Here is a 72,089-nt window from a genome sequence, read left to right as displayed (position 1 = left end):
ATTTAGGGATGGCAGTGGACCGAGGGACAATGGGGCTCCACCCTGCCTCGACCCGTTTGGACCGAAGATAAAGGGCATGAAACATGGATGGAGACAGAGATGAAGGTTAAAATCTATCCCTGTACGGAGATGGACTTAAGCTTTTCCCCACTCCGTCCCCAATCCTTTAAGGGATGACTATAGACTAAGGGGAAACAGGGCCTCACCCCGCCTCGCCCCCGTTTGGATAGAGGATGGAGGACATGGAACAGGGATGGAGGCAAGGGTGGAGGTTAAAATCCATCCACGTGCGGGGATGGAGGTGGGGATGAAGGTTCGGATTTTGAAATGAGGCAGAGGTGGAGACCTTGTCCCCCACCCCGGTCCACTGCCATCCCAAGTAAGCTTACCTTCCTAATTTGTTTAAAACATTGGTAGACAAATTGTTGATGGTTATTGAAAATTAATAAAGAAAACATGTTAGTAGTGCAAAACTATGACTAAGAAGATGCGCCACACGTGACTTGATTCGTGAAGAGCTCCTTCAAACCCATAGGATAAGTTCTCGACAAGACAAACCTAAACAACAAATGTATAGGCTCGTTAACTAGTAATAAATATAATGTAGATGTTTTTTTTAACAGGAAAAACTATGTATTGTTTATCAACAAGAGTTTGAATCCTATTATTTTGGAAATTAGTCAGTTTGAGGTTGGTTGAGTAGGTTTAGAGTGCAATTCTATTATTTTTAATTTTAATTTTATTTTTTTAAAACTAGGTTTGCCCAAACCGGACATAGGCCTGACCATGTGAAGGGCCTACAAGCCAGTTAAATGGCATGTGACTTGTTAAAGCATGCCAAATAAGATACTAATTCTTGCTATAGATAAATATGATCATGGCTTAAATAATAGAAAAGCTATTTAAGAGAAATGGGTCAAAAGCCATGTGACTTTATATGTATATATATTGGCTACTAATGATGGTAAGAAACTAATAAGTAGAAATCACTCTTTTTTAAAAAAAAATTCATTTTTTTGTAGATCAAATATTATAGATGTGATCTACATGGTTTGTTTACCAAAAAACTTATTTTGAATAATGTGATTATGACAAGTAATTAGGTTTTTAAAGGAGTCTAAAAATCAATCGCCCATAATATGTCAAAATTTCATAACTCAGATTCTCAAGAAAAAACACCACATTTCGTTCGAACAATTTTGTGGTATCACTAGTTGAGTAGGTGGCAGGGGCAGGCACAAAGATAACATTCTTTGAAAACTTGTCCACAAACACATAGATAGAAATCCTTGAGCTTTTGGCAAGCTTACGATTAAATCCTACAATAGGGTACTCTCATGGACGGCTTGACACTGGTAGGAGCTCAAATAGTCCACCAGGTCTTTGATTTATGGGCTTATCTTGCTATCAGATCAAGCAAGTTTGTACATCATCGTGCATCTGCAGCCAATAGAACATATGTTCTAACAACGCCAAAGTTCTCTGTTGTCCCGAGTGACCTGCTGTGATCATCGCAAAATTTTTCTTCTCGGTTTTGCTCTCTTCCTTCTCTTTTCCTTTCTAACCTCTATTTCCCTTTTTGAAGAGGAAATAAAAGAAAGAAAAGGAAGAGAGAAGAGAAAAGAAAAAGAAGAGAGAGAGGAACTCTTTTGCGAAGGTCTCACTTGACCTTAATTTTGAAAATATTTAAAAAAATTACTCGCCTTCATTTTGAAAATTTGTGGAAAAAATGGAGAGACGGGATTCGCTCGTCGATACGAGGTTCGACCGTTCCTGGTGCCTTTACTAGGGGTAATCGAACCAAGGATCAAATTTATGCCTTTTTGCTTTGCTAAAATATTATCTAAGAATTTATTCTAAGTCTAAAATGTATAAAGAATCATGCTTGTGCAATGCAAATGCAGAAATGTATGCTTTTGAGAAAGAAAGTATTTTTGGAAATTTGGGATTTTCCAAGCGATTCTGAGATAAACTTGATAATGGAGTAAAGAAATGGTTTTTGAAAGTTGAATCTAACTTAGAACTTGAGATAGATCTGAAAAGATATTTGAAGTTCTAAATCTTGAAATAATCAGAGTTGGGAAAATAAATCGTGAATTTGAAAAGAATGAAGAGAAAGAGGGATTTGAAGCTGAGATAGAAAAAATGATTTTTTTAAAGTCAAAATGGACTTCGAATTTGAATTTTGAATCTGGATTTTCGAAGTGGAGATGGAATTTGAAATGGAATTGAATTCCAGATTTAAAGTTCAAAATCAGGATGAAATTTTGGATTTAAGAAATCCAAATGGAATTTGAAAATAGAATTGGATTTAAGAAGTCCAGATGGGATCTGAAAATGGAATTGGTTTTGAAATCTAGAATTGAGAATGGAATTAGATTTAAGATTTAGAATGAAATTTTGATAAAAAAATCTGGCATCCAAGATGGAACTGAATCTGAAATCTAGAATCATAAATGGAATTTGAATCTGAAATCTGGAACCTGAGATGGAATTGGATCTAGAATCCAAGATGGGATTTTAAAAAGTAGAATTGGACCTAAAATCTAGAGTCCTAGATAGAGTTGGATCCGAAGTCTGCAATCCAAGATGGAGTTGAATCTGGAATCTAGAGTCCTAAAGGGAATTGGATCCGAAGTCTGGAATCTAAAATAAAGTTGAATCCAGAATCAAATATGGAATTAGAAGATGGATCTGGATTTTGGAAATTCAGATGAGATTCAAAGATGGATCTGGATTTCGGAGATCTAAATGAGATCCGAAGATGGGCCTTGGCCTTGGGCATCTAGATGGGTTTTGAGAATAGAATTGGTTTTTGAAAATCCAGATGAAACCTGGAATTGGATCTGAGAGATCTAAATTGACTTTTGAATTTTGAAAAGAAAGACAGAGAATGAAAATTGCAAAGTTAAATTGAACTTTGAATTTTGATCTGAAATGTTGAATTAAATTTGAATTTGAACTCTGAAGATGAATTTGGAATTTCGAAGTTGAATTGAACTTTGAAATTCGATTTGAATGGGAAATTGAATTTTTGAATGTAAAAATGAATTTGAAATTTCAAAGTCAAATTGGACTTTGAAATTGAAATTTGAATTTCAAAATGAGATAGAGTTGAAAAAAAAAATTGAATTTATAAATAAGAATTGATTTAAGAAATAAAGAAGGTATTTGAAGAATTATCTCAAAATCACTTGGATTTTGAAAAAGAATTTTGATGTAATTCTATCCTAAATGATGAATGAATTAAAGAATTTTAAAATTGAATTTTGAAAAGCATATTTCATTCTTTAAGTGAATTAAAATAAGATTGAAGATATAATACATCCCTGACTATGGTCATTGAATGTATTATATAGTAATCATATTTAAATTCAAGTAAAGAATAAAATACATTTTTGGTGTCTTTATAGAGTTTAAAATGAAATTAACTCTCAATATATCCTGACTATGGCCATTGATATATATTTTGAGTTAATTTTAAGTTAAACTCTGATAAAGGAAGGAAATATTTAAAAATATGATGATTTTGAAAGAAGATCCAGTGTGAATCCGGTGTTATTCCATAAAAGATGAAAATCATAAGTTTTGTTCACACCTTGACTATGGTCATTGATGCAAATCGTCAACTTAGGATTTAATTAGAATGGTGCACGTGTCATTCGTGTTTCCATTCGTGAATTTTTAAAATGAAAGAGATGATATGAAACAAGCAGTTTATGACATTTGTATGCTTATACATTCTAATCTAGTACTGGAAAGGGAAATTTCTCATTAATAGCCAAGTATTACAATTTTGAATTGAATTGAAATAAAGAATTCCTAAACTAAGAAAGGAAAGCACTATTTTCTATATATTCCTGCGAAAACAGAGTTAGTACAAAATAGCAAAGTACAAAATATAAACAAGAATTGAAGGCATTGTATTTAATACTAAAGACCTACTTGAAAAATGCCTATTCTAATGAAGAGAATGTACCAAATGCAATGCCTAAACTAAATGGAAAAGTACATGAAGATATATATGTCAAGGGCTCATTTTGGATGAGAAAATATACATGAGATGTGTATATGCCAGTTGGTGAAATGTTCATGCTGATGCCTAACTGAACTGGAGGTTCATGTGGGATGGATGATGCAGTGAGGTAGGCTAAGTGAAAGAAGGTATGGTAAGAGGCTGCAGGAAATGGTCTTGCTGTTATGTGATGCAGCAGGTGGTAAATGGTTGTTGGTAGTGAAGGTGGTAAGTGTATGGGGGAACGATGTTGGGTAAAGTAGCAGTGAAGGGTTACTGCAATTGCAGGCAAAGAGATGTAAGGATGTAGATGGTAATGATGATGTGATCACAGGTGCAGCCTGTATGTAGGAGATATGATGGTTAGGTATGAGAATGGGAGTAAAAGATGTTGATGAAGATAGGGGTGTGGCTATGAAGTGGGCTAAATGGAGGAAAGTGTGGCTGGGATGTGCGTGTGACATGTATGGAGTGAGGAAAGTGACTGTAGAGTGAGTGCAAATATAGGTCGCAGGGCATAAACAAAGGGTGAATATGGTAAGGTAGATGGCTGGTGATGAAGAAAGAAAGTGGGAAGGTATGCATAGAATGCAACAGGGTACTACTAGTGGTGTGAATGGGTTTTGTGAGGTGTTGGTGTGCTGCTTGGATGGTACTGTTGGTAAGTTACAGGTTACAGGGGAATGTAGCAGAAAAAGTAGAGGTGGATATTGTGCTCAGAAAAATCACAGCAAGAGTACTGTGAAGGTGAAGTGATTGGGTGCAATACAACATGTTGGTGCATGTTTGCGTGGTGAAGAAATTCATTGATACATGTTTCTATAAATAACAAAACAAATATAGAATGTTCATGGCAACCAAAATCACTAGGAAAGAAAAAAAAAATAGTAGGCGTCATTCTTTCCATTAACTAAAAAACTAATAGTGACTATGAGTGTTTCTTGAAAGAATTAGTAGTGTTCAGCTTAAAAAAGAAAGCAAACTATACTATACGTAAAATGGAACAGTGTGTTACCTCATTTTTATCATTTTCCATCAATTTATCTACCAGGTGGGAGCCAATAAACCCAGCTCCACCAGTCACCAAGATTCGCAATTTTGGCTGTCCTTACTAATGACATGGGATTATGAAAAAAATAAAGTTGAGACAAAGAGACAAAAAGTGTTCATAAAAGGTAACCACACGATCCCACCAAATAACCAGAAATTGTTGCAACAACTCAGCCCAGACCAGAGATTTTGGCATTAACTTAATGAGAAATTTCAAAATTAAGCAAGTATCAGTGTCAGTTCTAGAAAACTAAAGATATTACAGGTGCCACTGACAAATCTCAACATTCAACAACCATTTTTGTAGGAAGAAATTACCACAAGGAATAGGTGTCAGAATCATTGTCATGCAGACAAGCACCATGCTCCCATAACACAAAATAAAAAACAAAACAAAACAAATAGATCAAAATTCAGCAACTTCTCTGTCAATGCAGAATTAAATTCCTGCATACCATGTATCACTAGGCATTTACAAATCCAAAATCAAGTTGTAAAGAGACTAAAAATGTAGCAGACCACCCGAAACGATAACAAATCGGAAAAAGAAATTGTGAAATGATCATACCTGACAAAATTTTGGGACTGCGCAAAGGTGATGGCATCGGAGGTGGCTTTGAAGCCATTTGTTGTGAAGCATGATTTTCGCTACCATTGGCAACCATTTTTGAAAATCTTGTTGACCAATTGAAATATGAGGAATCACTGGAAACGATCCAAAAGGATTTGCAGGAGGAGTCAGTTGCATAATTGTAGCATTCTGGTTGACAGTTTGCTGCCCAAGGGCGTTCTGATCAAAAGCATTTGATATCCCTCCCAAAACCACTAGAAGCAGCAGGTTGCGTCTGGCCAAAGTTGCTGAAGGGGAAAGCTCTAGATGTCTGAGCAGGTGCAATGGGTTGAAAACCAGTTGTAAGTGCTGGAATTTGACCCAATCCAACTTATGGCATAGAATTGATGGTGAATAAATTTGTCCCAAATCTAGTTGATGATGTGCTGAATGGATTAGTCTCCAAATGTTGGAATTGACGTTGGTGCTGTCGTTGAACCAAAAAGTGAAGGAGAAGATGAACCAAATGCAGGTGCGCTTGATACCCCAAATGAAGAAGTAGAAATAGCTCCAAATGCAGGTGTTGATGATATCCCAGTCAGTTACAGAGCTCTATCGTGCGTAAGTTATTTGAAGGGAATGGTTTGGACCCCCCATCAAAATTATAAAAAGACACACCATGCACATGCTGAGGAGTACCTTGAGTAAGTTTATATAGTAAAACTTTGTGAAATACTAACAGCCATGGATAACCCTCCAGGAGCAAAATCACCAGTAACAAATATTCATTAAAAACCTTAAACATGAGAAGAAAGACAATGGTGGGCGAGCATACCTCCTTTAATTGTGTAAATGTAAATAATGGGGAACAAAGACAAAGATATAGAAATTTTATGCAAGGAAACCACAAGTATAGGAATGTGCTTACAGTGATCACATACCTGACGAAGTGAATACACACAGTGAACGTGCTTACACCCCATATAGCGCTGGGATCAACAGAACTTTTGGAATGCACTTGAGCATGACGCATGGCTTGGTAGATCAAATTCATTATTCAGACCTTTTCGTTTGAAGTTGCAGGTAGTAACAAATTTTGTCTTAAGGTCCCCTCTGTGTGGAGCTTTGGCACTGTACTGATCCCAAAAATCAAATTTGGCTCCCTTGTCCCATGGGAGCAAGATACGCCATTGCATTGGCAGTTCCTGTAGAGGCATTAACGAGTACACGACGCCCTGCCACAATGACAGGAATCGTTAGAGCCTGGATAAGAATTGGAATTGTGGAACCCATTAAGCTGTTAGGACATAAATTGTGCCTTTAGATCAGCTATACCTGTAAAGAGGAATAAGATGGGCATACAAGAAACGACAGTAATGAAATACGAGGGATGGAAAACAGAAAATCAATGGCATAAGCAAATAAATAAAAGAAAGAAAGACAATCCAAATGAAGGATGTAAACAGAAAAACGAAATCAAATATACGTTGGAATATACAGATCGATGATAGGATTAAATTGAAATAGAATGATGATGGATTGCAAATGAAACATATAAAAAAAAGAAACAAAATTAGAAGAAATTGTGGGAACATGAATGTTCCGTTGATGTTGCAATGGGTGGGTCGATCCTGCTATATGCAGGTCGATCCCACCGTTAATGCTTTATAAAAAAAAACAAAAAAACAAAAAAAAAACGAAAGGATTGAAGATCTAGGTAAGGGGTTGTAGCATGAACAACTCTAATTGTAGAAGAGGATGGTCTTCATAGTAAATCCAATGGAGGGGTTCATGGTGAAATCATATGCAGAGCAAATGGATTTCACCGTGAACTGGATTCAAGCGAATGCTGAATCATATTGGCGGCTGATGGATATTAAAGGAACATTGAAGCATAACAATATAGGTAAACAACTGAAAATTTGCATCAAATGGAAATCTATAAGTCAGGGAGGGCGTCAAATGCTGTGGAAATATAACACGACAAAATGTAATTAACATTGATGAGATACAATAAAACATATGGATGAAACGTAATTAGGAGAACAACAAAATGCAAACTAAAACGGGAAATTGAATGTAGATTGGAAATTAAAATCGGCTACAATAAAAGGATGTGAATAAAAAAAATTTTCAAAGTGTATCAATCTATGAAAAGAAATGTAGCCAACGATGGTGCCAACATTTTATTGCAGGATGCATGCTGATGTTGTCATAAGCAGATCGACATTGCATCATTTTGCTTTAAACAAAGAAGTGATACAAACTAAAAGTAAAATTCAGGAGGAAGCACGAGCGAAAGTACTTATCTCTGTGGAATTTCTGTCGTACCATCGACCTTCTTCAATCGATGGGGAGAAAAAAACAAACAAACAGAGGAATCTAGAGAAGGAAAAGGGGAAGAGGGAGGAGAGAGGAAGGATCTGAGCGACAATGGTGGAGTGAAGACGATTGTGAATGAGAAGAGGGGTGCTGGGGTGAAGATGGATGAGGAATGGATCGAAGGGAAGAAGATGCAGAGGTGAAAAATGGATCAAGAAGAGGAAATGCACATGGAAGGGTGAGAACGGATCCTCAGCCTACTCTTGCGTTCCCTTTTTAAAGAAGAAGAAGAAGAATCCGGAAGAGGGGTCAGAATCGTTGGGGATCAAGGGCAGAAGAGGAGGAAGGTTAATCCAATGGTTGGCGGAAGATGGATGTTTCCAGAGGGTAGCGCGGGAGGGGAAGGAGGCAGGGCCGTTGGAGATGAAGGGTTTAGGCCAGACGAGCGTGCGAGGGAGAGAGAAAGAGAGAGAGAGAGAGAGAGAGAGAGAGAGAGAGAGAGAGAGAGAGAGAGGATGGGGTTTTTGCCATGGAAGGCCTTTCCTGAAAATTTTCGATAGAAGGGTTGTTTTAAAAGATTTTCTCAAAAGGGGTTTCTAGCAAAAATCTATTTCAAAAAAGTGGTTTCTAAAACTTTTTTTGTGTGTTTTCTTTTGCCTATATATATATATTTATTTTCTTGATATTTTCTACATTTTTTTGTATATTTTGAAAATAAAAACTCTAAAACTTATGGGATTTCTAAACTATTTATAAAAGTTTACAAATATTTACAAAAGAAGGCTTTTCTGAGAGTTCGAGGTTATGTTTTAGAATTTTCTTCAGAAAACGGGTTTACATCTGGATTTTGAAGAAATATTCAAGGTTTAAACATAGAATCGAGAAATACAGAGATGTGAGCCTTTCATAAATTATTTTTGGTATTTTTGAAAAATTTAATTTGAAAATTTGGATAGCGAGGCTCAGATTTGGGTTTTGACACTAGATCCGAATCCGAAATCGAGTCAGATATATAAAAATAGAGTTTATTCCAAAAAATCCAAAGAATAACTGGAATTTAAATTGGAATTGACTTGATTTACTCAGAAAATGGGGGTCAGGGGCAAAAAGGGAATATTTATAAAATTTTGAAAAATTTGGCATGTTCACACCTGCCTTAGTGGTATCATGGCACTCATGCATTAAGCTTCTTGATAGAGTATCCTATTACGGAATATACAAATGATCTCTCGTGGAGCAGAGCAAATCATCCTTCAATCAAAATCTTTGCATCCTTCCTTCTTTTACCAAAGCAATCAATTGTTAGGCCATTAGATCATTCTTCGAAGCTTCTCGAACCTGCTTGAGAAGATCGCTCATTGGTTGGCTAACATTTCTGTCCCAAGCGAGTAACGTTGTAACTTTTGTCTTCCGACTCAAGGCGGCATTGATCTTGTCAAGCTTGTACTCAAGGACCATATCAAACTCTGTCAAAAAATCTTCTCAGCAGGCTTGTCTTGGACTCAGCTTCTTTTGAGTCTAAAAGTAGCTCATTGCAACATTGTCAGTGCGCACAATAAATTGTGACCCCAAAAGATAGTGTCTCCATGTACGAAGACAATGCATGACTACCAACATTTCACATTTATGTATAGTGTATCGATGCTCGACATCATTCAACTTTCGACTCTCAAATACAATGGGATGTTCTTCTTGGAGTAACACCCTTCCAATTGCGAAGTCAGATGAGTCAGTCTGCACTTCAAATGGTTGTTGACAATCTGGCAACCTTAACACATGTTATTCTGTTACGACATGCTTTAACTTCTCAAAAGGTTCCTGACATACATCAGACCATAACCATGGTTTGTCTTTCTTTAGCAGATCAATAAGTGACTCAGCAATCTAAGAATATCTCTTGATGAATCACCGATAGTAATTGACAAGTCCCAAGAAAGAACGTAATTCTGAAACCTTAGCAAGGGGCTCCCAATCTTGAATAACTTTAACCTTCTTGTGGTCCATCTTCAATGTGCCTCCTTCCACAATATGGCCAAGGAAGTAAACTTCTCTCTGACCAAATAGACACTTCTCCCACTTGACGTATAACTTGTAATTCTTTAGAGTCTGAAACACAATTTGAAGATGTTGAATATATTGCTCAATATGCACCACTATGTCATCTAAGTACATGATGACAAACTTATCAAGGTGTAGGTAGAAATCTTGTTTATCAGGGTTGAAAAGTTCGTGAGCACATTCATCATGCCTAATGGCATACAATTCGAACGCTGCATAACGCGTTACACAAGTGGTTTTTTATTCATCCCCTTCAGTAACTCTTACTTGGCAATAGCCTAATCTCATGTCCAACTTAGAGAAGACCTTTGCCTTTCTAAGCTGATCAAATAAGTCAATGATCAAAGAAAGCATATACTTATTCTTTATAATCATTTTATTTAATGTTCAGTAGTTGATGCATAGATACTTCGACCCATCGTGCTTTGCCTAAAATAGCATGGTCACTCCAAAGGGAGCTTTGGATGGTTGGATGGTCTCTGCTTTAAGCATGTCATCCAATTGCTTGCGTAATTTCTATAGGTTAGAAATTGTCATACAATATAGAGCCATTATGGGTGGTCATGCACACAACACTAACTCGATTTGATGGTCTACCTCATGCCTCAGAGGTGGCTTCTTTGGCAGTTCGACATGAATAACATCGCCAAACTCCTTTAATATGGGCAATAGGGCCCTTGAGACATCAACAACTTTTCTTACTTTATCTATTGCACGGATTGTAATGAGAAAAGTCTCATCACTACTTTTCATGCCTCTCTTTAATTAGAGTGTAAACACCAAACATCCACGAGGCTTTACTGTCGGTATCATGGTAACCATGCAGTGCTAATTCTTATTCTCACCCTCATAGCTGATAGTATTAAGGTGAGGCATTGACACTGCCTTGTTACTTGTCAAAATTTTTATCCTAATGATGACTTTGAAACCTTCTATAGGTATGACTGATAATGTGATCCTAACCAGTTATAAATCCATATTGGCACATCACAAACAATATTATATATGGCCATTGCTTCAGAGTTAACCACTTTCATGCAGTTCTCATTCTTTTCTTGCTGCAATCTCAACCATTCTGCTTCTTCATGCGAGATAAAGTTATATGTAGTACCTCTGTCTACCAATGCTTTGGTGAGTCTTTCATTGAATAGAAGTTCCAAGCACATCAGTTCTTTGCATACAAGTGATTCTGCAATAGTTGTCACCTTCATTGCATTCATCATCTGCATTGCCCCAACAGTTGGCAGCTCTGCAGGTTGATGAACTTTTTCACTTTGAATGACATTTGCAACTCGAGATGCATAATTATCTCCATTCCCTTGACCACAATAACTGTTGAGACACGTATCAGCCCAATGATCTCCATGGCAGATACAAGAATCACGACGACAATAGTTGCCGCCCTAAAAGTTATTCTCGTTCTGATTATTATTATTATTTTGACCATCATGTCAACCCTATTTCTAATGGTTTTCACGGCCAACATTTTGCGCATTATTGTTCCTTAAATTATTATTGTTACAGTCATTTCCATGTTGTCTGCCTTGAAATGTTGTATTGTTCTTATCAAGCTCAGCAAGCTTCTATGCAATAGCAAGTGTTGCAATGATAGTTGGAGGATCATGCCAAATGAGTTATGTGGTTGCCCACCTGCCCACCCTTGCAATCCATGGCTGAAGTAGAACAACCGATTTGCATCTCCCATGTCCTCGATATCCAACATTATCGAGGAGAATGCCTTGACATAGTCGTGAGCTGACCTTGTAAGCTTTAATGCCAGTAACCTATTGTGGGCCAATTTTTCTTCATTCTTGGGCAAAAAAAAGTTGTGTAGCTCTTTCTTAATGTCCTCCCATGAGACTATTGTGACCAGCCCACGACGAATATCACCTGAGCGATGTCTCCACCAAAGAGTAACTTCATCCGCAAAGAACATTGTTACGGTACACAACCTATTTGTGTCTTCCTCTACCCTAGCAACATCAAGATATTGTTCCATCTGGTAAACAAAGTTCTCGAGGTTTCTCAAGTTTCAAGTGTCCCTATACTTTGCAGGATCAGGTAGCTTAAAACACAACTTATTCTCATGCACCATAGGCCCACCAGCTAGGACAATCCTTAATTGTTTCTCCAACTGATCATTTTTTCATCGAACAATATCCATTTATGCAGCCATGATGTTGAGACGACCCAGCAGATCATCTAATTTGGTGCCAAGGTCATCCACCAAATCCCCAAATCTAGTGGCAAGACTTTTCATAGTCTTCCACCCACTCTAATGTCTCCTTGATCTCTATGATGAGATTGGCAAAAGCAGCACAAGTGTCATTAACCAACTTCTTCATGTTGGTCATTGTCTCTGTCAGCTCAATGACATCATGCGCAATAGCTAACACATAATCATCACTCATAAACTCTTCTTTAGGAGGAACCATATGACCTGAAGGAGTCATGACATTTTTTTTCGGTTTCATTGTCAATTCCAATGTTGATAAGGATCTAGTACCAACTTGTCAAAAGCTTAGAAGTGAAGGCTCCCATGACATTACTTCGGGTAATCATAAACACTAAAAGCAGACCTTTTAAATGCACAAGCAACTCACAACAATGTAGGAGCAGAAGCAAGAATACATGCATGCACAAACACAAAGAGAGCAAGGATGTAAGGATGCATAAAACTTTTTTTATAACAACTTGTGAATAGAGTACATAAAAAGGAGAAGAGAGGGGCCCAATACATGAGGTTCTTAAGCCAAAAGGCCATATGCAACAATGGAGAGTGTCAAAGAAGTATATACATCAGAGACAAAAAGGTGAAAACATGGTAGTCTGGAACACATACTTTCATATTACATAAACAAAAACAAAATAACCAAGTTTATGAATAATTAAGTGTTAAATAACTAAGTTTTTTTTAAACATATCATATAAAACCTCAATAATCGTAATCATCTTCTTCTTCTTCTTCTCCTCCTTATTTGACATCCACATCATCTTCAAGATATATGGGGGTCCTCGTCATCTACCTCATGTGCTATTTCCATGTTAATCCACTGAATGTCCTCTTTATTCAAATAAGTCATTGTTTCTTCTTCAACCCATGCATCAAATTCATCAAAATGTTTCAAATTGATGGGATCAAAATGTTCTTTGTGTCCCCTTGATGATAACTTTTCAATTTGCTTAAAAATATGACATAAAAAATTTAAAATTAGTTGAGTTTTGAATGAAATTAAAAAACTTTAAATAAATATATGAAAACAACAAATAAACTTTATAATTTTATATACCTCTACCTCAATCGTAAGTTATAGCAAACGTAGACAAGGTCATTGGGCATTTTGTGATCCAATCTATTTATTCTTTTGTGTGGATTTTCTCAAAGACACTCTAGTTTTTCTTACATCCACTTGTAATAAATGTTTAGCTAAGAATGCGAATGATAAAAACTCCCAAATTTGGAATATAACTTTCAGACCTGGCTCACCACATGTCTAAAAAAAAATAAGAAAATGAGAAATCATAACAGATATAATGTACAAAACATCATAACTAAATAACAATATGAAATTAAAATTGAAATCGTGGATGCATCATTACATGGTTTTGCAGTGCTACTGGTCTCCCCATATCATATAATACATTATCATATATTTTCATTTCCTTATAAATTTGATCTTGAATGCTATAATCAGGGTTCAACCTTTTGATGCAATTCAAAAGTCTCTTGTTGACTTTGGTATTCTTTTTAAATATAGGGGAGTATCTGAATCTATGCCACCTGAGTATGGGTGCGGGTGCAGTTTGAGTGCCCTATTGTTATGTTGAACATTTTTCTGTCATCTTCCTCTAAAAAAACTCAATAAGAAGCAAACAATCGAGATTTGTTTTACCTTAACCCACTTTCTTAAGTGAAAAAATGGTGAAAATATACTCTTACTTGAGAAAATCATAAAAAACCTCTTCGTTGCATATTGATTGGCACCTAAATCGATCTCATGGCTCCTAGGGTACGTGGGTTCCCTTTTAATAACCTCTAAACAAATGAAGAAGTCGGCCATGAATAGGCTTTTAAAACCTAAAAATTAAAATGTAAGTTTCGGGGCTTTTTTAAGTGCATCACACCTCTCTCATACGATACGCCCTGTATCATATGATATAACATGATACAAGAACGTATTGCAATATGAGTGTGTATCATATGTATTTCCAAAAAATAATGATATGTATTATTCTGTATCATATGATACTTACAACACTGGTCTAAATGATTAACCTTTAACTTTACTTTTATTCCCTTCCCCTTCTCCTTTCCCTTCCCCTTCCTAATGCTCGTGTTTCTGCTCCACATTGGTTTGTATCATTATGTCTGATAATTTGTGCTATAATGTATGTTAAACTATTGATCACATAATTCACTTGCTTTAGCTTCTTCATATTTTTCTTTTCTTTATGTTGTTTTCTAGGTTGAGATGAGGGTTGTAGGGCACTTATAAATACATTCATTGTAGAACCCCTTATCCCAAATACTGAAGAATTTTATCTTTCATTGTTTTATGAGAGGCTTGGGTGCAACCAAATCTTTTTAGAATATTTGGGAATTGAAATTGAAGAGAACTGGGAAAATGTAGGTTTTTGGACTTTTGTTATTTTTTATCCTATAGTTTCAACGATCCTCTATAACAACTGATTGATGGTGAAAATCTAGAACTAAGTTTCTAGAACTATTTGATCTACCTTTTTAAATTTATTATGCTCTCAACTGTTGAGCTTGGACTTTCTCTCTCTCTCTCAATGATAAGAATTATCATGTACAACAGTGACAAAATTGAAATTTTATAGCATATAATAACATCTTACAACATTGTTAAACAATTTTAATTCATGACCTATGATTATATTATTGAGGAGAATCCACTAAATGTACACCAAGCTAGAAAGAACTGCCAAAACTCTAAATAGGGAACCTTCTGGGGACCTTTAATGATACTCTCAATCCACCATTTCTGCTACGAGTACCCAACTTTCAGTAAGTAAAAAGTAACCTAATAGATGGGTTCATAGAGACCTTGCATAAGGGTAGATTTTTTATAAACATTGTATCCCATAATTCAACAAAAAGGTAAAGTCTAGTTAAAAAATATAATTTCAGTAAACTCTTCTATTTGATAAAATCAATTGTTGAACCTATAATTTCTTAAGCGAACCCTTTTACCATCAATCTATAGATGCATTTGAATCAACCAAACTAGCAAGGAGTTAAGGATATTAATATAAAGCACTAATATGAGATTGCAGTAAGCTTTCAAACTTAGCAAATCATTTTGAAAGAACATTAATATATAACAAAAAACATGCAGTTTTCATTTTAGCAAATCTCAGGAGCTATGATAACAAGTAATGTTCTTCCATCTCCAAAAGGACCAAAGATACATATCGGAATGCCAAGACCTTGAATCCATACTATATGAATCTTTTCTAAGACCATGATGCCTCGCTCTGATACTACGTCATGAAAATAGCATGAATTCTGATGCACTTCAAAATGGATAAAAAAACAAAAAATACAATGCATTTGAATATACATTCACCATAGAAATAACAATGTAATACAGACTTGAAAATAACTAAATTTATTAAGAATAAAATTCAAATAATATAAAAATTACAAAATTACAAAGACTCAAATGCTCAAAAGCCTAAAAACTACCCATCACTCTCTCAACTAATACACTTGTACACACCCACACCTTTATAAGAAGAGGAGAGAGAAGTGAAACAAAAGGGGGAGAAGGGAGTACCCTTCTAGCCATTGGAGCTAGTCCAATGACTAGAGGGAGACAACCTAGGTTCACTAAGTTGTAGTATATATAATAAATATAAATATATTATATATTAGATATGTATACATATATATATATATACAAAGAAAAGGACATTCATCTTAACATGCACTCCATGATTGTTAGAAAGTGACTTGGAATACATTGGGTTCAATAATGAACCCATACTTATGCACGTGGAGTGCAAATATACCCATTAAAGGGAAACAACATAAGCACATAATGTGCTAACACATAAAACCCATAAAAAGGGAAAAATATGACATAAAGTCATAAGTTGCATATCATTGAAGAATAATGGAGAAGGGGTAAAAACCCCATTACAATGGAGCATAAGCTCCCTCAAGAATTAAGAAAATACAAAGGGGAGAGCCCCTATTTATAAGCAAGAAAAGGAGCCACAAAGGGGGCTCCCAAGAGAGTCGTTGGGAGCCCCCAACGGTCACATATGTGACTGTTGGAGGCTCCCCAACGACTCTTTGGGGAGCCTCCCTATGTGGCACAAAAGCCGAAAATTAAAAAGGGAAAAAAGAAGAAAAATAAAAAATAAAAATGGAAAATTACAAGCAATATTCCAAAGTGGAATATGCGCAAAACAGGAATTTACAGAAATACCCTTTTGGGTAAATAAAGAATATATATTTATATTCATATATATATATATATATATATATATATATATAGATATACATATACATATATATATATGTATATGTATCTATATATATATGAATATAAATATATACGAGATTACAAATGACGATAATACACATATTTTAACATCCCCCCTCAAACTTTGCAGGGAAAAACCCGAAAGTTTGGAAAAACAAAGGGAAGTCTTGAGACGAAGTCCAATTCTTCAAAAGTCTTTAAGAAAAAACTCCATCTTCATGACAGTTTGAGCTAGGTCTTCAAGTCCAATTCCCCATCGATCGAATCCATGATGCATCTAATGTTCCACATCTTTAGCGATCCTGTAGAAAATCAACAAAGAAACAAGTAAAACATATCTTTGCACTTTTACTCAAATGGACCATTTCTAACTAGCATAATTATGGATGACCTATGTTAGAAATTATGCAAATTATGCAGAAATGACATTTAAAGTTTCAAAATCATACATCATGTTAAAACAAACTGAGCGGAAGCAAATTATGCAAAAATAAATTGCAAGAATGCATAATGCATTCATAAGGTCCAACATTGGACAAATATAACCCCATAATGGTGAATAACAAAATGATCCACGAAGAGATACCACAAGAAGCCTACGAAGAGGCATAAAATACATGTGCTTTATTGAATGAAAGCCCAAAAAAGGCCATAAAGAGCATATGCATATACTTATCATTAAATGAATTAATACTCAAAGAACTCATTAATGATCATGCTTTAAACATGTAATGAAGTCCCAAACAAGAGAAACGAAGTCTCCAAGCATACTTTAGGCAAAATAAACCCAAGAGTTCACAAGGTTTTAAAATCATTTATGAAAGTCATACTTAATTGACAAAATCCATATTTTGCATATAAGGGTGGCAAAAACCATAAGCACTTAATATATAGATTAAATGCTAAGAAATCAACTTGATATGCATATCAAAAATATGAGTTACTTGAAAAACACAAGTCATGAATGAATTTTTGCAAATTTCAACAATAGTTTATCCATTACAAACAACTTCCTCATTAGTCCTCCAAAACCCATAAATCAAGTGTATAAGCTACTAGATCAAGAATATAAAGCCATTAAAGGCCAAAGACACACAAAGGTGTGTAAAAGAACCTCTTGTCTACATATAATAATACTTGAAATAAGTGCATCTACGACAAGAACAAGAGAATACATGCCAACATGGACTAAAAAGTATCTCTTGTCTACGTAAAAAATACACTTAAAACCAAGTATGTTTAGCTACTAGAACAAGAGTAATAAGCCAACCATGGGCTAAAACACAATGCATATCTTGTCTACATAAGATGGCACTTGAAATGAGTGAAATAAGCCAACCATGGGCATACATCTAAGCGACTAGAACAAGGACACAAACGCCAACATAGGCTAAAAATCACACACCATGGTGTGAATCAACGTGCCTTGTCTACATATAAAAACACTCAAGTCAAGTGTGTTCAGCTACTAGACCAAGAGAGCAAAAGCCAACAAAGGTCTAAAAACACACGAAGGTGTAATAAAATTCTTGTCTACATATGATGACACTTAGATAATGGGCATAAAAGGAAAAGACTTTTGAGACAATAAACTTGTAATGAAAATAAACCTCGAATAAAACAATACTCCTTTTAAAATGAATTCTCATAACAATAACATGCATGTAAAAAATATCTTCAACAAGATACTATAATCAATAAAATAAAATTCTTGAGAACAAATGTGTGAACATACACACACCAAGAACACTTAGAATACTTGTGCAAAATCACAAGAACACAAAATCATAAATGTGCAAATGCACTCATAAGATTCATAAACAAGAAAAGGTTGGGCAATAATCCCAAAACCCTTGATTTTTAATATACCTTAAAACATTTAAGGTTTTAAAACACCATATGTCCATCACATTTACATAGAAGCATCCATAATATCAATGGCCACAAGAGAAAAAATGAGTGACACACTCATAATTAGAGATCATACAACAAATCATTTTAGAGTCCCAAGGTGCCCATAACTCACCTCAACAACCATCTATAATATGGAAGGTGGACAAACTAAAATGATATAACACGAGGTGCCCATAACTCACCTCAACAAACATCTCTAATATAACAATAATAAGGCCAAATAAAAGATGCATTAAATAACATGTGATGGACAAATATAAATGCCACAAAAAGGCAATAAACACTTAAGGAATCATTTTTCAAAGAAAAGATGACCGATTAAAAAATTGAATCAAAAGGTCCAACAATCAATAATGTGCTTTATAACAACAATTTTGCATAAACATAAATTATGCTTAATCTTCAAACAAGTCATTTATACCAAAAAGGACTTATTAAGCAATAAACACAACAACATAAAGAATTCATCAAGACAATCAAGCTTTTAATCAAAGAAATCATAAGAACCGTAATGGTTCACAAAGAAGGCTTTAACACAATACTCAAGGAATGAATATTTAAAATACTTGAAAATTTATAAATTTGGGATTAAATCCCATACAATAATTTTTAAAAAACCTTTGATTGTGATGAGATATGCGGAAACATTCAAAGTGCTAAAAGCACTTACAATGATTTAAAAAGGACTCAATATCTAAATTCATTATATTTTTCATAAAAATAAATGTGCATAAAGGCTCCATAATGCAAAAATGTCTACGAAGAGACAATACACATGTGAGCACAAAAGGTTTTATAAAAGATGTGCACGAAGGCACTCATACAATACTTGAACAAATACACACCAAGGTGTAAACAAACATGCACTAAGGCATGTATTTCATAAAAAAGAGGGAATGCATACAAGCGCAAATATTTGAGAAACAAATGTGCACAAAACACAAAAATACACAAAAGTGAGCAAGTATGCACTTTATAAAAAGAGCAATGCTTGAAATTCTCAAACTTTAACAATTGCAATTGAGGACCATATTATGGTCAATGTAGGCATTTTTAAAAGATATTATTAAGAGGTTTTGAAACCTTATGAAAAATACAAACCAACAAGTTTATAAAGATGAAAAATGAAATCATTTATACCAAAAGGATGCAAAAGATGAACTATGCACTCTATGTAGTGTGAGAAAATTCCTTTTAAAAAATCTTTCGTAATGGTTTATCATAAACAATTTTTTCAAAAAAGAAACATTGAAAAACTTTTAGGAGTTCTTATAAGTTATCATTAACAAGAACTACTTTAGGATTCAACAAAGATTTTTAGATGTGAGAGATTTTCATATAAGGATTATATCAAATTTTTCAAAAAATGCACTAAAATTCATAATCAAAAGAGGAACTCAAATCAAATTAGGGTTCATATGAGAGTTAAGAAATTTTAAGCAAAGATCATTACTTTAGCAAGAAATCATATATATAATTTTAAAAATTAACTTATAGGTCAATCATGAGATAGTTATGTAAGAATTATAAATCTCACATAATTGAAGGTAATTTTAAAAAAACATAAATTGCTATTATATGCGATGAGTAGTTCGATAAACACAAATTATATATTTGAACAACAAACGAGTTCACCAAATTTGAGGGAGATAATTTTAAAATATACGAGCACACGAAATGTGAAAAGACATAATTCAACTATCATAACCATTAAACAAACAAACTATATGCAAGAAACATATTTTCAAATGCATAATATTTTAAGAAAAGGGATACATACCGAATAACTTCAAAGCAAAAAAGAAGAGCAATGAATACTTCACCATTTCTTGAGCGACATGCTTTCCGTTGCACCAAAGAACAATCTCATCGTGACCTCGCTCTGATACCATGTTAGAAAGTGACTTGGAATACATTGGGTTCAATAATGAACCCATACTTATGCACGTGGAGTGCAAATATACCCATTAAAGGAAAACAACATAAGCACATAATGTGCTAACACATAAAACCCATAAAAAGGGAAAAATATGACATAAAGTCATAAGTTGCATATCATTGAAGAATAATGGAGAAGGGACAAAAACCCCATTACAATGGAGCATAAGCTCCCTCAAGAATTAAGAAAATACAAAGGGGAGAGCCCCTATTTATAAGCAAGAAAAGGAGCCACAAAGGGGGCTCCCAAGAGAGTCGTTGGGAGCCCCCAACGGTCACATATGTGACCGTTGGAGGCTCCCCAACGACTCTTTGGGGAGCCTCCCTATGTGGCACAAAAGCCGAAAATTAAAAAGGGAAAAAAGTAGAAAAATAAAAAATAAAAATGGAAAATTACAAGCAATATTCCAAAGTGGAATATGCGCAAAACAGGAATTTATAGAAATACCCTTTTGAGTAAATAAAGAATATATATTTATATTCATATATATATATATATAGATATACATATACATACATATATATATGTACATGTATCTATATATATGAATATAAATATATACGAGATTACAAATGACGATAATACACATATTTTAACACATGATCTCACTGTGAATCTTCAGCATGTTGATGTTGCCTCCTTTGGGGTTCGTTGGGTTCTGCCGATTGTTTGCTACATGCAAATGAGTATGCTTCCTTGGAGAGAAGTGCAGAAAATACTGCATAGGATAGGCCACCATTGTGTCCATTTTAGCGAGATAGATTCAGCAGTCTCTGAGAGATCATATCTAGATGTGCTTCAGCTCATGAAAATTTCAAACTCATATGAAGCCTATGCTACCTTCAACAATTTGTCTTTGCCAAGTTGCTTATGGTGTGGGTTTCAACATGACTGTTGTCACCCACATTTGTTTGTTGCATCATTAAGGAAGGGATCCGTATCACGTGACTGGACCACATATGTCTGAATGCACGAGGGAAATAGAGAGGAGACGAGAACGAAAATAGAATGCTAGATCTGATCTGGTGCCTCTTATTCAAACAGATTGAAAATGTATGACCTGCATATATGTAAACTTCAAGAGGAGGGTTTGATGCAAGAGGTGTGATGTCCCAAGGGTTGCATCAACTCATACCTCAGCCAAGGTTCAAGTGTGGCCATTTGAACAACCCATCGGTGTGGCTAGGCCTATGGCAAAAGAGATGGCAGAAAACATCATCTTTTTCGGCTCCTTAAGATGCAACATTATAGGTGAGGCCGAAGAGGATGGAGCTCAAGGTGGGCTACATGAAGTTACCATGGTCATACCTCCTGCACAACGACCTGATATGGCTGGTCGGAAACTCGCTGGCCAAAAATTTTGGGTTCCTACCGGTCAAACAAGGGACAATGATGGTGGGGATGTTGAGAAATGTGCAACATTGGAAAACCGTCTGTCATGCCCAATGGTAAAGCTCAGTTTATTGTCATGCAAGAAAAGCATAAAGTTGGGAATGATTGCTCTCTTGCTCCACTTTTTTAAGAGACTCTCATTGGTGGACCTACCAGATTGGCTCACACCCTTTCAGATCCACCTAATTGAGTGGGTGGCAGCCCCTATAAAAAAATTTTGGAGGACCCAACTGGTAAAAGATGGCGTGTTTGGGAAAGTTCAGCTTGGATGACACATGGCACTTTATTAAGCTATCTGTGCCTAAAAAATGGTTCAGCTTCTCCCTTCTTTTTCACTATGTTTTAAGGTTTGTGCAATTCAACTTGGGGAAGTTCAGCTTAGATGACACATGGATGCTGTCAAACTCAACATTTCAACCTCTTCGTATTCGTCCATTTCCAAGGAGTTGAGAAGGAAACGTGGGGGATTGAAGGTGATGTGATGGACAACATTGAGAATGTCATCTCACCTTCAAGGCAGCAAGGGGTTCATTTGTTTAAAAATGTGCGTACTAATGTGGAATGTGTGTGGCTTTTGAAGCCGCATAAACCATTCTTTTTTGTCGCATCTAATCAAGCAGGAGAAGTTGGATATTATGTGTCTAGAAAATAAAATTAAATATTTTGGGCAAATTGTTCTTGAATGAAATTTAGATAAACTGCAATTTTGTTGAGAGGCTGTGTGAACACCCCAAAATTTCCAAAATGTTGTAAATATTTCCTTTTTTTTTCCTGACCCCATTTTCTGGGTAATTGAGTCAGTTTTAAATCTAAATTTCATTTTATTTCTCAAATTTTACTGAAATTAAATTCATTTTACATATCTGACTCAATTTTGGATCCGGATCCAGATAAAAGATTCAAATATGAGCTTTTTTGTCCAATTTTTAAAACAAATTCTCAAAATTACCAAGATAACTTTTGAAAAGCTCAGACACTTCCTCCGGTATCCGTTTGGATCCATCGTGTTATATTCCTTGATTCAAGGTTTAAAACTCGAATATTTTCTCAAAACTTGGGTCCAAACCCATTTTTTTGAAAGAAGTTTTCCCAAAATAACCCTAACTCTTCAGAAAAACTCTTTATTTGTAAATATTTTAAAATGTTGTAAAAGTAGTTTAAATTCCTTAGTTTTTAGAATTTTGTCTTAAAAAAAACTACAAAAAATATTGAAATTCAAGAAAGGAACATATATATATATATATATATATATATATATATATATATATATATATATATATAAATTCAGAAACTATGCAGTTTACTCTCTTTTTTTAAAACTTGTTTTTGTTAAAAACCCTTTCTTAAAACCCCTTTTTGAAAAACAAAAACCATTGTTTTAGAAAAACTCTTAAAGGAAGCCCCTCTTTGGAATTTAAAAGAAATTGCAACGGCCATCGCCTTCTTCCCCGCTGGGTGGCCCTCCATCTCCAACGACTCCCCTCTCTCGAACTCTCCTTTTGCTCTTTAAAAGGGGAGCACGCAGGGGGGAGGAGGCATCCAGCTTCACCCCTCCACTGTGTTTCTTTTCTGGAATTCCTTCTTCCTCTTCATTCCGGTTCTGAAGGGAGCCCCACAAAAGATCGCCTTCACCCCTTCATCCTTCTGCATATCCGATCTTCTTCTTCAACTTTTTACCTCTTCCCCTGGTTTCCCCCAATGACCTGTCCCTGCAGCATAAAGCCATGGTAAGAGTTCCCTCTTTTGATTCTTTTCTTTCCTTTCACAATTTTTTGTAGTTTGTGTTTCATAGTTTAGCATCAAATTTCTGTAGTTTGTGTTTCATGGTTTAGCATTGATGTAGAGCTGATCCGCATATAGCAGCATCGGCCTACACAGCGCAATATCAACGGAACGATCATGTTCCTACATTTTTTATTTATTTATTTCAAATTAACATGTAATTATCAATTTGATTTGTAATGCTATTCTTCTCCTTTTTTTTTTACTTTCGTCATCGCTTCATTTTCATTCATCGCTGCTTCATTGCCTTCTTATTTGTTTTCTTTATCACATTGCATCTGTATAGTTTTTTTTTCTCCTTGCATCTTTTTGGAATGATCATCTTGGTTTGATGTACTCGTTTTAGTTTTATTCTCAGCATTTCATTTGTATATTTTTCACCTTGTTTCTGTATCTGCATTACAGCGTCAAGGTTCATTTGTATTATAACCCTAGCTGCAAATCTGAATTACCCGTCCCTTATCATTGTTTTGGTTTCGTATTCCACATAATGGGCAAAATCCCCCAATTAAATGTTGGTTCATCCCCCCCCGCCCCATTACTAGTTTTTGGTTTGTTTTGTGTTGTGTTTCACAACATTTGCCATTTTTTTTTAGAGAATCTCTGAGTTTAGTATTGTCGCTGCATCTATATATGCTTTTCGGTTCAATACCTTTGATGTATTTGCCTTGGCTCTCATTAAGACATGGGTTTACTTCTGTAAAACATCCTTTGATTAATCACTATTTCATTTCTTCTTTATTGTATTATGTATTTCTTGTTAATTTTATTTTATTCTTCTTTTGTTGAGTCCCTGCAACTTCATCTCTGAAAAAGAGAAATCGTCTGGTAAATGGAGATCGATGTTCTGCAGGATGGGTAGGCTCTGCAAGGCATAAACCATCCTTCTGTTTGTGAAGAAACGATAGAGAGGCTCTGTTGTTCATTGTTATCTATATTTTCTTTTCTTCAAAAAGAATTTTTTATGTTGTCACAACTCTAGATTGGCTGTGACATTGATCATCTTATGACAAAGTTAGAAAAACCTTTTTTTCAAAATTATAAAGAAAGTACATTCTTCTGATGATTACCATGGACTCTTGAAATATATATCTCAAAACACCACAAAGGGAGATCTACGTGAAAGATTCCACAGGTTATCATTATTTCAATAATGATAGTGGTTTGTGCATGGGTTGGGGGTAACGTTTCTTTTCATTTCTGGTACATGAGCCTATCTCAGAAGTTGATATCAGGCCAAAGTAGTCAATCCTGTAAACTGTGTAAGGAGAGGCCGGACAAATGTGGAGGTATATACCATAGCTTGTAAGGCTTGTAGCTCTCATCTCCCCTTTTCCTCTTTTTGGCTTAACCCCCCCCCCCCCTCAGTTGATTAGTTTGCCATCGTAGAGATGTTTTCCTTCAAATATGTTTCATTATGATGGCATTTACACTCAACCTTAAAATACTCATCTCTTTCCCTTTTTCAAGCTTCTCAATCTGAAGGATGCGTCTTTAAGAGTCATCTTGTTGGGGTAAAAGTAGGTTCTATGGTCCTGTCAATCTCAAAAATCCAGCTGCTCTTACATTCAAAATATACATACATACATATATATATATATATATATATATATATATATATATATATATATATATATATATATATATCTTAGATTCACCAAGAGAAAGAGAATGAAGGCCCATTTGTTATGTGTTGGGATGTGGATCCTAAACTCCAAAGCTAGGAAGGAGTTTCCAGGAAACAAGTTAAGGAAGTAACTTAGTGCTGCTGTCCAAAACCTTCAACGGAGCCATCCACTGGTCACTTTCTAGTGAACAAGGGTTGTTGGAATAGGGTGGTGGATTCTACAATGGGGATGTGAAGACAAAGAAAGGTTGTGCCACCGATGGAGCTTAGTAATGAGCAAATGGACTTGCGGAGGAGCCAGCAGCTGAGGGACATGCATGAGACTCTATTAGCAGGTGATGACAATCAACAGGTAAAGAGGCCCTGCTACAGTATCACCCATTCACTTACCTGTGCATTCATCTTCAGTACATACATCTCATCTCTACTTACATCAGGGAGTCGATCTCTTGTGCATCTCTTTTATTTGATGTTTGTGATCAGCACGTTGCTCTGTATCCCATTTTTTTTGTTGTTCATAAGCACCCATCATACATATCACTGCATATGGATTTGAATCATTTTTTTTTCTGTTACGTAATGTTTGTCTTTCAGTTCTTATGCTCTGTATCTACCATTCCTCTACTGTAATGACCTACATTACACCACTCTATACCCTCCAACAACTCCATCATTTCAAATGGTCCAGCACATATTATGTATTTCCTCCACAAGCAACATAGGTCGTTGTACCTTCACTCAGCTTCTTATTGCCTCCTTAAGTCCACCTGTAACATCATACTCACTGCACATATCCCATACCCACAACAAAGTATATTTAGTACTACAAACCTTCACTCACTTGCAGTATGCCAATCCAACATCCCAATAGCCTGCACCAACATGCACGCACCGCCACATGCACATGCTGCAAACACCTACTGTAATTACCTATCATTAGTACCTAATAATAATTCTCTGCAGACCATTTCATTGAATATTTGTTGTAAATTATTTAGCGAATACATTTTTTTTCCCTTGCTGTAAATCATTCTTCAAGTGTTGGCATTTCTCTTATGTGCTAAATCACCAACCCCTTTACTTATCCCCAGTCATCTCATCCTAGTAATAGTGACCCCCCCTTCTTCTTTTTTTACCTCCAACACCCTCCTGTATGCCATAGGACTGTCCAGTCACTATGGCCATTTGCACATAGCATGAGTCCCGTACTTCCACTTTCATTGCCTCCGAAATTCCTGTTTGCATATATCCACCTGCTGAAACCTTTCACAGCCTTCCACTGTGCTCCTTGTTCCATGCACTATCTACACCTCAAGATATAATCCACCGCTATTTTCTCTATGCAACGTAGTTCCCATGTAGATACAACAACATCGATGGCTTCACCAGTCACAAACAATACATTTTCCAGCTCCACTGAGCCCCACAGTGACTCCAAATTTTCTGCAAATTCAACTATTCATTCAATCTACATTTACAACCCTTCTTTTCCAAAATTTCGTGTATTTTCCACTGCTGCCCGTTACACCCATTGTCATTGTTATTTCAGCCACACTAAACCATTTGCACACTCTTCACAATACATGCATTGCACCTACCATCTGCAATGCCACTTGTCATTTGCACTCAAGCACCCCATTGCTGCATCTATAGCAGTAGCACCCACTCCCAACTCTTTCTTTTACTCATAACATCATTTGTTGCACTGTGTAGCACATTTCTTGCAAAAACTGTGCTACACTTATGCACATTTCCTCCCTTCAGCATATTATATTCACCCTTACCACTTGTGCATCCTACAATGCCTTTCATAGCTTTTGGTACATGTATACTTAGCCTTCTCATTTGTATACACATTAGTCCTATTTATACATTGTAGTTTCATGTTTTCATCTTAAAAGCATTGTCATAAGTAGTTTTAACAGCATAAACATGTCATTTCGTACATGACTTAGGCATCCTCATATATATATATATATATGTATATACATATATATGTATATATATATATATATACTCTCAACAACCCACGTATGGCATTTAGAGGTGGTGTAAATATTTTCTAATCAGTTATACGTATTTCATCATGCAATATGATATCTTTGGCTAGATGCATCTTTGTGCTAACTTTGCTTTTGCAGGAACCATAGAAGGTTCAGACTTCTTTTCTAAGATTAGAGATTCTGACATTTTCAAATTTCGATGTTGTAATAGTTAGATTCTAATGAGAAATCTATATCTCTTGTACTATATTAGAATATATGAGCATACACATTTCTCTAGAATTGCCTGTTTTCATATCATTTTTCTCTTTATTCCAAAAATTCATGAATGAGAACAGGAATGGCACGTGCATCATTCTAATAAAAGGTGATTAAATCCTAAGTTGATGATTTACATCAATGGCCATAGTCAGGATGTGAACAAAACTTAAGATTTTCATCTTTTATGGAATAACACTGGATCCACATTGGACCCTCTTCGAAAATCATCATATTTTTCAAATATTTTCCTCTTTTATTTGAGTTTAACTTAAAATTAACTCAATATATATATATCAATGGCCATAGTTAGAATATATTGAGAGTTAATTTCATTTTAAACTCTATAAAATCACCAAAATATATTTTATTCTTCACTTGAATTGAAATATGATTATTATATAATACATTCAATGACCATAGTCAAGGATGTATTATATTTTCAATTTTATTTTAATTCATTTAAAGAATGAGATATGCTTTTCAAAAAAAAAAACCAATTTTAAATTCTTTAAATTCATTCATCATTTAGGATAGAATTGCATCATATTTTCAAAATTCCCTTTTCAAAATTCCAAGTGATTCTTTTTCTTCATTTCATAGATCAAATCTTATTTATAGATTCAAATTCAAATTCTATCTCATTCCGATATTCAACAAATCAATTTCAAAGTCCAATTTGACTTTGAAATTTCAAAATCATTTTGTATTCAAATTTCAAATTTCCAAATCAAAATCCAAACTTCAAAGTTTAATTTTGAAGTCATCTTCTATTTTCAAAATCAAGTTTATTTTTCTCATCTTCAAAATAAAAATCAAAAGTTTAAGATTGATTTTGAATCTCAAAACTTGACTTTTCCTAAGTTTTAAATTCAAACTGGGTTTTTCAAAAAAACAGATCCATCTTCAAAGTCCCATTTGGACTTTCAAAAGTCCAAATCCAAAGTTAGATCAACTCGGATCAAGATTTCTAAATACAATCTCCACTTTTGGATCTCAGACGCCAGATCCAAATTACATCTTGGATTCCAGACCTTGAACCCAATTCCATTTAGGATTCAGAATCCATCTCCACTCCTGGATCTCAGACTTCAGATCCAATTCCATTTTAGGATCCAAGATTTAATTTCACTTCGGATCTCAGATTCCAGATCCAATTCCATTTTAGGATCCAAAATTCAATTCCATCTTGAATCTCAGACTTCACATCCAGATTCCATTCCAAACTTCGAATCCAATTCCATTTTGGATCTCAAACTTCAGATCCAAATTCCATTTAAGATTCAGACTTTGGATTTAGATTCCATCTTGAAATTTTAGATTTCAAACCAAATTCTATTCCCAATTTTAGATTTCAAATCCAAAACTATCTTAATTTCCTGATTTCAAATCTAATTCCAATTTCAAATCTCATATGGACTTCTTAAATCTATTTCTATTTTTAAATTCCATTTGGATTGCTCAAGTCCAAATTTCATCCTGATTTCAAAATCTAGAATTCAATTCCACTTCAAATATTCATTTTCTCTCCTAAATCCAAGTTTCAAATTCGAATTCAAAGTCCATTTCTGACTTTGAAGCTTCATTTCCTTTTCACTCATCTTCCAATCATTCTTTTTAAAATCGAAGATTTATTTTCCTCAACTCTGATTATTTCCAAGACTTAGAACTTCTCTGATCTATCTTAAGTTCTAAGTTAGATTTTACCCTTCAGAAACCATTTCTTCACTTTATTATCAAGTTCATATCAGAACACTTGAGAATTTTCAAAAACATCTTTTCAAAAGAGCATACATCCTTGCATTACACAAGCATGATTCTTTGTGCATTTAGACTTAATATAAATCCTTAGATAATATTTTGGCAAAGCAAAAAGGCATAAATTCGATCCTTGGTTTGATTACCCCTGGGTTGGTTCGGCCTTCAACTGACAGACCTTGGATTGATTCGGCCCTCAGTCATGCCAGGTTCATCCTCCACTTATGACATGTTATCATTGCAAAATTTTACTTTTGCAAGTCAAACTAACATTTGAAAAAGCTTTTAAAAACAACTCGCCTTTGTTTTAAAATGTAGGATAATTCTAAAGAATGGGACTCACCTGTCGGTACAAGGTTCAACTGTTCTTGACGCCATAACCAAGGGTAATCAAACCAAGGATCAATCTGGTGTTTTGCTTTGCTCAACTTGTCTAAATCGATGTTCTATTCCTAAATGCATAAAGAATAAGGCATGTGCTATGAATTTTAGAAAATGCATCTTGAAAATATGATGTTTGCTTGGAATAATTGGAAAAAACTTGGAAAAAGGAACACTTTGAACATCATAAATTACATTGGATAAACATTTCTGAAGAAGAGGAAAATTGATTTCTAAAGAAATCTTAGTATTTTTTGAAAAAATCAATTTTTGAAGGAAACTTGGGTAATTTTTGTGAAAATTGATTTTTTTGAAATGGAATTGGAAAAAGGGAGGGGTGTGTGGCCCTATGAAATTCTTTTCATGATCCACTCTAACCTAGATGATGCATGAATGCAATTTGAGAAAATATTTTCTGAAAAATTTGAGGAAAAACATTGATAAGAAGGATTTTGTGCCTTGTATAATTTAGATTAAATAAATTCTTTACATATCCCTAACTATAGCCACGAATACGTATTGAATATATCTCATTTGGTTCTAAAACGGGTAAATACTTAGAAAAGTTTGGAAAGTATGTTATGATTTCTGAAAATGCCTAAGAGTGTAGGCCATTTGTGGCTTAGAAAAAGATGATAAATTTGGATTTTGTTTGTATTCTGACTCATTCCATAAATATGAAACCCACCGAGTTTGTCAACTCCTTAGAAGCTAGTGCATGTGTCATTCGTGTAAACCATGGTGGATTTGAATATGCATGAATCATCATCCATCACACATTGACATTTATATAAAAAAAAAGTAAACTATATGCAATGCAGTCTTAAGCTAAGCAAAAAATTAAATTCTTATTCCAATGTTTACAATTATAATTTACATAAAAAGAAAAAAGAAATAAAATAAAATACACTCTTGAATGTCCTTGCAAAACTAGCAAACTTGTTAGTGAAGATATGTCAGTTTTTTAGGATTTATCCAACAATATCTGAAAATTGCTGGATTTATTCAGATATAAGCCTTTTTCCATGTTTTCTTGAGATAAACATAATAAAATTACATAAATAATGAAGATAAACAACTAAATTTTGAAAAAAATAACCAAAATGCCCCTAAAAACAAGACTATAGTCTTGAAATCAAGGTTTTCAAAAAATATTTTTGTAAAACTTTTAATTCAATGATCAAACAGATTCAAATCAACTCCAAATCGGGTGTGGAGCACCCTAATATGATTATAAACATGATGAAACCCTAAAAATATAATGCTTTCATAAAAAAAATCAAAATATTAGAAAAATATTTATTTTTGCATGTGTTTCACTTGAATCAGGACTTCGCAGAAATCCCATTTTCATGATTTAATCAAATAAGGCTCAAATGAATTCCAAAATCTATAAGAATCAACATGGATACTTCTAATAACCCTAGAATTAAAGTAAAATAAAAAATTATATATTTTTAGTATTATTTTGGTATAAAAATAAATAAAACCCTTAAAGTATGTAATTTTGCCCTCAAGCACGTACATGTTATAGTGTCAGGCCCCAATTGGGTATCAAGCTATCATAGACACTTAAACAAATTTATATAGAAGTACTAAACAGATAAAGAAAATAGTTTCTTTTACAGAATAGAAAAATCATCTCCGGTTGGGGAGATATCATTTATGCAATATATGCTTGATTACGACAAACGCGTAACAGCTCCAGAAAATATAGTTCTGATTTTGATTCAAATTAAAATAGCAAACAAAGTTCAAAAATTATCAAAATTATACTGATAAAACTAAACATGTTGCTGAATCTGTGGCATTTTAAGTATTATAAAAATGATCTTCAGTTAGTCAGATACGATCTGTGTAAGTTGATCCAGGGCTTAAATGATACATACTAGTCACTATGAAACAGATTTTGATTTCTGACATAGGAAAAATAGTAAACGCCTATATAAAAATATAAACATTTCATAAGATATACTAGAAATCATAACGAACACATTGCAACTTATGTATTGTCGATCAGAGCTCCGATGAAGGAGATATCACCTTGAAAAGTTATTCTCGATTCTACGTAGTGTTTTCATGGTACAAGAATCAGGGTTCGGTTTCTGATTTTTTTAGCAAGGTTACAAAACTCAAAATAATCCAAAGTTTTTTATGGAAAGTCACTAACATATGCATGGTACCCTAAAAAAATCATATTTTAATGACATAAAAACAAACATGAAATAGTGTCGTTCCCACGTGCCCAGAATCAAGAACGTATATTATCAATAAAGCACATGAATAAACCTAATTTAAGCATATAAAACCCATAAAAAATGCAAATAATGCAACAAGTCAAGTTTTGATGACTGAAAAATTTAAACAAACATTAATATGATGAATAAAATAAAAAAAATCAGGGAAAACATGGTTGAAATTTGATTTAGCCATTAAAAGAAGAATTTGACCATTGAACGGCCGAATCTTGATCTTTTTTGGGAGTTTAAAACATTAAACAAAAAAAAATATTAATGGATCAAAAATATGTAAGGTACCCTCAAACATCAGTTTATCATCATCTTGGGGTCCTCACATAATTTTTTTGAAGTAAAAGAAAAGGAAAAGCATGCTAAAAAGGGGCGGCAATGGCAAAAATATATAAAAAAAATAAAAGAAGAAGAAAACTTACCTTGGGCAACAATGGAGTAAGAAGGAACCTGGGGGGAGAGTGAGCCACGGTTTTGAGTGAGTGAGAGGGTGAAAAAGCATGGGCTGGTCGCAATCCCTATGGCCCCCATTTATAGTTTTTTTGAAACTCTTAATTAAAGAGTTTTATTTTTTTTAAACTCTTCTTAATTAGCCTAAAGATAACTCAAATGGGGGGCAATTTTTCTAGAGATTTATAACCTAACTAAACTACTAATTAGTCAACCCTAATTAACCTAATTAAGACTCCTAATTATCTTTAAAAAATCCCAAATGTGGCGCCACCTATGTGGGCCCACATTTGGTTTTTAAATCCTCTAATTACAAATTTTAAAAACAAAGTCTTAAAAGATCAAAATAAAAGTTGGATTTTAAAATTAATTTTGGTTTTTCAAACTCCTAATCTAATTAGGACAGTAACTAAACCCTAAACTAACCTAACTATCCTCAAATGTGGCGCCACCTACTGTGGGCCCCATTTGATTTTTAGAAAACAATTTTTTTAAAAACCTAAAAATAAAGGGGTTAAAATTTTTTTTTTATAAACTTTAAAAGGACACCTAAACTAACTAATATATTTTATTAGGGCTTTGCACCCCTAAACTTTAAAAGGACACCTAGTATAAAAGATGTAAAATGAAATAAAATTGAAAATTAGGGCTTTGCACCCCTGCAGGGTGGGCCCTACTTGAAGGAAATTGAAAATTGGTTTGAAAATCAAGTTTTTGAAGTAAAGGATTTTAAGAAGAAAAGTTTTTAAAAGAAAGTTTGAAAATAAAACTGAAGTTCTAAATCAAATAGGGTCTTAAATGGGTTGAAACTCTCTTAAATGTGGCATAAATTGTGTGGGCCCCACCTTAAGGTTTTGAAAAAGTTAAAGTGAAGACTAAAAAAAGGTTTCAAAAAGAGTTTTTAACACAAATGAAAATAAAGGCAAAGGATAAAATTGAGAAATTTAGAGTCATAAACCAACTAAAACTCTGGAACAAAATCCTGTAATTTTGAAACTCTGAAATTTTGGTTTTTTAACAAATAAAGAGATTTTAAAAGGTCTTCTCAAAGATTGGTAAAGATGAACGAAAAGACGAGACCAGGGTCAAAGTCCTAATCAACTGAGACTCTAGGATAGAGTCCTAGAATTTTGAAACTGTGAGATTTGGATCTGTTTTCAAAAAATAAGTGAAATAAAAGTAAAAAGATGAAATCAGAGTAGAGTTCTTGACTGACTGGAACTCTGGGGCAGAGTCCTAAAATTTTGAAACTCTAAAATAAAGTCTTGAAATTTTGAAATTTGATTTTTTGAAGGATAAATGAAGAAGTTTTTAAAAAATTTTCTAAAAAATGAAGTCGGGGTTAGAGTCCTAAATCCAATTGAAACTTCAGAACAGAGTCCTAATTCGACTAAGACTCTAAAATTTTGACTTCTTTCGAAAGATTTTGAAAGGTTTCTTTGAAAACAGGTAAAAATAGAAATGAAAGATAGAGTCCTAATCTGACTGAAACTTTGTGATAGAGTTCTAGTCCGATTGAAACTCTAAAATTTTTGTCTTTTTAAAAGTCAGATGAGAAGTTTTTTTAAAACAAATGAAAAATATGAATAAAGGATGAAATCAAGATAGAGTGCTAATTTAACTAAAACTCTAGGAGAGAGTCCTAGTCCAACTGAAACTCTAAAATTTTGGCCAAAGTAAAAGATTTTGAAAGTTTTTCTTTAAAATAGGTAAAAATAGAAAGTGAAAGATAGAATCTTAATCCGACTGAAACTCTACGATAGAGTCCTAGTCTGACTGAAACCCTGAGATTTTGGCTAAAATGAAGGAAATAGACAAGGAATAAGACTTCTTCTGATTTAAAACCAGAATGGCCTTTTGAAAAGGTTTAAAAATATGTAAAAAGATAGTCCTGATCCAACTGAAACACTGAAATTTGAGAAATTTGAAAAATAAAGTTATCCAGAAGAGACACCACCTACATGAGCCTCATTTGAGAATTGAGATCAGTTAAAAATTGAGTTTAAAACAAATCTAGATCGCTTTTCGAGGAAAATGTTTTGAAATAAATGAATATAAGATCTTGGATGTTGGTAAATAACAAATATCGATCTAAAACCCAGGTTTTTGAAATCGATTTCAAAAGAAAATTTTAAAACTCAAATCTGGATTGAAAGATTTTGAAAAAGCCAGAGTACTGGATCTCGAAAATGACATGCAATATCATAAAATGCAATGAAATAACATGAAATGGCATGCAATGATGTGAAATAATATGAAATGAGATGCAAAAGGCAAACTTTGGATGAGGGATTTAAACTCTCGGAACCCTGGCATAGGCAAAGAATTAAACATTTTTGTTCTAAGGTAAAAATTGATGGTTGAAATTGAGAAAAAATGGGGATTGAATTTTGAAATATTTTAATTTGGGGCAAAATTCGGGTTATGAATAGCCCTAGCTCAGATGTTGACCAACTGGTTTCCTGAAGGATTTAGAGAACGGGTCCCAGTGGCAAGAGGAAAGGGTTTGTGAGCGAAGATGAAAAATTTGGGGTGTTTACATGACCCAAGCCGGTTTCAGCCTCCAGCCAAGGCTGGACGGGCTTCGGTTTCCTTCAGGGAGCGAGTGAGTAGGTTTGGTCCCTATTGAATTGCGGGGACTAAATCAGGTTAGGTAGTGCCTTTGTGAATCGGGCCTGGTCAGAACTGACCCGATGGCCCAGACCCTATACCCAGTTGTGGTGTTGGGGTCTGACCCATGATGGATCAGGCCTATTTTGACCCACCAATGGATACGACCTGATCCCATGGGCCAGACCCTTGCATGTGACTTGAAATTTATAATAATAAAAACAATTAAGGATTTTATTATTGAATTCAAGGCCATTAAGTATGCATCATGGGTCCCATTAGAGGGTCTAAAGTTAGAGTTCTCTAAAGACTTACTCATGTACTTAGTTTTGATATTTCTTTCTGCATAATACAGTCAGTTTAACGTCAATTATAACTGCGAGAATAACAAATGGACTCTTAATGAGCTCATTTCTCACTGTGTTCAAGAAGAGAAAATAAAAAGGCAAGAAAAGACAGAAAGTACTCACTTGACAATAGCCTCTAAGGATAAATTTAAGAAAAAGAAAATGAATAAGGAAGTTGCATTGGACACTCAATTACAGAAAAAATAGAAGAGACATCAGGATCCAAAGTCTAGTTGTTTCTTTTACAAATGGAAGGGTTACACGAAGAAGTATTGTACCAAATATCTTGTTCAATAAAAAAAGCAATCACCACCTATTGAACCAATGATAATTGCTTCTATTGGGTTCAATGAGAGGTGACTCACCTCCTACAAACCCAACAGACCATCACCTAATTTCTGACCAATGAGCTATTCTTGGATCCATAAGTTAGAATTGGAGAATCCAAATCCATAATAACAAAATATTCATATCCAAGTAGAATGGATCTAAACCAAAAAAAGAAAACAGGTGTAAGTTTTAAAAAAAATAAAACTACCCATATTACTTATTATACCCTTTAATATCTCTACAAATATCTTAACGGGCTATCGGATCTGATTTTTTAATTTAAATTTAGAAAATCCTAAAAATAAAAATAAATCTTAAATGATAATATTTCATATTTTTGAATCAAAGTCTAACTCAAAAATTTTGAAAACTCTCAAAAATCAAAATTTGTGCTTTTAGAATTGACGTATTTTTTTAACACAAGTTCAAATGCATTGCATCATCTATCTTGTTTTTATGAAAAATGAGCTTACACATGTTATTCACATTGTTTGGTTAATGGGACTCTGCTCTTGAATTATATGATTATGATAGGTAAGTATATTTTTTATGATATTTTCTTGGGTCATAATCATCTTGGGAAGTCAGGTGCCATGACCAAATATTACCCCATACAGTGTTTGTGTATATTTAAGTTGAACCTGTGAAAGTGAGAGAAACCTGAGGTTAGGCAGACCCCCACCAATTGTACCAACTCATACCATTGGATCTTGAATTGCAACATCCTAACACAAGGTGACGTTCGTCTAACTTCTAAAACTTAATTTCAGAAAAAGAATGACTCTTTCTTTCCTCAATATGACATGGATTGTTGATTTGTGCTTCACATATTGATTCTCCCCAACTTCTTACATTGGGGGTGCTTTGGATGACTGCTTACAAAACTTGGTTTAATGAAAACCAGGTTTAAAACCTCGCTTTTTAAACACTTTGAAAATCAGATTTTGATGTTTGGATAAGTAACCAAGTTTTAAACATAGTCTTCACAAGATGTTTGGATGACAAAACCTGAATTTCACATTATTTTTCAATGAGAGTATGAATTTTTGGTTTGCCTATCATGAAATTTAAGGTCAAGAGACAACAACTTGAATTCTTTTGAGTAAGCTGCAATCCGACCAGTGCTAACACAACTTTTCTTCATTTTATCCTGAAAAAGAAATCATCCAAAAAATGCTACAAGGGGATGAAGAGAGACGGATTGTACATAGATGAAGCTCTTATACTTCAACAATTCATACATGAATAAAAAAACTCATCAAGAAAGTTGAAATCAAAAGATAAAAAGGCACGACTCACAACTCTTTGTCCTTATCACCATGCTCTATAAAAGAGAACATAGCAAAATGGTGGGAGCACCATACTGATGTACATGAAGCCACCCCCACTCTTCATAGTTTGAAGCAAAAGCTGATTTTTAGAAAACAAATCACAAACAAGATGCTTAGTATTCATAATTATAGCAATATCTAGCATAAAATGTCTGATAATTATAGATTTTCAACAAGCTATGCATTAACCAGAACTATCAACAATTGAGAAAATTGGAATTCAAAAGGAATCAGTTTAGTGCCAATTTCTCTAATATGCGGACCTACAAAAACCACGCCATGTTCTTCATTGCCTAAGATAAACAAAATAAAGCAGCAAAAGAATGTATATCATTGACAAAAACCAAAGACCAAAGTTGTTTTTGTTGGATATTTTGAATCAGGTCCAACCCTATGTGTGACCATGTTTAACACTAATGAAGGTATTAGTAGGGCATTAGTGGGGAAGGGATTACCTTAATGTAAAAAGGTTCACATTCAATATGGCATGTGAAGGGTTCACATACATGAATGTTCCTCTCCCTATAAATTGAAGCATGGTTGTTTAATGGGAGCAACCAAGGTATCCTTATTTCTCATTGGGTTCATGGTTCTCCTCACCATCGACTTGACGGCCTGGGCTCATTGTGGGTGTTGATAGGTTGAGGAGAACGTTGTGCACTTGTGTCAACGCTTGTCTCATCCATGGTGAATAATGGTATGTGACATTTGTTTTTACATTCCGGTTATGGTTTCACTTGAACACAAACATTGGAGTTATGGGTCCACTTACAACCAATAGGTCTTATTCCATCAGATCGAGGTATGAGATCCCACACTTGGTTCTTTATCATAGAGTGAAGATCTACTTTTATGTCATTAATCAAATGTGTTGATCTTTTACTTTCAATGGCAATCTGCAAAGATGAAGATATCATCATCATTGTCTATGAAATCATTGAGTTCTTGCAAATACACCACATAGTTTAGATGGATAATAAATTTCTTAGTCCTCGTAGACTTCCATACAGGTGGTTCAAAATGAACATTTGCATCATGTTGTTGTTGTATATCCTCATCAATAACTTGTTTTATTTGATATTGATGTTCATTGACTGAACTTTTTCTGACATTATCCAAGGGAATAATGATAAGAAAAAATAGGTTTTTATCCTTCACAGGTTTGAAACTTAAATCCTGCAATTCCTCAAATTCAATACTTTAAGATGCATTTATCCCAATAGAATCATTTTTAAGAAATCTTGTTTTATTTATTTTCACTATTTATGGTGTATGAGATGGACAATAAAACCTAAAGCCCTTGATCTTTCTGAATAATCAATAAAAAATCTACTAGTTATCCTAGGATCAAAGGTTTTTATATATGGGTTATACAATTTAGCTTCACTTACACATCCTTATATGTGCATATATGACAAAAAAAAGGTTTCCTATCAATCCATAACTCGTAAGGAGTTTTTTGGATAGCCTTTGTAGGAACCTTATTCAAAATATGCATTATTGTCCTAAGAACTTCACCTCCACAAGGTTAAGGAAAGATTTGAGTGATTTAATATCGCTCAAATCATTTCTTTAAGCGTACAGTTTCTTCTTTCAGCTACATCATTCTCGTAAGCACTACCAGGCATGATATATTGAGATGCAATAACTTCTTCTTTTAGAAACTGCGTTAATGGCTCTTCCTTTTGTCTCATCATAGTGAAATATAATATTCGACACCTCTATCAGACCTAACCACTTTAATAACCTCACCCATTTATTTATATATTTCTTTTTTGAAGTCCTTACAAAATTAAAAGACTTTTAATTTTTTAAATAATAAGTAGAGATGCATATATCGTGAGTAATCATCTATAAAAGTGATAAAATATTTTTCATCCATATAACATGAAAAAAATGCTCGCAAACATTCATCTGCACGATTTTTAATTTTATATTATTGTATTTGGCATCTTTCTTATATGTGTTAGATTGCTTAGTCTTTATGCAGTCAATACATAGTTTTTCATCTGTAAAATTAAAGGATCTAAAAATTCCTTCTTTCACAAGTCTTTAGACTCTCTCTTTCGAGATATGTTATAATCTTTGATGCCCAAGCAAATAGGATTAATCTTTCTTTAGGCAATGTTTATTGTCAATCATTGTATTATCAACAAAGTGGGACTCTCGAATTTGAAATTTTGTTTTCAAATAATATAAATCATCGCACACATATGCAGAACCTAAATGAATGAAATTTTTAACAACAATAAGCTTGGAGTTTTCAAATTAAAAAAAAAAAACAAACTTATCAAGTTTTGAAATTGAACTAAGGTTTTGACTATGGGATGAAAGATAAAATGTATCGACTAAATCCAAAATGAATTTCGACTCCAACACAATTTTGCATGTTCCAACGTTCTTGACATGCAAACACATCTTATTTCTTGAGAAGATGATTCTTTCATGCTCTATTAGTTCTCTTTTGATAAAAAATGCCTGCAAATAGTTCATAATATGCACTGTGACACCAGAATCAATCTACCAACTATGCAATGAAACATGAATCAAATTGCACACATGAGAAATGAATGACTTATTACCTTTATTCTCAAACTATTTCTTATGCTTCAGGCAGTCCACCTTCTTATGTCTCTTCTTCTTTCATGAAAAACACTTTATAAAAAAACTTTTTGCCTCTGATTTAGCTTTTGTCTAAGAGTTTAAACTCTTCCCAAAGGTTTTCTTCTTATTCTTCTTCTTGAATGAATTTTTATTTGCCCCCAGCCTATGTTTTCCCTTATAAGAGGTTATATATGCACCCGACACCCTCTCACCCTTCAGTTTTTCTTTATCTTCAATACACTTGGTTAAGAAGACATTAAAAGGCCACTGATCGTTATATGTGTTGTAGAAGATCTTAAATGCTATATATTTACTAGCAATAAGGTCAAAATCAGATGAACCAAAAAGGTATAAAAATTGTCAAACTTCATGCCATTCAACTAAGATGCAATGTTTTTCGTCTTCAAGATATGCTATAGGATGTGATTCTTGACAGAATATTTCATAGACACCAATTCAGACATTAATGTATTGACCCTTGTCTTATTAAAACTGATGAATTAAGCTTCAATGGCTCTCAAAAATTCTTTCATTGTCATGCATGAAGAGATAACACCTCAAATATTCTTAGTCACACGAGAATGCAACAACAATAGGTTAAGTCTATTTAAGCGCTCTCACTTCTTAGAGGTAGCCTTATATTCGACTATAATCTGCTCTGTAAGAGTGGAAGGTTTGTCAATCCTAAGGGCCAAACTTAGGTCTATGTAGCTGTGAATGAATAATAATATTTCTTTTTAATATGAGAAATTGGATTTATCTAACAAGTGGATATTATTATAATAGTTAATGATGAAAGAACCTGATACAACAAGGAATGAAAGAAAATGCTTTATTATTGTTGAAACAAGACTCATGCTGAAAGGTAAAAATTGAGACATTTTATTATTTACCTTTTTTTAGAAAAGCATAATTAAGCTATTATGGTTTTACTTTGGTAGAAATGATAATACTCATAGTTTTTTCATCTCTTCAATTCGCAATGAATTGACTTCATTTGGTGAAACTAGCATATCATATAATCAGAGGTAATTTAGCATTGTACCTTTAGGTACGAACATGCTTAATGAGCTGATTTACCTATCTACTATTACACCATGTGTGAATTTGAAACATAATGACCTATATTTGGGTAAAATTATTGTTTCATAAAGTCATATACAATTATAATACTAAATCTTAATACAATCCAAAGAATTTATGTGGTTATCTTGATTTTTCGTTATGATTTTAGAAGTCGTTAAAAGCCCAACCTTTATTCAATATAATGAGTTAACATGAAACATGTTTTTAAATAAAGATGTGTTTAGTTAAGGTGCTCCCCCCTTCATCACAGGTTTGACTTGAAATCTGATTGGGTTACTCCAGTGTGAATTTGTAAATTTAATCTGTTCTTAATAAACAGGTAGGGGATCTGCCTAACCCCAACTTTTTATGTGGAAAAAAAAAGTTTTGGAAGTGAGACCAACCAGGGCTCCGGTTGTTAGGTAGAAACAGTTAGTGCACGTCACCTTGTGTTGGGATGTTGCAAGTTCAAAACCCATAATGTATTGCCTCTCTCTCTCTCTCTCTCTCTCTCTCTCTCGTTTAATTTTGCAGTCATGCTTTGCTTTTCACCCTAAAAGTGCAAGGAGATAGGTTGGAAAGAAATCGAGAATGAGAAGTGAGAAACTATTAACTCAATCTCCTTTTGCTTTCTTGTTTTCATGGTAAATCCAGATGAAACGCTCGAAGACCGACATATCACCATCCAGTTCACGTCCACAATCCATGAATCCAAAGATAGCGTATTGATTTATTAGAAACACACACTACTCCAATAACTCTCTCTCTCTCTCTCTCTCTCTCTCATGGACATCGTGAACTTCTTCCAGGACCTCCATAATAAAAGTGATATCCAAGAAACCCTCGAGTGAAACCGCCGTCCAACAGATCGTAGCAGAAAGGATTAGACGCATAGCGTTCGAGAGGTGCTGGAGGGCTCACATGCTCCCCGCGAGCATTAACGTACTCAACACGATTAAATTTGGCTGCTCTGGCTCCAGTGTGTCTTCCCGGCAATACCCCACTGCCCATTTGAGTGCTTGAGAAAGGGGGTGCATAAATTTGACGACCTCCGTAGACCTCTCCTCCCCAATCTGCTGAATCAGCACCCTCAGCCAAGTGTGGGACAACCCCGCCTGGAAAATATCCTATTACTTCCTGATCGAGCTTGACAATCCAGTCTCCATCCGGGTCCTGTGAAAGGAGGGGAAAAGGCCATGAGGTGACAATGATGCTCTCTCTCTCTCTCTCTCTCTCTCTGTCTTAGTGGGGAGGTGTTTGTATGGGTGACAACGGCAGCGGTTAAGTTCGGACCCAGGTGAAATCAGACTTAAAGCAGATTTTCAGGTATGTGGGGTTCAGACTTAAGTTTAATCGGGTCTACTTAAGAAAAACAATACCCAGACCCGATAAAAACTACATAACCAAAAATGGGTCACACCCAGTAAAACAGCATTTTTTATCTTTTTTGCATTGAAAAATTATTGGTCTTAATCAAACTCTGGTCTGGTCAAGTCTGAGTCTGGTATAAAATTTCACAAACTATACCGTGGTCCATGTATTAATCAGACCTTCAGATCCAACCAGGGTCTTAATCGGGTATTCTTGTTTGTCACCATACCCGAACCCTATTGGGTTTGGATAGGGTTTGGTCTGGGTCGGGTCCAGGTAAACCACAAAAATGAAAATTGCGCATTAAGCATTGGATCACTATCCATCAGGTCTTGGGGCCCATACTTGACATGCCATGTCCACAAGATGGGACATCACATGTAGGGGTGGCAATCGGGTCGGGTTGGCGGGTTGGCGTGTCAGCATACCTCAACCCGAACCCGACCCGTTTATTAAACGGGTCGGCTGTGGCAAACACGAACCCGACTCGTTTAATAAACGGGTAACCCGACACGACCCGCCAACCCATTTAATAAATGGGTTGGGTCGGGTAAACAGGTTTTCAGGTTCGCAGGTCAGGTTGGCGGGTCGGGTTGGCGGGTTGATGGATCGGGTTGGCAGGTAGGCAGGTTGGCGGGTCGGGTTGGCGGTTTGACGGGTCGGGTTGGCGGGTTGGGAGCCGGGTTGGCGGGTCGACCCACCCGCCTAACCCGTTTATTAAACGGGTTGTCGGGTTGGCATACCCCCAACCCGAACCCAACCTGTTTAATAAACGGGTTACACGGGTCGACCCGTTTATTAAACGGGTTGGCTTAAGCCCAACCCGAACCCGCCTAAGAGGCGGGTTGGCGGGTCGGGTTGGCGGGTCGTGTCAGAAATTGCCACCCCTAATCACATGCTTAATGCACTAATATTTGTGCAATGATATTATTGCACATGATTTTTTCACCCTCAGAAGTTGGGAGAAGATAAGTGCCTCGGACTTTTTCTCTCAACTCACGCACTGGAGATTGAAAAATACGAGTATTTATTGTACCTTAATTATAGAAAAATACTTTAGTTTTTCATCACCACGCCTGGTAGGATCCAAGGCATAGCCTGTTGGAATGCTATTGCTCGTATGTACAAAGTTGCAATTTTCAGTGTCGTCGTAGCACTTAACAGTATTATAGCTGTCATTCTGTGACACATTAAACAGAAAAAAAAAAGTTTAAAACGGCAGCACACTACAAGGAAACATGAAAGTAATAACGGATTTTGACTGTCGCTGTTGGAAGTTGTAAATCAGCGACAGTCAAGACCTCCGCTATATAGTCCATCCATAAGTAAATACACATATATATGAAAAGCATTTGGAACTAAGGAAGATAAGAAACTAGTGAAATAGAAATCATAGGTGCAGGTTGTATCATCTCAATCTAACGAAATGGATGTGTTCAACATAGTTTGTTTGCTAAGGATCAAGCATTTGATGGTGCTTTTTCTTCTGTAAACTTTGTGATCTTTTGAGTTATGAATATTTGAAACATTGTGGGCCATTGAATTTTCGGACCCCTTTAAAAACCTAATTACTTGTCATTCTCACATGATTCAAAATAAGTTTTCTAGTAAACAAACCATGTAGATCACATCTGTAACATTTGATCAACAAAAAATTAAAAACTTTGAAGAAAAGAGTGATTTTTACTTATTAGTTTCTTACCTTCATCAGTAGCCATTATTTACCCATATATATATATATATATATATATATATATATATATATATATATATATATATATATATATATATATATATATATATATTAAAGTCTATAGCTTTTGACCAATTTCTCATAAATAGCTTTTTTTTTAAGGCAAGCCGGGTTAGGCAGACCCCATCAGTTACTATTCAAACTACCACTAGGGTTCGAACCTTAAACATCCCACCAGAAGGAGACCTGCACTGGCAGCTCCTACCACCCCCTCACATTGGTGTTTCTCTTAAATAGCTTTTCTATTTAAGCAATGATTATATTTATCCATGGCAAGGATTATTATCGTATTTGGCATGCTTTATCAAGCCACATGCCATTAAGGGGTGTCAATGGGTGAGGTTTGGTTCCGACATAGGTGGAACCAGACTTGGACCCAATTTTGGGTATGGTACTGGGTCCAATATAAGAGAAACCATACCCAGACCCAATAAGAACTACATGAACCAGACCCGGACCATACCTGATAAATATTTTTTTATTATTTTTACATTGAAAAATAGTGGGTCTTAATTGGAACTCGGGTTAGACCTGGGTCTAGTATAAAATTTTACAAACTATACCTGAATCCATGTATTAATCAAACCTTTGGGTCTAGACCTGAGTCATAATCAGGTCTTCTTATTTATCGCCATACTCGACCCTTTGCATCCCTAATGACATCTGGCTGGCTTGTAGGCCGTTCACATGGTAAGGCCTATGTCCGGTTCAGGCAACCCTAGTCTCTAGACTTGTCATACTTATACAAAACTAAAGTAAAATAAGAATTAAAAAATAATAGAATTGGACTCTAAATCAACTCAGTCAAGCTCAAAATGGCTCATTTCCAAAATAAATATATAGTTCTAAAGCTGTGAACAAACCTGATTCGAACTCTTATTGATAAACAACAAATAGTTTTTTCTTGTGAAAAAAACATCTACACTACTATATTACTAGTTAACGAGCCTATACGAGCAGAGCCAATCCAAACATTTGTTGTGTAGGCTTGTCTTGCCGAGAACTTATTCTATGGGTTTGAAGGAGCTCTTCACGAGTCGAGTCAAGAACTATCAACAGTTTGTCTCTAAAGAATACCAATGTTTAAAACAAATGTATGCTTACCGTGTAATATGTGAACATATGCGGCCTTAAGTCTCCAAACCGATGCGGGTAAACCTTGCGATTCAAAATCACAGAATAATACAGTTATCCCACCTTCAACTATTAGAAATAATGTTGTGCAGTTCTTGATATAAGAATTGATAAGTGATGGATTTAGTTTAGAGTAAAACGAGAGTAATTTACGTATAGTCCTTACCATCCATCCAAATTCCACTGTACTGTATGCACCATCATCAGGTCCACCCTTCAGCCATATTTGGGCAAGGCTCATATCTGATGTTTCGAATTCGAGTTTCGGTTGCCAAATACCAATATAAGCCATGGCTCCATAATGTTCTCTGTCTTTGCTACGCACAGTAGCATACTGCCACACGTACATAAAAGCCATCATCAAATAGTTATTTAATCATTATTGATATTTATTGCGGTAAAACTTTGGTTCAGATGGTGCATCCAAACAGGCCCTTAATACCATCGCTGCAACAAATGCCTTACTATATGACAGGTTCTTAATTCTTGCTTCTTCAAAAATGGGCAAGGTATTTGTTAGAACTGAATAGGTGCAACCATGATTTTCACGTGACATGCATGACCTCAAAGGTTTCGCCAACTGGGGTCCTGCCATTAGGACGTAGGCAATTGGGTCCCTTGACTGATTTTTTTTTCTCAAAAAAAAAAATAAAATAAAATTGGGGGGTCTCCCTTGGCATAGCGAAGAAAACAAAAAAAAGGAAAAAGAAAAACACTTGGTAGACATCTCTCACCACATGCCCATTATTCTGCTGGAGTGACCTTGTAGAGTTGCCAAAGAAATGACGAGGAGGGTGTTCAATTTTATCAGGGATTTCATGCAAGGAGGAGTTCTTGTTGCACCTGAAAATGGGGATAGTCCCATCTGGACAACCTCCATTTTTTCGCCAAGAATAAAGTGCAGTATCATATAAATCATCGTCCTCTTTCTCCTTCACGACCTCTGGAAATGTCTGCATATTGTGTCATATGTAAAGTATCAAAATCTTCTGACTACCTCATGGATTTTAGCAACGAGAGGCTTACCAATGTGCGGTTGATGATGATGGGCAGAAAAAACCGAAAATGACAACTTTTCAAACCTTATTAAATTTATAATATATTCATGATTTTTTTTTTCACAATGAAATGATATTGATAGCTGATACATCTAACTGGCATGTAAACAGTGGCAATATGTGTCCTAGATTTGTGGGTTTTTTAATCAAATCAGATTGAATACAATATCTAGTTTCTTTACTTATGAGAAAGACTGATTCAAGAAGTTGAATGTAATAATAAAATACTTTGGCAGATATTTGAAAATAGGCGATTAGTTGGCCTTTATTATTGAAGTCAAATGAAAAACGTTTAATATGAAATGCATAACCGTACACCGAGATTTTCATAGTTTTTTTTTTTTCCACCATACGGATGGTATCTAGATGCTTCGTTTTATAGAAATAGACTCTTATATAATCCAATTAAGACGTATAGGAATGATCTTTTATGGCTTAAAAACCAATGGCTCAGAATTTTCATAAATATTGAAGCATACAAAATCACATTTCTTGATCCAACAGTCGCCACGCTGAAGGCATCTACAGAGTTAGATTTGCAAAAAAAAAAAAACTACGAAAAACTCGGTTCAGTCTAGTTCACATATCTTGCTGGTTAACATATTACAGTTTTCTTTGTAAATAAATGAACAGTTTGCCATCCTTTTTCGAAATCAAATTAAAAAACATTTATTATGAAGAGCTGCACCTTGATTTTGTAATTTTTCCGGTCTACATTTCTTAAACCAGGTTGGTCGTAGATGTCCACACAATCTATTAAATCACCTTCTTCAGTCTGCAAAAAAAAAAAGTTGGACTTCAGACAAAGAAAAGAAAAACCAACAACGATGGAGATGTTTCTTACTTTTGGCATCATTCCTTGTATTGGTCAAATATGCCAATTCACTACACAAAATATGCTAAACATAGCTAATTCACTACTCAAAATATGCCAAACATGATCAATTGATTTTTTTTCTCTTGAAGATTTTATCTTTTTTAGCGTAACAAATTAAATACCTTGGTTATGTAATTGTCGGCTGAAAAAAATAAAGCGCCAGGTAAGTTGTCAAGTAGAAAAATCAAGTGCAATGTAAGTTGTGTAAAACATCATATATGCCTAAATTGTTTGGCGTCAAAGGGCAAGAGTGAGGTAAACAGTAAATTAATTGGCCATATTCATTATATTTTCTAACTTGCGGTTAACAATGATAATGTCGAATATCTGAGGATATCCGAATATCCATTTTGTCAATTTCAATATAGCCAAAATCGGATCAATTAATAATTAGATTTAAATGAAGTATAAAAAAAATTGTTTGTATCCAAATCTGAGAAACATCTGAATCCAACTAACATTCAAATCCAAATATTGAATTTTAAGCAAGTCGGATTCAGATTCGGTTTTGGTATATCTTCATTAAACCAAATCTGAAACGAAATCTCGTTATGCTAGATTCAATTGATGTCACAAACTTGTTTCACGAATGATATCACATTCAAACAAACAAAAAAGACATAAAACAATGTCACAAATCATGGAACCGGAATTTGCTTTTTGAGGGGGGAGGGAGGAGGAGGATATACTAAAATTTTGCTTTTTGGTTAAATCTAAAAAATAATTACATATATATAATAATGCAAAATAAAAAATAGAGAACATGATTAAAAAGCTAGTTTATATCTCGATATTTTGCTATATATTTGAAATATCATGATCTTTGGATTTTTATATGGTTCTATATGTAAAATCATGTTTCAAAATATCACTAGTATTTTGTGGCTATGATTCCAACTTAGTTATCTTTCCCTGTTTATATGGGTTAAGACAGTTGACCTGCTCGATTGTTTGGGCCTATTTTGAAATATGATGCGGATAAGCTTAAGTGGGAATTCAGACCTGGTCTAAACGCTTTATCAGAGATTCTAACAGAACTAAGCTAATAACTGAGATGCTCCAAGCCAGACAATCGCCCATGACCTTTGGCCCACCAACTTTCACAACTTTCACATGGACAAGGCACGTTTGGATGCAGGGAAATGCAAGGAAAAAATTGGAAAGGATAATGACAATTTTTCCATCCTAATCAAAAGTTTGAAATAAAAAAATTCTGTTTTCCTAATTTTGACAGGAGAAACTTCTCCATCTCATAGATGGAAAAAAAATTCTTATGAAATATTTTCAGTTTAGAAAGTAAACCCTCGCCCTAATCAAACATTTTTTCCAACCTAGTATTCTCATGTCACTCAGACAAGAAAAATCTTTTCATAAAAAAAACATACACAAAAATTAAGGAAATTTTATCATCCAAAAGTAAGGTCGTTATCGAAAATCTATCAAAAAATTTCCTTTCTTATGAGATTTTTTTCTCACTTCCCAACTTACCCAAAGAAAATAACATCTTTTATTTTTTCTTTTTCTAAAATGATGATTATGAAATATAAAACTGAAAAAGCTAACCTCGATTGTCTTGACTGGAGGCGCTTTGGGATCACAATAACGTTTTCTAGTAATAGGTGCAGCTCCCTCTCCAAACAACACACGATCAAAGGCCAAAATAATCAAAAGAAGTGCTACTCTTGAAGCCATTCTGCACCCTCAAAGCAGTCGCTCGCTCGACTACAGAAAGTGTCTCTTAGCCGAGGGAGATTGCTATCTATATATCCGAGATGAAGCGTATCCAATTCTAAATTCAAAAATGGTAACGCATGCTGTCAATTCAGATTATAATTGACAGGGAATCAAAAAAATATTATTTGATTACCAATCAATGACCTGTCTAAAATATTGTGTTTCCTTTTTTTGTTACAGATAATCCATGGGGAAGATACAAAAATATATGAATACTAAAAATAAAAATAGTTTTCACAAAGGGGAAAATTTTATATGGTTCGTAGTTGCTGAAATAGGCCTTCTACAGTTCTACCAAGGTAATAAATCCCATACTTTGAGCTGCTTGAGCTTTCTTCGTTGATTTATAATTCATATTTAAATCTGCTTTGGTTTGGCGCATATGATATAGTTTATTATACTATGATGGTCGAACGTTAAGCTTTGGTCAAGGATGTAGATTTTGCATTGTGTCATAGAACTGTAGATTGAACCTTTCACCAGTTTAAGAACGTAGTATATATGTTGTAAACTTCGCAGTTTTTTTCAGGAAATGGTTTTTCCAAGGGCCTGTTTGGATTCGGGGAATTGTGTAGAATTTAATTCTGGGAATTGAATTCCAGGAATTGAATTCTAAGGATTCCAATTACATTGCCTGGATTACTATAGTGAAGTGGAATTGAAATCCCATTCTTTTGTTTGGATATAGTTATGGAAGTGAAATCCAATTCCAAGTTTAGCTTTTGGAGTCAAACACGATCCAACATTTATCTAGATATTTGTGATAAAAAAAGTTAGAGAATACCTTTGCCTTTCCAAGCTGATTAAAAAAGTTGTGATCAAAGAAAGCAGATATTTATTTTTCACAATTCATCTCAAGTTAAACTTAAAAAATACATTTGTCTTTCCAAACTGATCAAAAAAGTTTATGATCAAAGAAAGTGGATATTTATTCTTCACATTCATTTTATGTAGTGCCTTATAGTCGACGCACAGACACTTTGACCCATCGTGCTTTGCCTGAATGAGCACGGGCATTTCAAAGAGAGCTTTGAATGGTTTGATGGTCTCTGTTTCGAGCTTGCCATCCAATTGCTTGCGTAAATCTTGTAGATCGGGAATCGTCATACAATATAGAGTCATTAAGGGTGATCATACACTCAGTACTAGCTCAGTCTGGTAGTCTACCTCATGCCTCAGAGCTAGCTTCTTCGATAGTTTGGTGGGTATAACATCATCGAACTCCTTCAATGCAGGCACTAGGACCCTTGGGCCATCAATGAGTTCGCCCGCTTTATATGTTGCATAGATTGTGATCAGAAAAGTCTCATCATCATCACCACTTTTCGTGTCTCTCTTCGACTGGAGAGCAGATGCCAAGCACTCACGAGGCTTCACTGTCGATATCATGGTAACCATGTAGGGTTAATTCTCACCGTCAAAGCTGAGAGAATTATGGTGAGGCATCGACACTACCTTGTTGCTTCTCAAAAAATTTGTCTCAATGATGACTTTAAAATTATTTATAGGTGCAACTGACATTGTGATCTTTCCTAACCAGTTATGAATCAACATTGGTGCATCACGAACAACACCGTAGATGACCCTTGCTTTAAAGTTAACTTATTTCATGCAGCTCTTCTTTTTTCACTATAATCTCAATCATTCTATTTTTTCACACGAGATAAAGATGTGCATAGCACCCATGTCTACCAATGCCTTTCTGAGTCTTGCGTTGAGTAGAAGTTCCAAGTACATAAGTTCTTTGCATGCAAGTGATTTTGTAATAGATGTCATCTTCAATGCATTCATCATCTACAATGTCCCAACAGTTGGCGCCTCTGCAAGTTGATAAACTTTCTCACTTTGAACAACATTTGCAGCTAGGGGCGAGCGATTATCTTCATTCTTTTGACCGTGGTAAATGTTGGGACACGTATCGACACAATAATCACTATGGTAGATATGACAATCACAATGACAATAGTTGTCACCCTGAAAGTTATTCTCATTCTGATTATTGTTATTATTTTGATCATCTTGTCAGCCCTGATTCTGCTAGTTCTCATGGCCAACATTTTGTGTGTTATCATTCCTTCGATTAGCCCTTCAGTTATTGTTGTTAGGGTCATTTTCATGTTTACCTTAAAATCTCATATTTTTTTATCAAGCTCGGTAAGCTTCTCTGCAATAGCAAGCATTGCAATGAGAGTTGGAGGATCATGTCAAATGAGTTTTGTGGTTGCTCACTCATGCAATCCATGGTTAAAGTAGAACAATTGATTTACATCACCCATATCCTCGATGTTTGACATTATCGAGGAAAATGCCTTAATATAGTCATAAACTGACCATGTCTGCTTCAATGCTAGGAACCTATTGCGAATCAATTTTTCTTTATTGTTGGGCAAAAAGAAGTTGCATAGCTCTTTCTTAATGTCCTTCCATGATACTATTGCTACCAGCCCAAGTCGAAGGACGCCTAAGCAACGTATCCACCAAAGAGTCACTTTATCTGTAAAGTATAGTATTACGGCGCGTAACCTGTTTGTGCCTTCATCTATCCTAGCAACATCAAAATACTACTCCATCTGGTAAATAAAGTTCTTGACGTCTTTTGAGTTTTGAGTTCCTCTATACTTTGCAGAATTAAGTAGATTGATATGCAACCTATTCTCATGCACTGCGACTTTACTAGCTGGGACAATCCTTAATTGTTACCCTAATTGATCATTCTTTTATCAAACAATATCTATTCTACAGCTATGATGTTGAACCGACCAAACAGATCATCTAATTTGGTGCCAAGGTCATCCACTGAATCCACAAATCTAGTGATAAGACTCAGTCTTTCACCCCCCTCTACTATCATCTTGATCTGTAAAAGCAGCACAAGTCTCATTGACCAACTTCTCTACGTTGGTCATTGTTTCTGTCAGTTTGGTGACATCACGCCCAATAGATGACACATGATCATCAATCTTAAACTCTTCTTCTTGAGGAACCATACTACCTGAAGGAGTCATGACATTTCTCTTCGGCACCTTTGTCAATCTTAATGTTGACAAGGCTCTGGTATCAACTTGTCACGGGCTTAGAAGTGAAAGCTCCCATGACGTAGCTTCTTGTAATTACAAATACTGAAAGCAGACCTTTTAAGCACGTAATCAACTCATAACACATGTGCAGGAGAAAAAACAAGAGTGCTTGCATGCACAAGCACAAAGAGAGGAAGGATGCAAGGAAGCATAAATTTTTGTTTTTAACAACTTGTGAATAGAGTACATAAAGAGGGAAAGAGAGGGGCCAAATACATGGTGTTCTTAAGCCAGAAAGCCATATATAGCAATAGAGAATACCAAGAGGTATATACATCAAAGACAAAAAGGTGAAAACATGGTGGTCCAAAATACATACTTTCATATTACATAAACAAAAACAAAATAACCAAGTTTATGAATAATTAAGTATTAAATAACTAAGTTTTTTAAAAACATATTATATAAAACATCAATAATCATAATTATCATCTTCTTCTTCTTCTCCTTCTCCTCCTCCTTCGACATCCACGTCATTTTCATGATATGTAGAGCTTTCATCATCTACCTCCTGTATTTCTTCCACATTAATCCATTGAATGATTTTTATATTCAAAAGAGTAATTATTTCTTTTTTAATCCATACATCAAATTCTTTAAAATATTTTAAATTGATGAGATCAAATTCTCTTCGTGTCTTCTTGATGATAACTTTTGGATTTGCCTAAAAATATGACATAAAAAATTAAAATTAGATGAGTTTTCAATGAAATAAAAAAAACTTTAAATAAACATGAAAATAACAAATAACTTTATAATTTTATATACCTTTACGATAATCGTAAGTTGTAGAAAAGGAAGACAAAGTCATCGAGCCTTTTGTGATTTAATATATTTATTCTTTTGTATGGATTTGCTTAAAGATACTCTAGTTTTTCTCGCATCCACTTGTAATACATGTTTAGCTAAGAATGTGAATAATAAAAGCTCTTAAATTTAGAACATCACTTTCAGAGCTATCCACATGTCTGAAAAAAAAACAAGAAAATGAGAAATCCTAATAGATATAATCATACAAAACATCATAACTAAATAACAATTTGAATTAAAATTAAAATCATGGATGCATTGTTACATGGTTTCGCATTGCTGCATGTCTCCCAATATCATACAATACTTTATCATATGCTTTCATTTCCTTATAAATTTGATCTTGAATGCTATAATCAGGGTTCAACCTTTTGATGCAATTCAAAAGTCTCTTGTTGACTTTTATATTTATTTATTTTAAACATAGGGGTGTATCTAAATTTATGTCACCTGGGTATGGGTATGGGTGTAATTTGAGTGCCCTATTGTCATGTTTAATCCTCTTATAACATCTTCCTAAAAAAAACTCAATAAGAAGCAAAGAATAGAGATTTTTTTACCTTACCATACTTTATTGAGTTGGAAAATGGTGAAAATGCACTCTTACTTGAGAAAATCACAAAAATCTTCTTCCTTACGCATTGATTGACCTCTAAATCAATCTCATGGCTCCTAGGGCACGTGAGTTCCCTCTTAACAACCTCTAGACAAATGAAGAAGTTGGCCATAAAGAGGACTTTAAAACTCAAAACTCAAAATGTAAGTTTTGGGTCTTTTTTAAGTGCATCACACCTCTATCGGATAATATGCCCTCCATCATACGATACAAAATGATACAAAAATGTATCACAATACGAGTATGCATCATCTGTATTTTCCAAAATTAATGATATATATCATACCATAGTGTACAATACTTACAACATTGGTCTGAATGCTTAACTTTTATCTTCACTTTTATTCCCTTCTCCTTTCCCTTTCTCTTCCCCTTTCCTAATGCTCGTTTTTCTGCTTCACATTGGTTTGCATCTTTATGTCTAGTAATATGTGCTATAATGTATGATAAATTGTTGATCACATCATTCACTTGCTTTAGCTTCTTCACATTTTCCTTTTCTCTATGTTGTTTTTCATGATAAGATGAGGATTGTAGGGCATCTATAACTACATTCATTATAGAACCCTTTATTCGAGATACTGAAGATTTTTATCTTTCAATTGTTTCTAAGAGGCTTGGGTGCAATATAAACTTTTTAGAAGGTAGGGGAATTGAAATTAAAGAGAATTGGAAAAAGGTAGGTTTATGGGCTTTTGTTATTTTTTATCCTATAGTTCCAATGATCCTCTATTACAATTGATTGATGGTGCAAATATAGAACTGAGTTTCTAGAACTATTTGATCTACCTTTTTAAACTCTTTATTCTCTCAACTGTTGGGCTTGGACTTTTCTCTCTCTCAATGATAAGAATTAGCATGTACAACTAAGACAAAATTAAAATTTTATAATATATAATAACATGTTACAATACTCTTAAACAGTTTCAATTCATGACCTTTGATTATATTATTCAAGAGAATCCACTAAATGTATACCAAGCTAGAAAGAACTGCCAAAACCACAAATAGGGACCCTTCCGGGGACCTTTAATGATACTCTCAATCCACCATTTCTTCTACGAGTACCCAACTTTTAGTGAGTAAAAAGGAACCCGATAGATGGGCTCATAGATACCTTGCATCAGGTTAGAGTTTTTATAAAACATTATATCCCATGATTCAACAAGAATTTAAAGTCCAATAAAAAATGTAGTTTTAGTAAGCTCATCTATTTGATAAAATCAATTGTTGTACCTATAATTTCTCAAGCGACCCCTTTTATCATCAATAGATATGTTTGAATCAACCAAACTAACAAGGAGTTAAGACCAAACTGACAAGGAGTTAAGGATATTAATATGGAGCTCTAATATGAGATTGCAGTAAGCTTCCAAACTTAGCAAATCAGTGTGCAAGAACACTAATAAAGAACAAAAAACATGCAATTTCCATTTTAGCAAATCCCAGCAGTTATGATAATAAGTAATGTTCTTCCATAGTCAAAAGGACCAAAAATACATACCAGAATGCCAAGACCTTGAATCTATACTATACAAATCTTTTCTAAGACCATGATGTCTCGCTCTAATACTATGTCATGAAAATACCATGAATCTCGATGCACTCAAAAATAGATAAAAAAAAAATAAAAATACAATGTATTTGAATATACATTCACCATAAAAATAATAATATAACACAGACTTAAAAATAGACAATTTTATTAAGAATAAAATTCAAATGACATAAAAATATAAAATTATAAAGACAAACACTCAAAAGCCAAAAAACTATCTGTCACTCTCTCAACTCATACACTCGGGCACCCACACCTTTACAAGAAGAGGAGAGAGAAGAGAAACAAAAGAGGGAGAAGGGAGTACCCTTCTAGCCATTGGAGCTAGTTCGACGGCTAGAAATGCAGTATTTTATATATATATATATATATATATATATATATATATATATATATATATATGTATATATATATATATATAGGCATCCATCTTAACAAGCACTCTATGATCGCAATGTGAATCTTCAGCATGTTGACGCTACCTCCTTTGGGGTTCGTTGGGTCACATCGATTGTCCGCTACATGCAAGTGAGTAAGCTTCCTTGAGAGAAGTGCAAAAAATACTGCATAGGATGAGCCACCACTATGTCCACTTTCGCGAGAGAGATTCAACAGTCTCTAAGAGATCAGATCTAAATGTGCTTCAGCTCATGAAAATTTCAAACTCCTTCAAACCAGTGAAGCATGGGCGGTCGGACAAAGCTTGCACCACCTTCAACAAGTTGTCTTTGCGAGGAGATGGGAACAAAAACAGAACGCCAAATATGATATGGCGCCTCTGATTTAAATAGATTGGAAATGTATGACCTGCACATATATAAACTTCAAGAGGAGAGTTTGATGCTGGAAATGTATGATGAGAATGCTTATAAGTGAATGTCGCTGCTGATCATCGAGTAATATATGGTACTGCTTTGGTTGCATTTTTTGTAAACTTTGGCAAAGATCATTGAGGATCCCAAAGAGCTTACCCTCTAGGTTCTTTTGCGATTTGATTGAATTGTTTGTGGTTTGTTCCCACATTGTTGCAAGGATTTTTCCTTTGAATGTTTCATCTTGACCTCATTGATTTCTTTTTTTGGTTCTAGTTGGTTGAGTTACTTCGAGGGCTTTAAGAGCGAGCCTCTTGAATAGCGGATTGATCTCTGGTTATTACAACACACATTTAAGGAAATGAAGCTGCATATTTCAATTCCTACATGATAAATGCTTCTCTCTCTTAGATTATATATAAGCTAATATTTTATATTTTTATTAGCATATATCTATTACTGATGGCTTAAGCCGTCGCCAATGTTCTTTATTTTTTTCTTAATAAAATACCTTTAGTGATAGTCTAAGTTGTCAGTATTGAATAAAGGGATATTGTGATGATTAAAATTGTCGCTAAAGGTGACAACTAATAGCAATGGATAAGGATGGTAGTGGACCAGAGCGGGCGTGAGGGACAAGCTCTCCACCTCGTCATTGTCTCGAAAAAATTTCCTCCATCCCCTGTCCATCCTCGTGGCAGGCTTTGATTTTCACTTTCATCTTTGGTCTATTCCTTGTTTTATGTCTTCCATCCCTGCTTCAAATGGGGCGGGTTCGTATGAAACCTTATTTTGTCTCCATACATGATTTAAATGGTCTTTTTTAAGAGTTGCTAGAGGAAGGAGAGAGGAGAGAAAGGAAACCCATTTTTAGGATTAGGAAGTAGGAACTTAGGGTTATATATATAAGGCTTTGAAGTCGATTAAATTGTGTACCATGGTAAAGGTGCAAATTCCACTTAGACTTTGTTTGGAAACTGGCAGTTCAAGGGAGTTTATGCTTTTGGAAGTGGCAACTGCCGAACCATGGATTCAGTAGCGACCAAATCCACTTCTTAGTGCAGCTACAGAGGAGAGACAGTCTCATTTTTCTCTTTTGTCTCCCAAATGCCAGACCCGAACCGATATTGGTTTGCATCCAAAATATCATGGGGTTGGGTTGGGTCTTAGGTATTGTAAGTGAAGACTCGAACCTAACAGACCCAACCCAATTATGTACCTGAATCCAAATGGTTTTTAATATTATAAAATTAAATCAACGTGACTATGTACGCAAACCTGCTTTGTAACCGAACCAAAATCGAGCTGTATCCAAACTCACTTCATACTCATTGAATTTGACACATTTTGAATATGATAGATCATCGATTTCTTTGTTTCGACTTAAAATGTTTGGTTGGCATGGATATATTTTTTTATATTCAAATTTTGACATTATTTATAATAGTTAATAAGTTTTTAATTTGTTATAAGATAATATTCTTAATAACAGTTGAATCCATTAATTTTTAGATTTTTTATTGGTGGGTAATTAGGTAGAACACCAATCTAGACCCGAGTTGAAACCCGATCCCACTAAGACCTGAACTGTTAATACCAAACCCGAAGCTATATTTGGTGTACATTTTTCGGCATACCTAGACCCAAACCTGACCCTAATAAAAATGGGTCCACTAAAGACCTGACCCAACGCACACCTGAACCCGTTAACCTATATGTTTCACAGTTTCTAACTGTACCTGAACCAGAATTACATTGGGTTGGGTTTTGGGTCTTTCTTTTGGACTCGATTCACAATTGGTTCTAACAAGACTCAACCTGGTTACATCTCTAACTATAATACTCTGGAGTATATAAAAGTAAACTCGATTCCAATTGATATTGAATGGTATTTTAAAACCCTTGAGGTCCCCCTGTCCACCAGAGAGTATACCCAGCTCTCTCTCTCTCTCTCTCTCTCTCTCTCTCTCTCTCTCTCTCTCTCTCTCTCTCTCTCTCTCATGGGTTCGATCTTCCTAGTATTTTATTATCATTCTAGCACAGTTTCAAGCAACACATATGCTGCTACTAAAGTCTTCACCATCTAACACCATCAACCCATCATTCGTTTTCACCCATAGGAAGCAAAAAATGGACAAATAGACCTTCACCATTTACGACTTCTGCCTCTCTATCGCTGGAAGAAGGAAGATGGACATTTGGGGTACTCAAGTTTCGTCACCATCATGTGAGTTCTTCCACTTCTTCTTTTTAGTTAACATGAACCAAGCACTGTGAAGGGAGACTACTCAACCAGGAATAGAATTCAACGGCTAGGTGTGGACTCCCTATTTGGTTCTTCCTTTGCTTGAGTGCTGAATCAATAAACCACCAATTTTTCTCTTGTCCTGTTGCAGGAAACCTATGGGGTGTGGTTAAGTCTAGGAGGCCCCTCCAACACTTTCATGGTGTGACCATCAAAGATTTGAGACGAGGTGGATGAATACAATACATGCTGGAAATCGAGGTTCCATGCTGTGACATAGAAGTTATGGCAAATCAGAAATCGGGTGGCACATATGGGCTGGAGCCCACAGCAGAGCGACAATTGAGGTTTTGGAATGCTTGATGTCAAAACTTCCTTAGGCATAAGTGGCCAGCTGAGACGGTTGAATAGAGCAACAAAAAAGGGACGAATCTCCATGGCATTTCTCATCAAAACCAACACATACACACTACACACACAAAAAAAAAAAAAAACTAGTCAATCTAATGATGCCTAAACAAGAACTTGAACACATCACTAAGTGATATGATGCCCTCGACACGGTTGCTGCCAGCCTCAACAATGATGACTCGTCGAACTCCTGAGAAAGACAGTGAAAGAAGTTATTATATGATCCCTTTAAAACAAGTAAAAAATGCTACCACATATGAATACCAGGACGAGCCAAGCACTCCATAATTTTCTGAAGGGAGTCTGTCCGCAGACACATCTGGCATCTCTGACCCAACTGATAGGGAGAATTCACATATTGCCCTGATTGAAGTGCCTAAAAAAAATCCACAAAAACAAACTGAGGTTTGAAAATGGAAATCAGCTTAATTATCAAATTATACTTAAGAAAAAGAGCCATGCACTACTGTGCAACACCATATCTACAACTTGCTTTTTCTTGATTCTCAAATTTATTTATTTACACCTTATCAGGAGAAAGACAAAGGGATGAATAAAGTAATTAATTAATAAATACTAAATAGCAGCTACCTGTTGGATAGTCATTTCATCAGGGTGAATATGTGCATAAGCTTCATCTTTTGCCAAGGCTGTGATATCACTGTGAAAAAAAACAAATATTATTTTTTCCATATCATACATGGAGAAGACGCAGCTCGGGGTACGGAGACTTAGTCACCGTCCTCAGGGGTGTCAAATGCCGTAGCTAGGACTCTCATCCCCCAAGGCCTATGCTGGACTTCAGCTTATGCAAGGGGGAAAAGACAAATATCATTTCTGGATGCCAACAAAACAAGGCATTTATTTATGGTCCACCCATAGAATATTTCAATATCAAATATCAAGGAAAACAAGTATGTGCAGCTGAAATGAAAGATTGCACAGATGGTAAAAGATAGTGTTACCTTCTAGAATATATATTAACAAGACAATTGTTATCATCCACTATAGGTATTGAACTAACTTCAGCTGCAAAATGGCAAAGATTACATAGATAAACTTTTACAGTTGTTAAAAATGGCAGAGAAATTAAGAAAAACAAAAAAGAAAAGACTTATATATACAAAAAATGGCATGTGAAAAACACGTAGAAGAGGAACGTATAACTGCAAATACCAGTGTCTATATTTTAAAGTGGGTGGGTGTTCATACACGTGTGTATGAATCTTTTGCAATAACAACATAATATCTATATATATTACCTTGGAGTAACAAAGAAAGTGCAGAACTTAGTGATGCATTTGCTTTTAGTGTAACTAAATGACGCTCATTTGATCCACCAATTCTTGGAGCCCATGTACCCAACTCCATGGTGTAAATTGGCCATTGTAAAATTGACGGTGAACTAGAAAGGTACCTACATATATCTGAAATTTTTTCAGCAGTAAATGTCAACCACAATGTAAAGTCTAATATATTATAATAATAAAAGAAAAGAAGTAAGAAATTACATTTTAGAATTTCTGAAAGGGTTGCAAAACATAGTGGATGAGAATAGCCATTTTCTGAATAGATTATGGGAACCATGGAGACTTTGTTCCTTAAAATCTTTAAAGCTACATCCATCAAAGTATCATCAGGACCCGCCTGCAAATACCCAACCACTCCTTAGAAGGAAGTTTCATACGTATATATCATAGTCACCAATATCAATGATATTTTTAAATTATCATGTTTAAATAAGAGAGATACTAATAAGGGAACAATGTTATGCAATTTTCACAAAAAAGGAGTCAGCATAGCATCCAAATTCTAAAAATTTTATTATAATCCCTATATAGTTAGAATTGTTCGAATATTTGTTCTACGCCCTAGAGTTGCACGAATGATGCTAATAAGGTAACAAGAAAGTCATGAAACAATCTTTTTGTGACATAAATAATAGATAAACTAATCTATATGTTATAGAACATGACCATGAGTTATGCACTATATTAGACATAAGAGAAAGAGTAGGCAAGATACATAATCATATAAACACAATTCATGGATAACATAACTAGCACTTTGTTTTGAACTAAACTGCATAAGGAGGCATGTAATGCTCAATGCCTAGAGAATATCTTTTCAATGGTGAAATTGCATAATAAGCAAGCCAAACAAAGGCACCACACAGTTCTAGGGAAACTAACAATACAAGCTACTATACGATAGAAAATACTTTTTGGTATTGCAAAATAACACATAAAGATACGCCATGGCAAAAGAAATTTTCATATGACCAACTTGTTACACAATAATGAAGACAATTTTTGGGAGAAGGACAATATGCCTTTATGCAAAACGAGCATCACATAATACCACGGGAACAAAAAACTCTCACATGAACAAGTGTGCGTTGAACGGACTGTCTGAGGAGTTGACACTTCTCTTGCTTCCAAGCAGTTATTGTATGTCTCTTGAGCTCTTCCTCTGTTAGTATTGACCCATGATTTTTGAGCTGCATCAAGAAAATGTTAGAGAGGATTCCAACAAAACAAAACCAACAAACTTTAAAAATTGAAGCAACAAAACTAAACAATTTATGGGTTTCTTCCATTATTACTACCATCAAGTACACAATGCATAAATTATGATATCAATTTGTGTGACATTTCTGATATGTTGTCATACAACAAGCTCAAAACATCTTAGACAACATACAATTTAATTAGTTTTTTTTTCATTTGAAATTTTTACACTGACATGTTCAAATTTAACACATCCACCTTAATAGACAAACTTAAATTATATGCACCCTCTTTTCCACCCAATTGCCTAAAGTTAAGGATTGAGTATTTTTATGTTGGTATTTTTTTGTGTTTGTATTCTTATGCGTAAGTAGGCTGCTTTGATTATTTATACAAGGTTTAAGTAATTTATCCTTAATATGTAATTATGTATGTAGAGTGGTATTTCTGCCAATGGATGATATTAGTTGGTATAAAGAAGAGGACATTACGACCCACATATTTTCACCTTCCCCTTTCTCTCTATATTATGCATATTCTCGAAGTCTCCTCCTTGCTCTAATGTAATGTAGGACTTTCACATGGTATCCAGGCAGGGAAAGGGTAAGTCTCCATTAAATCTTGACCTCCTTCTCTTTTTCTTTATTCTTTCTCCCTTTGATTCTTTTTCCCTTCCATTTTATCTTATCTTGTTCGTCCTTTCTAAGTCTATATTCTTCTTATTTCTTGGTCTTTTAATCCTTTTCTCTATTTGAATTAGATATAAAGGCATATATTGTCAGCTCCTTTCCTTTAATAAAAAAGGGAAAAAATGAAGATCAAAAAAGAAAAGGACTTGGGATTTCTACACCCAAGTCATCTCATTTTTCATATTTTGATTTGCAGGCATTTGCTCACTTCAACAACCCAAAACATGGGGTTATATTGCTGAAGAACCTCTCAATAAAATTCAATGGCTGAAAGTAAGCACCACCACATTAGAGAAACTGCTCTTACTATGATCTTTGAATTAAACTTGCAATTCAAATTTAATCCATGTTTTAAAATCAAAATTGATGTTAAATGTTAATTTAAAATTTTGATTTAAAACTTGATTTTGAGGCTTCCTTTGGATTTTTAATTTCTAATTCAAACATAAAGATTATTTTTTATTCTATTTTCAATTGTGAACTATAATTTGAATTTTTGAATCCTAATTTAATACAAGTCAGAATTTAAAATCAAAGTTGCAGTTTATTTTAAATTTGGATTTGAGTTTTTATTACAAAATCATGCTTAAATTCGAAAGTTGGTTTTCAAGTTAAGTTTAAATTTGAATTTCGACTTCAATTCTACTTCAAAAGTAGAGTTTGGATTCAAAATTTTAGTTTTCATTAAACATCTAATTTTATTTTAAATTTGATTATGTTCGATTATATTTGTAATCTTGTGTAAACAGAGGGCATTATGTCCTTTTGAACCTGATTTAAGTTGTCCTTAATATGTATATAGAGGGGTATTTATATAGATATACAACATTATTATTTATAAAAGAGAGACATTCCAAGGAAAGGGAAAGCCACACATTCTCTCTATATTCACCATATTCTCTATTTCTCTTTCTTGTGTTGAAGGGATGCACTCAAAGGTGCCTTTTTCACGACCAATACTAACCTTAAATACAAGTGCTTTTCTTACTCTAGCTTCAGAAAATTGCTTACTATTTCGTGTATGCGAAAGTTTATTTAATTTAATTGGTGGATCACATATCACATCATTATTATGATTATTTAACACAAATTTTATATTTATCTATCCCTTTAAGGAAGCATTCAAAATGGACCAAGCTGGGGGTATCAAACTAGACTTGGGCATGACATGCAATTCATGAATTCTACTAGCTCAGAAACTTTGTTAGTCCACCAAGATTTGTTATTGTGGATATAATGTTAGACAAAGTCATGTCGACACACCCGAGTTCCAAGCCAATCATAGATTCATAAGGTATTTTTGCATTCATATTGACAATACATCAATCGGTTACAATCACACCTAGTAGATTACTCTACCATGCCACAAATTTCAATTTCTAGAAACATAATACTGGTAAAGGATCTTATAAGGAAATGAATTAATTAGTTAAATAACCCAACAAACTAAATCGCTTTCCAAAGTGAAAGGATAAAAAATTTGTCATAAAAATAGAATATTCAAGAAGAAATTAGAAAATAATAACGCATGTTTACCTCTCTTAGAATTAAAATAAAATCTGATGGACTTAACACCCCCATAAATTGCCCTCGAGTGTCCCCAAGAGTTGCCACTGGAGTTCTCTGTAATATTAAACAAGAGAGAGGCATGACTATGGATAACTGGAGAAACGAAAAATTCTTAAAGTTGTATGTGTAAAAGGAGATCAACATAAATGAGGCTATATGTTTGTTTGCGTTCATACCTCTTCATAAAGGATGTGGAATGCCTGCTTCACAGACATGTTAATATCCAAAATTATCACCTAAAATATCAGAAAGAGAAATAAAAATTAGTAAAAATAAATAAATATCAAGTGATTACTACTTAAAGCTCACAAAGATGGGTGAAGCATCCATACTTTGCTTGACTGAGGCATCATATCATATGCAGTATAATCAGATAAGATATCAGATATCCAATCATGCAAGACATTTATATCAGTCTCTGACACTCTTATCTGCTGCAAAGCACCATATGATAATGTCACTATGATAATGTCACTGGTAATAACTGCAATATTCATGCATGGCATAGTTTCATTAAAGAAATAATAAACAATTAAACAAACTTACCATACGATTGAAAGTTTCATTGAACACGTCCATGTTTATTCTAGATCCAGTCCTTTCTGCACTTATTAGTGGAGGTGGTGTGATCACGATAGTGTTCACTATCTCATTGTTCCAACTGGTCTGTGGTGCATTTATGTCATGATGGCACTCCCCATCAACGTAAAATTTATACTGAAATTAAAAAAATAAAACATAAAGGGCAAAAAATTCACGCAATTCCGAGAATGTGATAAAATGGTATGACCTAAACTAAATACTGACCTGATGAATTCCAGGCATCACAGGGCAAACAACCTGGAATGATGTAGGGCACCTCTCCATTGGGAGCATCTGTATATGTCTCCACCTAACGAGGGGCAAAAAATAATCAAAAACACATCGGTGGATAAGGGGCTAGCACTCGTAACACCTCTAAGGCTATGTTTGGGAGCCTTGCAATGAGATAGAAATGTTGTTTCCCTGTTCTGCTAAAACCAGGTTAATGAAATTTCTTGGAATTGTTAAAACCATGTGTTGTTTGGGAACATTTCTTTGTCTTTTTGGAAAAATTTGAAATTTAAAGGGGTTGGTGTTGGCTCCCAAACAAGCAAGGTCATTTTTGAAGTCAAAAGCAAGGTGGGTTTCAAAGTCCAGCGTAGCCTGTTCAGGCTCAGCTTGTTTACTATTTAAGCCAGCTCGAGCAAGCCAATCTCAATCTCTAGCTAAGCTCAAGTGATCGAGCAGATCCACAAGCTGACTAGTGTAAAAACAAATTATATGAAAATGTATTGACATCAATGAGCTTTGAAACTTGAGCCTCTCTCTTACAAGTCATATGCACTAACCAATTAAAAAAAGTATTTTTCATACTAAATATTGCTTAACACTAACTGTTTTTTCCAACATAGATTTTTTTTTTTTAATGACGAGGAACCCTCGCCCAAGTGAGGAAAATCCCTCACCTCTATAAGCTATGGACAGACCATAGCTTTAGATACAACATACAATTAACCAAGATGAGATATAACATAAAATTAAAATCACAATATATACAAGCAGTATAACTGACCAAGAAGAGAAGAGAAAAGCTTACCCTGTAAAAGAGCCCGCCAAGAAGACGGTCCTCCCACCATATGGCCATACAAACTGTACAAAGACAGGTGTTGATGGCATTCTCACTCCGGTACTGCTTCCCTCTCCACTGCTTCCGGCAATCTTTTGTTTCTTTGGGGCCATCCCTCCGACAGAACACCTACTCTTTCTCTCTCTATATTTATATCTGAGAGTCAAAGAAGAAGGACAAGGCTAAGCTGAAATTTAAACAAGCTGAGTTACTGCTCATAGAAAATTTTACAAAAACGCGATCGAGTTTTCTAGTATTTGCAAACAGGTTTCGGTTGGATTGAAAATTTGAATATCAGACAGGTTTGGGTCTAAAAATTTAACTAATATCCGATACATCTGAATCTGGCTCAGAGTATATAATCGGTTTAGGTTAGAGTCAGTTTTTTGAACGAATACTGGATAAAACCAGTCTCTTGGTTATGCTGTACTGGATAAAACCAGTCTCTACACCTTATGAAATATTCGCCAAGATGGGTACCAAACTGCTTCCCTATTGTTGATATGATAAAATTTATATTTTGTGCATATATTGAGTCAGTTGAAAATAAAGAAATAAATAAATTAAACAACAAAAGAAAAGGTTCGTGAATCCTACAGATTGAAAATTGCAGAATCCTATCAGAAACAACGCCTATACCACATAATACTGAAAACAGAAAACAGTAACAAAAAGCAGAAAAGCAAGTGAAAATCACACAAATAGAGGCTTTGAGGGACAGCTTAGAACCAAAGGGGTGATGAAATATCACACCCAGAAGTTGATCCAAGTTTATTATTTGATTAAATGCTGATCTATATTTTGGCCGGTGCATCACAAGCCAATGCAACAAATATCCTCATTAGGCCTAGGGGAAATATGCCCGTGTTGTGATGCCATTGTGTGTGTGTGTGTGCATCTATATGGCATAGACCGATACTAATGAAAATGTATTACCACCATATGTACCAGTAAGCAGCCTTAATCCATTGATGAAGAAGAGTTACTTGTTTAACACAGTGATGAAATCTGGTTCGTGGAAGGACACAGTTTCCACAAAAAGCAACAAGATTAGAGAGAGTACCGTGCAATAACGAGCAAAACTGCAGAGTTGCTTCCGTATGTATGTGCGCCAACAACGAGAAAGACTGCAAACTTTGGTGATGGAAGGGAAGAAAATAAGAGCAGGAGATTGAGGGCGGGTTGTGCAAGCTGCCATGAAAGAGAAGGGAAAATAAGAGACGGAGAGTGAGGGCGGGTAGCAACTTTTGCCTTTGATCTGGTTGTAATTAATACCAAGTCCCACCACTACGTAACTACTGGTGAGTGCCTCTACTAGTGATCTGCCATATCACTTTAAGGAAAGTGATTTGGCATCCTCACCGTCCACAAATTGCATAAAAAACAGTGGCGTCCTTGTGGTATATAGCAAGGGTGAAGATGTGAAATCACTTTTTTACACGGATTACTTGATCTGCTCTACCCTACTAGCAGTCACTACTTATTTTTGGCCTAGTATCAGTTTCCTTCAATAAATAAGAAGACGCCATAGTTGCAGTTTACTATTCCTAGAAGACTGAAAGCCACTTCAATTCATATTTAACTAGTTCAAGTTGTTCTTCTCAAAAAAGAACCAGTTCAAGTTGAGCTCAACACAGGGAAGGTTGAGTGTTTAAATGAATGACAATACCGTCATTTGATCCACAAGGTTAACCACTATGATCAGCAGATTTACAGATCCTTCAAATCTTCAAATCTCTCTCTCTCTCTCTCTCTCTCTCTCTCTCTCTCTCTCTCTCTCTCTCTCTCTCTCTCTCTCTCTCTCTCTCTCACACACACACACACACACAGTTAGGCCGCAGAGTCCTGATAGAAAAAAGGGAACTTCAAACGTACAAACATGACTACAAAAAACTTGGACGAATGGACTGAGGAAAAAAGTTACCAAAGGGGGCTCCGCTTGTCTGGTAGGAGCAGCTAGTGCACGTCACTTTGTGTTGGGACGTTGCAGGTTCAAAACCCAATGGTATAGTTGTATAACTGGTAGGGGTCTGCCTAAACCCCAGATTGCCTTTGGAAAAAAAAAAAGATGAAAATATAAGAAAAAAAGAAGGAAAACGCATCCAATTCAAGAGCGGTTTCCACAAGAAGCAAAAATGACAATCTAACAAGGTTTCCGCACATAATTTAGCAATGATAAAGAAAACACAAAAGAAAAAACCCATAAAAAATCAACAAGAAAAAGAAAAAAGGAGGGACCCAAGTGGGTTAATGGACTTTTCGTTTTCCATGCATTACGATAGGAGGAGGAGGATTAATGCTTAGCATACAAACAGATGAACTCCCACGAGAGTGATGGAGTGAAGAAAGGGAACCTCTGTGAAGACACTCCTCCTCGCTCTGAAGCCTATCCACAGGGAACAAGAGCGAAGATGAGATGGTTATCACAAGGTAAAACGCTGAGTCGTGGATATGCTGCCCTTATATAGGCAAGGGGTCACCAAATGGGAATTGGGTTGGGTGGGATCGGGTGCTGGCTGGGACCCACATCATTTATGAGATTTTTTTTTATTTTTATTATTAATCTCATGGACGGACAAGATTCAAATATGTGCAATACCTCTTAGGGGAACTGTCCCAGGACATTCTTGACGTACCACTTGACTCTGAGAACAACCTAACCCCAAGAACCTTCTTCAGCACACGCACCATGCACACATGCACGTATAATCAACAAAAGACTAATTTTTTGGTATTTTAATATCAAAAAATGAATTTTGTATTAAAATAATACTTAAACTATTATAATTGCTATAAAATATTCACCGTATGAGTCGGTGTCCTTGTCTACATGTTCAAGCGAGTCCGATGGTACATAGAGGACACACCACCAAAATGACGTGTCCCGGTGACATGGTAAGAAAAAGAGGTCGACACTCATATACTCTCCTATATCTTTCTTATTCATATTTTTCTCATTGGGTCTAGACACTAGACGTTTTACAACAAAATGATGAATGGTTGCAATATGCGTTGTTCAAGGCCACCTGATACCATACTAAAATTGTTATTACTTAATTAACACTAACTGGTTTTTCCAGTCCGCACAACAAACTTTTGTTTTTCTATTTGTTTTTTGCAATTTAAAAATCCCAATGCTCAAATATAAGTGAAGAATATTTTTCTATTTAGGTTATAGATATTTAATTTATGAAATCACTACTAACCATTCTTTTTTGCGTTGCAGAGGTTGTTCAAGGCCACGTGATATCCATACTAAAATTGCTATTACCACTAACTGGTTTTTCCAATCCGCCAAACATCCACCCAAACCAGCAACTTATGTGGGTGCAATGAAAGATGTTCAAAAACAAGTAATGGAAATATCAAAGGTTTACTTGCAGAGACGGAGGTGGTTTGGTGGTTATGTATAGCTAGGCTAGCTGTGAGAAGTGGCACACACTTACAGGTGCATGTTTGCCATTTTACAATTCCATACTAAAATTGCTATTACCACTTATAACCCCCTTTTTTATTTTTATGGATTCGTAGAATATTAGATCATCCTAATCAGATCATCGGCGTAGTCCATTTACTTAATCGACTTTTAGATCATTCGTAATCAGATTTTATATGCTTAAATATTTACAAAATTTCTAAATCACATGTAGATTATTGCATCTGTAGGGAAAAATTTTAGAAAAAATAAAAGAACTCTATGAAAACCTCGTTGCATGCCAGTTTACAAATTTTGCTGGTTTACAAATTTCAGTTACCCTATATATATATATATATATATATATATATATACACATACGGTAGTTGGTGGTTGTGAACTATAAAACCATAATGGTACACATCAATGTTGGCAGTCGACAACATAGATTGGCCACCCCCTCCCCCAAGTGCATGTGTCATAATAAGGGTATATTTTGGAGCTATACTAGTATCTACACCCAAATCTTCCCACAGTAGCTTTCAAAATTAATTACCAAGCGTATTAATTTCCTTGTTTATTTTTGTGGGTTTGTAGAAAATTTGGAGAATACCATCCCTCTGGGGGTTTTATTAATGTTTGGATTATTTGAGAAATATGTTCCAGAGAAGAAACTAAGAAGACTATATGTATTCTGAAAATTGCATGGAATATTGTTCATTCGATGTGTAAAGCAAAGCCATTCGGTATGTAGATGAATAACCACCGTGGGGTGGTTGTGAAGGTGCTGAGATTAAGGCACCACTGGCTCATGGGGTGTATCAGTAGCTTTCAGACTACTACAAACCCTTTGGGTCTGTATTTAGCTTTCAGACCAAATGCAGAGGTGGTCTTGAAGCTCTACCCGGGGGTTTTTCCTCGCAACGGCAAGGGTTCCTCGTCATCAAAATTAAGACAGAGCTAAAAATAGTTTTTTTTTTATTTAAGCCATGGTTATATTTATGTATGGCAAGGATTATATATTATCCTATTTGGTCATGCTTTTTAACAAGCCACAAGCCGTCTGACTGGCTTGTAGGCCCTTCACATGTTCCGGCTGCCCTGGTCTCCAGAATTGTCTTACTTTTATAGAAAAGGAAAAATAATGAACCTGTCTTTATAATAATATTTTCATAATGTTGACTTAAATTTTTTACATAATAGTCCTGATCTTATGGACGATGTTAGAAACCATCACTGCCTTACTTGATTTCTCAAAATCATTCTTCCATATCAAAATTAATGTTAAGACAAATGAAACTGCTATATAAATCTCAAGATATCATGATATTTTCTCGTATGAAGTTGTTCATACATTTTTAAAATTTTTGTTAAAGTGTGGAGAGAGAGAGAGAGAGAGAGAGAGAGAGAGAGATGACAGTGGGCAGTTCAGTTGTCTCGGCAAGAGATGAAGGTGGTTTTTTTTTTTTTTATGAAAGTTAAACTTTATTCAGATCATAGAGATATCACTTGCATTCGCCCAACCAATCAGCATTATTGTTGGGCCATTTAATTAAGCTTAATTCTTTCCTTGAATTCACATTGGATAATCGCCTATAGATAATGCTTCAATTGGAATAACTAGGCAAAATAATGTTACATCTGCCCAAAACAGCAACTTATGTGCACAAGCAAGCAATGGAAATATCAAGGGTTTAGTTGCAGAGAGGGAGGTGGGTTATGTATAGCTAGGCTAGCTGTGAGATCTGTCACGCACTTACAGGTGAATAATGTTTACAAGGTGTTCACATTTTTCTTCTTTCAGGTGCATGTATACTTTTACTTCATTTCGGCAAGGATTCCTCGTCATCAAAATAAAGACAGAGCTAAAAATAGTTTTTCTATTTAAGCCATGGTCATAAGCTGGCTTCTAGGCCCTTCACATGATCAGGCCTATGTCACGTTCGGGCTGCAGAACTGTCTTACTTTTATTAACAAAAAATGAAAATAATAGAATTGGACTCTAAACCAACTGAGCCAACCTCATTTACAAAATAAATGTTGGATTTGAACTCTTATTGATAAATAATAAATCATTTTTCTTGTAAAAAAAACATCTACACCTTATATTTACTACTAGCTAACGAGCCTAGCTATAGGAGCAGAACCAAGCCAAGCATTCGTTTTGTTTAGGTTTAGCCTGACCAGAACTTATTCCGTGGGTTCGAACCAGCTCTCTTCAAGAGCCTAATCACGGGTAATTGCTACTTCAGCCTTGTTTCAAATGGTGGGTGAGATTGATGTTCTCCTGTATATATGTCCCACCACCCTTAAATAAGAACTAGTTAAAACTGCTTCACTGCCAAACTTGTTCCACTATACTACTTCAGCCTTAACCAAAGAGATTGATGCGCATTCTTTGGTATTTAACTCTTCAGGGCCTTTAACTTTGATGCCTTAAGCTGCAACAAATGCCTTACTATGGCAAGTTCTCAGCTTTTGCTTTTAACATAAATGCCTTAATTAGCTGCAGCAAATGCCTTGCTATGGCAAGTTCTCAGCTTTTGCTTTTTCAAAATGGGCTAAGTATTTGTTACAACCATAGTGACAAACGTTTTTGTTTTGTTTTTTTTGCAAAATCTCGTTTGTCAAAAAACTCACGAGAATTTGAAAATTTTTCATAAATCTCACATTTTTTCAGCAAAATCTCGGCAATAAAAAATAAATTAAAAATATAAAAATTATGTTTTATAAGAAAAATATTAATACAATTTATTTAAAAATAAAATTACATGATTTTTTCACCATAAATAGCCGCTTAAAACATAAATATCGTGATTTTTTTAAAAATCCTGCGAGAAATTGCCGTTTTAAACTTTCAGGCAATTTCTCACGATTTTATGGCAAGAATTTCATAAATCTTGCGATATTTGTTACAGAGGTTACAACCAATGTTATCGGTATATCGACCGATAAGCAACGTATTGTCAAAAAATCGATAAGCTTTACCTCTGAATAGGCTATTTTTCATAAATTAAAAAAAAACTAAAAATTCTTTATTTTTATGGGTTTAACACGTATCGTATTATGATTGACACGTAATTTTTTATTATTATTTTCTGTCCGATAAAGAATGATTCAATTGAGTATTGGTATTGTCATAATTAATGACAACATTGGTTACAACTGAATTGACATAATAAGGTTAACTGTCTGAACGTATCCACTACCAGCGGACATGCCACCAAAATGACGTATCCCTGTCACACGGTGAAAAAAGTGGTTGACACAATGAAATGATGTAGAGCTGGCTCCTTGCATTATGCCTTAGAGTGGTTGTTCAAGCCATGAAAAAAAAAATATTGCTATTAATTAACAGTAACTGGCTTTTTCAATCCTCCAACAAACTTTTTCTTTAATTTTTTGTAATTTGAAAATGCCAATTCTCATATTTAAGAAGATGTAAATGAAATAATAATTTTCTATTATATATATATATATATATATATATATATATATATATATATATATATATATATATATATATATATATATATATATATATATATATATATATATATATATATATATATATATATATATATATATATATATATATATATATATATATATATAAGGAGCTTAGGTAGAGGCCTTTAATTTATGAAACCACTACTCCTAACCATGCTTATGAAGTATGAGGTGCTTTCATTTTCTTCAACTTGAAAGGGACTGTTACTTAATTGAAAGGTAGCCCTATAAAGCATGCGACGTAGGCCATAGGGTTTTCAATAGGTTTTCATTCAAATGAGTTCTTACTAGATTTTTGTTTGAAAAATTATGAGCATCAACCTAAATTAAGAAAGATGATATCAAACAAGGGCAGATTCAGGGGATGAGGAGGGGCTCATGCCCATCCTAAAGTTTTGAAAAAATCAACATAAGAGATCAACCTAAAATAAAAATGAAAAAATAAAATAAATATTTCATTATACCTAATTTAAGCAAAACAAACCCAAAACACATAAAAATTTAAAAAAAATGTGAAAATAAATTTACAGCACACCAAATCACCGGAAAAAAATACTTGCAATTTCACTAATTCAAGAAACAAACATAATTAAACATACAACTAAATTTCACACACAATTTCCCAGATTTAACAAAAAAAGAAAATCTCAACAAAAAATTAGTAATATCTACCACATTTAACTACGACAAATTGGCAGAAAAAAAGTGCATTGCTCTTAATTTGATCAAAGATAAAACAAAA

General features: G+C 34.7%; 2 protein-coding genes across 2 annotated transcripts; both read right to left on the bottom strand.

Moving 5' to 3' along the window:
- Window positions 1-41,333: 41,333 nt before the first annotated feature.
- Window positions 41,334-48,435, bottom strand: LOC149820563 (protein neprosin-like). The gene is made up of 6 exons (XM_089981824.1): window positions 48,307-48,435; window positions 46,555-46,641; window positions 45,543-45,761; window positions 44,975-45,142; window positions 42,958-43,101; window positions 41,334-41,723 (listed from the first exon to the last, which is right to left on the bottom strand). The coding sequence occupies exons 1-6, from the start codon at window positions 48,433-48,435 to the stop codon at window positions 41,334-41,336; spliced, it is 1,137 nt and encodes a 378-aa protein (XP_089837950.1).
- A 9,663-nt stretch (window positions 48,436-58,098) lies between these two features.
- On the bottom strand, window positions 58,099-64,535 carry LOC149820562 (sucrose nonfermenting 4-like protein). The gene is made up of 13 exons (XM_089981823.1): window positions 64,393-64,535; window positions 63,582-63,666; window positions 63,321-63,491; window positions 63,107-63,205; window positions 62,951-63,010; window positions 62,742-62,828; window positions 60,390-60,506; window positions 59,518-59,653; window positions 59,269-59,433; window positions 58,972-59,035; window positions 58,598-58,667; window positions 58,271-58,382; window positions 58,099-58,196 (listed from the first exon to the last, which is right to left on the bottom strand). Exons 1-13 carry the CDS (start codon window positions 64,533-64,535, stop codon window positions 58,099-58,101), a joined length of 1,407 nt encoding a protein of 468 aa, XP_089837949.1.
- Window positions 64,536-72,089: the final 7,554 nt, after the last annotated feature.

Source organism: Nuphar pumila, chromosome 12, assembly GCF_984573655.1.
Source record: "Nuphar pumila chromosome 12, dmNupPumi1.hap1.1, whole genome shotgun sequence".
NCBI lineage: Eukaryota > Viridiplantae > Streptophyta > Magnoliopsida > Nymphaeales > Nymphaeaceae > Nuphar > Nuphar pumila.
This window is presented reverse-complemented; position numbering and strand designations above follow the sequence as displayed.

What these genes read in the sequence shown, in the direction of transcription:
- LOC149820562 (XM_089981823.1), bottom strand. Translation starts at nt 64,535, where the DNA reads ATGGCCCCAAAGAAACAAAAGATTGCCGGAAGCAGTGGAGAGGGAAGC. An exon ending in TTATTTTAATTCTAAGAGAG is followed by an intron (nt 60,507 to 62,741) that starts GTAAACATGCGT and finishes TTCTTGATGCAG; the next exon opens with CTCAAAAATCATGGGTCAAT. An exon ending in ATGAAATGACTATCCAACAG is followed by an intron (nt 58,383 to 58,597) that starts GTAGCTGCTATT and finishes GATTTTTTTTAG; the next exon opens with GCACTTCAATCAGGGCAATA.
- LOC149820563 (XM_089981824.1), bottom strand. Translation starts at nt 48,435, where the DNA reads ATGGCTTCAAGAGTAGCACTTCTTTTGATTATTTTGGCCTTTGATCGT. An exon ending in AGCAGAATAATGGGCATGTG is followed by an intron (nt 45,143 to 45,542) that starts GTGAGAGATGTC and finishes TACGTGTGGCAG; the next exon opens with TATGCTACTGTGCGTAGCAA. An exon ending in AGTATTTTTCTATAATTAAG is followed by an intron (nt 41,724 to 42,957) that starts GTACAATAAATA and finishes CTCCTTTCACAG; the next exon opens with GACCCGGATGGAGACTGGAT.